Raw genomic sequence first — 72089 nt, forward strand, 5'->3', positions numbered from 1 at the left:
GCGATCTGGCTACCCGATTATCAGCGAATTTAACAATATTACTCCATTAGTTATTTCATTAAAATGTCTCATTGATATATTTGACACATTCATAATCATTACTTTTGCTGGTTCTTTGTGACAGCTGTTATGTGCGTTATTGGCAGCGTCTCTGGTTACATGAACGCGTCACCGCATTAGCACCAGAATATGGAGATTTTATTTTAGACAGAGAATAATCGCACAACCTATTCGACATTCTATAATTAAATAAACTAATCGAATATCCAAAAATCGTGACTCATCCATGGAATCTATTGTTTCTTTTCCCAAATCTTCACTCACGTCTCACCCATTTTCTAAAGGGATTATAAACGTTTCTTAATTGGTTCGCTTTTGGCCTATTATATTCGTATTCGTTACTGTGGTAAAGTAGAAAAACGCTGTAGGACAGATAGTCTATATTTGTACTTGCATGTCAAATTCTTTTTAACACAGTTTGTGCTTGTTATATTAGACATAGCGCGTCAAGTTTAGTTGTAAAGCGCGTTTCACACGCGCGGGTGATTTTTAGTTTCACTTTCTCTGGCAGCGCAATCTCAAACATAGCCTAAATATTTCGCCCTTGTGGAGGATAAAATTCGCTCATCAGACCAATTTACATCAAGTAGAAAACACGAAGATGATATAGAGATCGATGATCTCTTTCCTGCTCGTGTCCCACATCCCTCTCAGAGCGCAGAGTGGTATGGCTATATCACGCGTCTTTGTGTGGAAATATAAAACGAGTTTTTATTTTTTTTAAATAACCCCTCAACCACCGCCGGTAGTTGGTCCATTACTGCGGTGGTAAAAAAAAAAACCTGCCACCATCACAGCCCTAAATACTAAATATAATAAGATAATTGTTTGAAATTCTATATTGACTGGGTTAAATAGAATTGCATTACTAAAAAGAGACTAAAATACAATTTTCATTGACTAAAACTAGACTAAAATGTCATCAGTTTTCGTCGACTAAAACTAGACTAAAATGTCATCAGTTTTCATTGACTAAAACTAGACTAAAATGTCATCAGTTTTCGTCGACTAAAACTTGACTAGACTAAAAAGAGTATGAACGTGACTAAAACTAATAAAAACTAAAACGACAGCTTGACACAAAGACTAGACTAAAACTAAAATTAAAACAGGCTGCCAAAAACAACACTAGTAAGGGAACAAAAGTTTGAACATTGACAGAGAATATAAAACAAAATTATAGAAGACATGTAATCAGTTACAATAACTATCTGTATAAAACAAAAATATTTATCAATTTCAGTAAATTCTTAGTTAAATTATATGGTATAAATTAAACAAAAACTATAAATATCTAGTTTTCAGAATGTAAAATAATATAAATGAAACTATTACAATTCCATAAAAAAAATAAAAATAAAAAAAAAACACCATGTATCTATGTGTTTGGCACATGTCTATTATGAATTTGTGTTTGGTTGTGTTTGTTTTGGTTCTATCTGTTTTTGTGCAGGTGAAGCGGGTCTCTTTTCACCAGGGATCTGTTTTTCGGTGGTTTGTGATGACACTGCTTCTGCGATTCTGCAAAGTTCTGTGTCAGATTGTGTGTCAATTGGTGTTAACTTTCTTATTTTTGTGACATGGTTGTCATCTGTAAAAGACACAGTGACAGGCCCACAGGTGAGTATAAACTCTTCGATGTCTTGGGCATCTAGGAAGTTTGAATCACTCTCATTTTTCAAAAAATTTGTCAAAACTGAGTTTGTGATGGTCAGTGAGATTTCATCCATGTCTACTTTGATAATGAGATCCATTATACTTGGTAATATAACTCTCCTGCTTTTGCAAAATTTTACATGTAGTGCATCTGTGCAATTTTTCTCTTGGATTGAAGTCTGTCTGTGTGCAGTGGCATTTGGGGCACAATTTCTTAATAGAAATTGTGCTGCCTTCGATTTCTTGTGTGACAGTGTTAATGTGTGTTGGTAAATCATTTGTATTTGATGAGGTGGTGGGTAATGTAATAGTTGTGGTTTGTTGCCTGATTTTAGTGTTTCTCGTGGTGGTTAACTGAATTTTAGCATTGAACAATCTCGTTGAGAGATTTGTGAACTCATATGTTTTTCCAATCACAACCTGATCAATTTGATTGTCCCAAAGGGATAGAGTAATGGTCCCAGTCTCGTCTGCAATCTTGCAGGTCTTCACCTCACTGTTGGTGTTATTGGCAGTCACCATGGAGCTTGCCTTGTGCTGCTGATCTCTGTAACTGTTGTGATGAGTTGTGAAATCTGAGTTGTGAAATCTGTAAAGTAGAGTAAATGGTTAATAATGTACTTATTAAAACAAAGGATCTGTAACTAGTGTGTTTGTGTAGTTATGTTTGAATGTTACATTTTTGAAGTATAAGGTGACAGTTATGTTATAGTTCTAAAATTTGGCAATCAAAAACAACTATAAAAACAGATTAGAGGTAAATTTAGAGGTAAATGCCATATATGTCTGTGAAACTGGGTTTTACTTTATGGGTTTTGCTTTTACTTTTTTTACTTTATGAATTATATGTAAAAAAAAAAAAAAAAATCACTCTAATGTATGAAAGAAATGTATGTACAGTTTTAGACTAACTCATTTCTACATTAAACACAACAATACACCATCGCATTCGCGACACTCCTGTGATTAAAGGCGACACTTCCGGTTTGAGCCTCGCTTTCGATTTCAAAGTAACGGCTGCGTGAAATCAGCGTATAGCATAACACGAGGTGATAAAATATTGACACATGATCAATACCATTAGGTTATCTTTTAAAAGACTCTAATGTTACGATAATGGTTTTCTTTTTTCAACAATGTAAATGTTTCCTCAGTGCATTTCTTGTGGATTATTTGGTCAATTTCGGTTTGCAGACCAATTTTTACGATATGGATGTGCCTGCAAACTTGTAAGTAGCCTACTCATGTTTATTCTAATGCTTTATCTGTCATCAATGATTTCTTATGTATAATAATTATTCAAGGTCATGCAGATAATATTTCTCTTAAAATTGTTCAATAGCTACGCTGTTATGTATTAGTAAATAAAGCCAGTGCCTAAAAGATCAACTTTTAAACTGTGATTAAATTATATACAAAATTTGCATCAGAGTGAAACGCTCCCTTTCCAATCGTCCAAGTTGTCAATCACACAGCGTTCGTTAATCTGGACACTTGCTAAAACTCGAAATTAAGCAAATGATGCGGTTACACTTAACTGTATTTACAACGTGTTTGCATTGTTATTTTTGTGAAAGGATTCGTAATAGTGCATAAATTGCGTTGTAATGATTAGATCACCGCATTCACACGATAGACTGTCATCTGCTCAATGCTCATAACTGCTATATTTCATCTGGTCGAATAGATCTAAATGATCAATCCTTTTGATGATTTGTTAATCTCGATAGTAAAAAAAAAATTAGTAAAAGTTTTCGAGAGAGTTGCACATGTTACACTAGTTATTTCGTATGCAAACATGTCTGTCAATAACATATTTATATACTTACTAATTTGTGAGTCGGCATGTTGCTGATTTCAGCTACATTAGGCTTAGTCTGTTGAGGTGGTCTGTAGATGAATTCCAGTTCAGTTATTACGTCCACAGTGGTGTCTGTATGGCCTGAAAAGTAGAGTATGTAGATGTATTGTGTGAGTAAATTGAAATGGGAACAATAAGAAAACGGGTAGTCAATTCTATATTTATTCATGATAAAATGGCATTGTGAAGTGTTTAGTAAAGTGTTTGCTAAACTATAGTCATACTCATAAAATCCAGTAGTTCAACAGTCATTTTCCAGTCGTTATAAAAGCTCATTTAAAGTAGTCTGATACCACAGCAAAAATGTGACTGTTATGGATACGGGAAAGACAAATTATTTCTGAGTTCGTGCTGTATCTGATCCACTCTGTGCGTGACACACACTGTCTGTTCCAGTGCTAAAATAATAGCTAGCATTTCTGGAAACGCATGAGTGCTGAACCGCGATTGGTCCACTGATCAACTACGATCCGTTTAACCCCTTATTGAAAATTTACAGTTTGCAGAAACTATTATAAAAACCTATAATGATGAACAGAAAATGTCAATTATTAAATCAAAACGTCGGTTTCTTGGTAAAGGGGAAAAAAAATCGTATGACCTTCAAAGCCAAAACATATAGCCTAGTGCTTTTAAGGGGGTAATTATAACGTAACTTTTTAATAGGTTTATAAAATATGAATTTATTCTAACCTATAGCCTATGTATCTTCGGTTAACAAAGAATTAAATAATACTAATAGTTTGCATAGAATAAATTATTATATAATGTTTATAAATATATAAAAAATATTTTTCTATTGTAAAATAGAAAAGTTAGCCTACTTACCAATTGTTTTTCTGGCGTTATTTAACTTGACCGGAGTCTTGTTTTTCTCAGCCATCATTATGCTGCTGTGTTTTTCGGGAGTAAAAAATACAGCCTGGTGGTACTCTTCCCTTGATGTCTGGACAGTTGCATTAAAATATCTGTTTTTTTTTATTTTTATGTCTTTATCGGAGAAACCGAATGCATGTAGCCAGTTATTGGGGCGTCATTTGATTTATCCATTCTTGAGCGGTAATGCTTTAGCCTATTTGAAAAGAGCGAGTTTTATATTCTTTTTTTTTTTTCAAATTAAGGATGGGCGTATTCAACTGGTGGTTTCTGATTCGCTTAAATGAAATGCAGTTTTTGTAAAGAAAAGGTAGCCTATCCCATTAACTGTGTTGGTTTGATGAGATTAACGATCAAAATTAAAAGGTAGCCTATCACATTAACTGTGTTGGTTTGAATGTAGCATGACATCAGCGATAAAAAATTAAAAGTACATACAATTTTCACAGAATATATTACTTCAAGAATTTGAATTTGTTCAAAATTTATTTGAACAAAATTTATTTTATTTATTTGAATACAATTTTATATATCAATTTGATTAGCCATTAGATAAACTGATGTAGACGTATTTTTTAAATAAAAAAAGGTTTAGAGTTATTGGTGATGGCTGTAGGATAGACATATAGGATAGGACACATATTTGTATTATAAAAAAAGACTCCCTATTGTGTGAATATAAATCGATAAAAGTGTATCTTTTTTTTATTTTTTATCTGAAATATTTGACTGAGGTATTGTCTTGGAGGACCACTCATTGTGTCATTAGCCGCGTTTCCACTGTCGGGCCAGGGCCGGGCCATGCTAGTGCGTGCCAGGGCCAGTCGCGTTTCCACTGTCACTTCCCGGGGCTTGATCGGGGCTTACTCGGGGCCTACGGCCAGGATTTCTGGCCCGTCGAATACCTTGGGCCAAAGCGGGTCAGCTCGGGCTAGAGGAGTGGTTACCAACAGAGGCGGAGTTCACCTGAGTCGGGAGACGGCAGTGCCGGATGATTCTGTCAGCTTTAAAGACTTTTAAAATAATTTAACTCGTGTTCATGTTTGAATGCCTTCTGTTTGTGATGCAAAAGACTATGCGCGCTAACTGCGCTACCATAGTAAACATATAAACGCTTGAAGATACGCATAGTAAAAAAAAACAGTGAACGCTTGAAGAAATCAGACCAATCATAAAGGCTATCACAGTCATGTTTTTATTTTATCTGTCAGCTAAGTTACGTCTCGTCTCTTTATACCGGACTATCATAAAATAAAGCAACTTTTTTTCGGGAGCTTCCTCTGTTTCTCTGACTGAAAATATCTCTATGCGAGTCGAGAGAGTGATAAAGCTCCTCAGGTCGTATTTTTGGTGGCATATATTTGAAGAAATTATCATTCTTTCTAATAAGATGTAAATATGTCCTAATAACGTTACCAGATAAACAGAAACAGACGCGACTGAAGAAGTAAGTGTGTCCTCTTTCTTTTGTGAAATAAGTTAGACCTAACAGTAATTTATTTCTGAGTGACTAATGTGCAATTTTGACATAAATTAATTCATTATGATCAATGTATCACTTTTTATTGTAAACCTGTAGTATCGATGCTTGGGTTTTAAATAACGTTATTCAAGTAAACAAAAAAAAGCAAACGGCCGCTTTTATCATGTTTGTTTTCAACGCTGTTTCCAGTGATTTCTGATTAGTTTTTTCTGATAAAACTTCCATTTGTTGGTGAAATGATGGGTTAGTGTGACGTTGTTCCAGAGAGGCGTGTTTTAGTGAAGCGCTGTGGAGCTTCTGGCCCGACAGTGGAAACGCAGGCCCGGTGCTATTAGCCCGAGGCTATTAGCTCGGCACGGCCCATTTAAAGCCCTGGCTCGCACTGGCCCGACAGTGGAAACGCGGCTATTGTAATTTTAATATTTTGGGGTTTTCCACTAGTAGTCTATAATTTCCACAAATGAATGCACATTTCCATGTTAACTCAATAATGTGACATGCACAAAAACGCATATAGTCTACAGCAAACTGTGGTAAGTCATATAGCTCAAAATACACAGAACGTTTTTTAGGGGTTCAAGCACGAAGTGCTGAACACCTATTGTAATTGTACTGATTTTTATTATTATTAGGGGTTCAAGCATGAAATGCTGAAACCCTATTGTAATTGTAAGGATTCGTAAAACGCATCGTGCAGGACAAACCGTAAGGCCTAGAGACTTGAAACCTGGCCAGATGGTAGGCCTCAATGTGGGGACAACCTATCAGAGTATGACCCCGATTGGCCCATAGGTGGCGCTACAGCAACCAAAAGTTCAAAATCGCTCATAACTCTTAGACCGTTTGTCCCAGGATCAAGTGTCTTATATCGTTGGAATCCTTGGCTCGAGGCGGACAAAATGGCTATCTCCGATTTGGATGTAGGCAGGGAAACATTTCTGCTATGTCGAATTTTGTCCAAAACATACTTTTGCGAACTAGTCCCTGGTTTTTCGCCCGATCGGAACCAAACCAGTCTAGGACAATTCTCTGGACTCTCTAGATCAATAATTATCAAAAAAAAGTTGAACTTTGGCATTTGGGTGGCTGTAACAGGGTCATTTAGAAAAGGGGCGTGGCAAAATACACTCAAAAGCCTATAAATCCCAAAGGAAAACTCAGAACTTCACCAAAATTGATGAGCATATGTGTCAGAACACGGTGAGGAAGCATGCAGAGTTTCATGGAGATCGGACCATAGGTGGCGCTATAACTGGCAAAAAGCCTTCATTCTTATTAGGGGTTCAAGCATGAAATGCTGAAACCCTATTGTAATTGTAAGGATTCGTAAAACGCATCGTGCAGGACAAACCGTAAGGCCTAGAGACTTGAAACCTGGCCAGATGGTAGGCCTCAATGTGGGGACAACCTATCAGAGTATGACCCCGATTGGCCCATAGGTGGCGCTACAGCAACCAAAAGTTCAAAATCGCTCATAACTCTTAGACCGTTTGTCCCAGGATCAAGTGTCTTATATCGTTGGAATCCTTGGCTCGAGGCGGACAAAATGGCTATCTCCGATTTGCTCGTCCTTCTGGCGCCAATTTCGAGTAAATTGCATTTTTTTGAAAAACCTATTTTTGCAAACTTCTCCTAGGTTTTTCGCCCGATCGGAACCAAACCACTGCCTGAGTATTCTCTGGAGTCTGTCAATCAATAATCATCCAAAAAATTCAAAATTTCAATTAACGGTCGATAAGGGGAACCAAAATATTTGATGGCACCATGGCCACTTTTACTAAAACGGTTATAAATTGTGAACAGAAAGAGATTTTTTTGCTAAACTTGGGATACATCTTCCAGAGCTTAACCTGAGATCACTTGAGAGAAATCGCAACAATTGGCCACTTGGTGGCACTATAAAATGGTTATAACTTGTGAACGGAATGAGATATTTTCGCAAAACTTGGGACACATGTTCATGAGCTCATTCTGAGGTCACGTGAAAAAAAGACATGACAATTGGCCACTTGGTGGCACTATAAAATGGTTATAACTTGTGAGCGGAAAGAGATATTTTCGCTAAACTTGGCACACATGTTCATAAGCTCAATCTGAGTTGACATGAAAAAAATCGTGACAATTGGCCACTTGGTGGCGCTATAACAGTGAAAAAAATCATGAAAATAGCTATAAGCGCACCCAACTGTTAGTCTACTGAAAATTGGCACGCATTGTCTTTGTCCAGGGTGCCATGATAGTCTATGAGAACATTGGTGTATCTCAAAAAACTCAGTATACGTCATTGGCACAATGCCTTGAAGGAGCCTTAGAAGTTTCAAGCCAGTGTTTTTTCACAGGAGTGACCTCCTAAGACTCCTGAATCCTTGCAGAGTCCAACAATACCAAACATGCCAGGTTTCGCCTTATGGTTTTTGCAAGTGTCATTTAGAGCTTTACAAAATTGTGTTTATCTTCAAAGCCGTTAGTCCGATCGAGACAACAACAAAAAAACACAGGAAATTTGAAAACATAGGTAAATAGCTAAACAATAACGCCAAAATGTTAAAATTATGATAGGAACTGACAAAAAAATGAATTAAATCCAATCAATTTCACCCATGGATCATTTTGATGCTCTCACATGTTTGAAACAAACAATGATGGATTGTCATGAAATTTGTTTTGAATTGGGACTGGCGAATCCCCGTCCATACTGTCAATGACCATTCGCAAAGACCCGCCCACTTTAGTTACTGTTGCTATGTCTGTCAAGCGACGCCACTCTCACACCACACCAAGTTCTCACGCAGTGAAAAATACATTGCGGATCAGAGAGGAGACTGCGCGCTGACAGACAAGTACTTTTGATATGAAACAAATGGCGCTTTTCCACTACAGCCAGCTCGGCTCGGCTCGGCTCGGCTCGACTTGACTCGGCTTTGTTTGGTTTTCCACTGTGTAAAAGTTGTACCTGTACCTGCTTCCAGGTACTTTTTTTCGTACCACCTCCGGCGAGGTTCTAAGTGAGCTGGGGCAAGCTGAGGCGATACTAAAATGTGACGTGAAAACACGGCAGACTGCTGATTGGTCAGAGAGAATTGTCACTATTCACTGCGTCATCATTGCACGCGCCAGACGGAGTATCCTGAATAAAAAACAGCAAAAACAAAAACATCCAAAAACAGCATACACTCGATTTCCTCCATTGTCCATTGTGTGTGGCAGCGGATGTATCTCGCGTAGAAGATTAAGTCACGGCAGTTTCCTGCGGCGTCGCTATGACGACCAGGTACTATTGTGGAGGTACTATCTGCAATGGAAAACGGAGCGAAAAGCGAGCCGAGTCGAGTCGAGTCGAGTTGAGTTGAGCTGGTACTGGTAATGGAAAAGCGGCAAAAGTCTCACCTTTCAAATGTAGTCATTTTTAGAGACATTTAAACAATAAATACCGTTTTGTGACTCTTTAATGTGTCTGACAGATCGCTGTAGACTCAAGGCTCAGTTAAAGCTGCTCGTGAACCGATCATCTCTTCCTTCTAGTTCATTTATAGCATTAAAATAAACATGAATGAACATAAAAGGAATGTTGTTTTAAAGTGCTAAGACGTCAGTACACTTTGTTTTTCAAATTTAAATCCTCCAAAGTTAATCTACTAACTCTCCTGACTGCTTTGTGGGACAAAATGGCGGATTATGATTAGTCAGATCACCTGTAAATCAAACTCCCTGCGAAGGGTCAATTGAGAATGCTCGTGCGCACAATCCTGATCTAATCGACAACTTTGCAGTTGCACATAGGAAAGCCCGGAAAATCCCGCTATAATGTAAGAGAGCATCTTTTTTATGTATTTGGACCTAGGCCTAACAATGTGTTATGGTGCGCTGTCACCAGTGTTTTTTTTTTGTGTTTTTTTTTGGTGAGCGTAGGCTCCTCCTGATTTTGTTAGTCATCTCATCTCTTATATGCTGTGTATGATCATATCCTGCCCTATTCATGGTAGCCTACTCGCGGACATTGCGTCATCAATGTCATCAATTGCGTCATCAAGGGGCCCGCCTTGATAATCCTACTTAAGGGCCCGGTGTTGGCTCGTTACACCACTGAATATAATTGTCTAAACTCCTTATCAAAATTACATATTTACAACAAATTTGACACATATATATGGGCACACTTTGAGTACTACTAATAAAAGTGGTGGAGATCAGGCAAGACTGTAAGAAGACTCAGGCAAGAAGGTGCTATAACTGTAAAAACGCTTTAAAACCATATATTTCCTATGGTAAACTGCCTGTATTGGCTGTAAATTGACTTTTTCATCTATGATGGCAGTTGTTAAATGCTTGCTAAATAAAACGTAATGTCTTTTGATGCTTGTGTGCTTAAAGGCCTTAACTGCTTGAACCCCGATAAATGCTGCTTGCAGCTTTAATTAGGGGTTCAAGCACGAAGTGCTGAAACCCTATTGTAATTGCTCTGATTTTTATTATTATTATTTTCCCCTAAAACGCATCGTGCAGCCCAAACCGTAAATGCTGGAGACTTGAAACTCAGCCAAATGGTAGTCCTCAATTTGGGGAGAACCTATCAAAGTATGACCCCGATTGGTCAATAGGTGGCGCTATAGCAAGCAAAAGTATGAAATCAGCCATAACTCCTAGACGGTTTGTCATAGAATCAAGTGTCTTATATCACTGTAATCCTTGGCTTAAGACGGTCAAAACGTATATCTCCGATTTCATTTCCGCCTGGGAAAATTTTCCGCCATTTTGAATTTTCTCAAAAACCTACTTTTGCGAACTAGTCCTAGGTTTTTCGTCCGATTGGAACCAAACCAGTGCAGAAATGTTCTCTGGAGTCTGACTATCAATAATTATCGAAAAAAAGTTGAAATTTCGATTCACGGTCGCTAGGGGGCGCCAAAACGTACGTTGTGGGAGGAGCCTATTTTACTAAAACGGCTATAACTCGAGAAATAAATGAGGTATCTTCACCAAACTCGGTACACATGTGTAATAGTTCAATTTGAGGTCACAGTAAAAAAATCGCGACGATTGAACACTAGGTGGCGCTATAACTTGAAAAAAACATGAAAAGGGCTATAACCACCTGACCGTTTGTCCGATTGACTTGAAAATTGGTATGCAGTGTCTTGGTCCAAGGTGCCATGTATGTGTATGAGGACATTGGCGTATCTCAAAAAACATGGCCGCCATCGGCCAACGAAGTTTGAGCACCTATTAGACAAGGTTAACGGAGGCCGATCGGAACGAAACTCAATGCGCATGTTCGGCTCATGGCCCTAAAGGTCTGTAAGAATTTTGAAAGAAATCGGCCACTAGTTGGCGCTAACGAGTTTTACGGCTCTGTAATCACGTGGTGTTACAAATATCCACACAATATGCATATCATTTGATAGATCTCCTCATCCTGAACAACTTTGCCTCAAGAACCATTGCTGTCAATCAAACTGTTCATTAATTATTCATTAATATGTTAAAAACCTACTTTTGCGAACTAGTCCTAGGTTTTTTGCCCGATCGGAACCAGACCAGTCTAGGACAATTCTCTGGACTCTCTAGATCAATAATTATCAAAAAAAAGTTGAACTTTTGCATTTGGATGGCTGTAATAGGGTAATTTATAAAATGGGCGTGTCAAAATACATTAAAAAGCCTATAAATCCTAAATAAAAACTCAGAACTTCACAAAAATTGGTCAGCATATGTGACATAACATCATTAACAAGCATGAAAAATTCTATGGAGATCGGACGATAGGTGGCGCTATAACTGTTAAAAAGCTTTAAAATCATATATTTCCTATGGTAAACTGCCTGTATTGGCTGTAAATGGTCTTTTCCATCTCTGATCATATAATTTTCATATCATAATGTTCAAAACTAGTGCAATACAATTCTCTGGACTCACTAGATCAATAATTGTCAGAAAAAGTTGAACTACTTCATTTGGATAGCTATAATAGGTTCACTTCAAAATCTGGCCTTTACCAAGTGTCCCCGAAAGCCTATATCTCTTTAATCAATGCTCAGACCTTCTTAAAAACAAGTCAGAACGTGTGAAATATCACCCTGAACAAGCATGAAAATTTTCAGACAGATCGGACAAAATTTGCCTCTATAACAGTTAAAAAGGTGAAAATGATATGAATTAATGGCATGTTAAGCCAATAAGTGGTATTTTACTGCCCCCTGCTGTTTAAAATAGTCATTTTCTCATATTGGTATTGGTATCAGCCATGGTAAATCATGATAAATGATGGTGTGTGTGTGTGTGTGTGTGTGTGTGTGTGTGTGTGTGTGTGTGTGTGTGGTACAAATATAACAAAGGTTTTATTTTCCAACATGAAAACAAACATAACAGAGTGCTAGTGCACAAACAATAACCGACAATGATAATGGATGAGAGGGGAACTTAAATACACAGATCAAGACAAGGACAACAGGTGACGGTTATGATGATGAGGAGCAGGTGATGATGAGGAGGGTGATGAGGAGCAGGTGCAGGTGATGACGACAGATGGTGAATGTGATGAAGACAGAAGGTGAATGTGATGAAGGTGAATGTGACACCAATATCACTGAAACATTTGTGTGTGTGTGTGTGTGTGTGTGTGTGTGGCATTATTGTGTGTAGCATATGTAGCAAGTATGCATTATTGAGTTAATATGGAAACACTGGTTTGCTTTAGTGCAGAAAACTGGTCAAAATCATGAGGTTTAAAGTGAAAGTGAGCCAATAAGTGGTCTTCTAGTGCCCTCTGCTGGCCATTCTACTTATTAATTAAATATTTCCACATGTGCTTGCATTTATACTTGAATACACACTAAAAATATATAGCAATAACTATTATAACACAATCATATTTTGTCAGTGTTAATCACTTTATTTGCACTGACACTTCAAATAATTGCTAGTAATGTGATAAATCAGGCTAGAAACATGGTAAATCAAAGTAAATAATACTAGATTGTCGTTTATCTCCTGGTAAATAATACTAGAACGTGGTATATCATGGTAAATCATGGTTAACTATGCTGTGTGTGTGTGTGTGTGTGTGTGTGTGTGTGTGTGTGTGTGTGTGTGTGTGTGTGTGTAAGCATGCATTGAGTTAACATGGAAAAACTGGTTTGCTTTAGTGCAGAAAACTGGTTTAAAGTGAAAGTGAGCCAATAAGTGGTCTTCTAGTGCCCTCTGCTGGCCATTCTACTTAATAATGAAATATTTTACATGTGCTTTTGCATTCATACTTGGACACACACTAAAAATCACGTATATAACTAACTATTATAACACAATAATATTTTGTCAGTGTTCATCACCTCATTTGCACTGACACTTCACATAATTGCTAGTAATGTGGTTAATCATGCTAGAAACATTGTAAATCATAGTAAATAATACTGAAATGAGGTGTATCAAGGTAAATCATGCTAGAATCCTAATAAATCATTCTGGAACATGGTATATGATAGTAAATCATGCTAGAATCATATTAAATAATTCTTGAATGTGGCAAATCGTTGTGGGAGGAGCCTATTTTACTCAAATGGCTATAACTCAAGAAGTAAATGAGATATCTTCACCAAAATCAGTACACATGTGTATGGGTTCAATTTGAGGTCACAATAAACAATTTTATGGAGATCGGACCATAGGTGGCGCTATAACTGTTAAAAAGCTTTAAAACCATATATATCCCATGGCAATTTGCCTGTATTGGCTGTAAATGGTCTTTTCCATCTATTATGTCAGTGGTTACATGCTTGCTAAATAAATCTTAATGACTTTTGATGCTTTTGTGCTTAAATGCCTTAAAGGCCTTAACTGCTTGAACCCCGATAAATGCTGCTTGCAGCTTTAATTATTATTATTATTCTTCTCCGCTAAAACGCATCGTGCAGCCCAAACCGTAAGTGCTGGAGACTTGAAACTTTGTCAGATGGTAGTACAAAAATCGAGGAAAGGTTCAGAGAGTATGACCCCGATTGGCCCATAGGTGGCGCTATAGCGACCAAACGCGCGAAACTGGTCATAACTCCTAGACCGTATGTCCTAGACTCAAGTGTCTTATATCAATGGAATCCAGACCTCATGGCGAACAAAACGTATATCTCCGATTTCATTTCCGGTATGCAAATTTTTCCGCCATTTTGAATTTTGTCAAAAACCTACTTTTGCAAACTAGTCCTAGGTTTTTCGCCCGATCGGAACCAAACCAGTGCAGAAATGTTCTCTGGAGTCTGAAGATCAATAATTATCGAAAAAACGTCGATATTTCGATTCAAAGTCGCTAGGGGGCTCAAAATGAACGTTGTGGGAGGAGCCTATTTTACTAAAATGGCTATAACTCAAAAAGTAAATGAGATAGCTTTACCAAACTTGGTACACATATGTAGGAGTTCAATCTGGGGTCACAGTAAAAAAATCACAACGATTAAACACTAGGTGGCGCTATAACATGAAAGAAACATGAAAAGGGCTATAACCACCTGACTGTTAGTCTGATTGACTTGAAAATTGGTATGCAGTGTCTTGGTCCAAGGTGCCATGTATGTCTATGAGGACATTGACGTATCTCAAAAAACATGGCCGCCATTGGCCAATGAAGTCGAGCACCTATTAGACAAGGTTAACGGAGGCCGATTGGAACGAAACTCGGTGGGCATGTTCGACTCATGGCCCTAGAGGTCTGTAAAATTTTTGAAAGAAATCGGCCACTAGTTGGCGCTAACGAGTTTTATGGCTCTGTAATCACGTGGTGTTACACTTATAGTCACATTATGCATATCATTTGATAGATCTACTCATGCTGAACAACTTTGCCTCAAGAACCATTGCTGTCAATCAAACCGTTCATTAAATATTCGTGAACATGTTAAAAACCTACTTTTGCGAACTAGTCCTAGGTTTTTCGCCCGATCGGAACCAGACCAGTCTAGGGCAATTCTCTGGACTCTCTAGATCAATAATTATCGAAAAAAAGAAGAAAATTTTGCTTTTGTTTGGCTATAACATGATCATTTAGAAAATGGGCGTGTCAAAATACACTCAAACGTTTATAAATCATAAATAAAAACTCAGAACTTTACAAAAATTGATGAGCACATGTGACATAACATGCTAAAGAAGCATGGGAATTTTTATGGAGACTGGACCATAGGTGGCGCTATAACTGTTAAAAAGCTTTAAAACAATATATATTCTATGGTAAATTGCCTGTATTGGCTGTAAATGGTGTTTTCCATTTATGATCTTATAATTTTCAAATCATAATATTCAAATCTAGTGCAGTACAATTCTCTGGACTCTCTAGATCAATAATTATCAGAAAAAGTATAACTTCTTCATTTGGATGGCTATAATAGGGTCACTTTAATATGTAGCCTTGACCAAGTGTCCCCAAAAGCCTATATCTTTTAAATATCTTTCAGATCTAGTCAGAACATGTTACTCTTAACAAGCACGAAAAATTTCAGACAGATCGGACAAAATTTGCCTCTATAACAGTTAAAAAGGTAAAAATGATATAACATGGCATATTAAGCCAATAAGTGGTATTGTACTGCCCCCTGCTGTCATTTCATCATACTACTCCCTAATATTGTTATATAATTCATATTTATACTTTATAAAATCATTATTTTAACATTTACAATCACATTTTGTCAAAATGCATCTATTGGAGTGTTACTATTGACAATTGTTTTACATTTAGAAAACGAAAGTAAAACCTTGTCCGCCATTTAGGCCACGCCCCCCCAGTACAAATTCACTCATAACTCGAAAACGGAAAGTCGCCGCGCGCTCAAATTTTGATGGTAAGGACCTCTCCGGGCTCTTGATCGAAACGTAGCGTCGCGGGCCTCGGGAGCGCGCCCCCCCCACGGAACGCTAGTCCGCGGGACCCCCGACTTTGAACGGCCGTAACTCCCGAACCAGATCACCCCGAACCTTGTGTGAGGGCTCATTGGAAAGGGCCCATCCTTGGCTAGCTTCGATTCAAATGTGGTGTAATTTGCCCTCGGCATTCCAGAGAAAACTGCTCCAAAAGACATGCCTTTGAATGGTCATAGCTCCAGGCCCCAATCGCCCAAAAACACTGTGATGGTCTCATTCAACAGGGCTCCTCAAGCACTATCTATGCTCTGAGGTTTAGAATTTTTCGCCATCTGGTTCCCGAGATATAAGTGAAAAAACTAATTCCCATTCATTCACTTAAATTGTAAGATGGAGGCTGTAATTCCACTGTTGTCAACTAGAGGGAGCAGCAGTATTAGACATAGTATTAATCTTTTTATCAGCTTTCAGCTTTGGCCAACAAGCAAATGCTTAAAGCTATTTATTATTATTATTACTGATAATACAGATCACAAAGAAATATGTGAAAATGGTTAGACCATTAAAAGATATTTTCACAATAACATCCCAAAAACATTGAAAACATATTTGTCTTTGTGTGTGTGTGTCTGTGTGTGTCTGTGTGTGTAAGCATGCTTAATGGAAAGAACATGGAGAAACTGCTTTGTTTTACTGGTGGATAAAAAAGTCTTTCAAATGAAAGTGAGTCAATTAGTGGTCTTCTACTGCCCTCTGCAGGACATTCTACTTATAAAAATATTTTTACCTGTGCTTTTGCATACATTTTTATTAGACTATATAAAATTGCTTGCATGAAAATCACCTATTATAACACAATCATGTTTTGTCAGTTTATCACTTCATTTGTACTGAGCTCTCAGTTTGAACAATTCTGCCTCTCAGTGATTAATTTGAAATCTGAAAATGGTGTTATACGGAGGAGATTTGCAATTATCATTTTGTTACCTATCTTTAATTTAAAATATCTACATCTACAACCAAATGTGTTTGCATGTGTGTGTTGAAGCATGGTTACTGTATTAAGTATTATTGTTTAAGTATTATTGTTTTCATTTACATTTTAACCACCAGAAGACCACTCATTGCTTCATTCTGCTTACTAAAATATTATTTTCCAGTTAGTTTCCATTTGAAATATTGTTTAAACTTTATAAAATCATTAAAATAACATTTCAAATCATATTTTGTCTGTTTATAAATCCCACAGACTCACATTGGCTGCAATACTAATGTTTTTGAAAGACACAGACCTGAGAGTCTAATCTTTGTGTATTGTGCATATAGTATTGATATTATTACTATTGCAAATCATGTTATTGTAACTCATATCTTAACAGAATATTATTTGTAATTTTAATTCTTTATTTCTTAATTGTTTTTTTCTGATTACTACAGATATTATCAACAAAGATATCAACTACACCTTCACTTTTAATATTGATAAGCTGCACACACAGCGCAATCACACACCCACTAATGCATTCAAATAAATGTAATCTTACTGTGCTACTTTATTTGTACATGATTAGAATGAACAGACATCTAAGAATATTTTTCTTCTTTTGTTAAAGCCATTTCAGACTACAAGTAAGCATTATATTACTAATCAACTATTTTAAAGGTGCCATACAATTGAAAACTGTATTTATCTTGGCATAGTTGAATGGTAAGAGTTCTGGACAAGGAACTGACATACCGTGAGCCTCAAACACCATTGTTTCCTCCTTCATGTGTAAATCTCCTGTTTGCAAAAGACCGCTGAAAAATGAGTGAATTACAGCATAACACCGACTGTGACGTTGGAGTCGGGATCATTCATATTTATACCCCCCCAATTTGCATATACCAGCCCATGTTCTAGGCCAGGCAGTGTTAACGTGGACCTGCACAGCCGAATCATCAGAAGTTCTGCAGGTATTGTGAAGAAGCAAGCAAGGACAATAGTGAAAATGTCAGATCATGGATATAAATGTTATGTTCGAGGCTGTGCTGCGGATTTCAGAACTTTTCATTCCCTTCCCACAAAAGAGAACTGCCAACAGGCATGGTTGATTTTTACAACAGGATACCTTACCATTTTAATTCAAAGCTGTTAGTTTGCTCTGCCCATTTCACCACTGACAGTTTTTCTAACCTGGGACAATATCAAGCAGGTTTCGCTCATCGTTTGATACTGAAGAAGGGGGCAGTTCCAACTAATGTTATATTTCCATTACAACCCCTACCGCAAGCAGAAAGTAACATTAGTGATTTTATCCACTACTTGACTGTTGAAGACATTTCTGTTTCAGAGATATCATAGAACAATTTAAAATATATCAATGCATTCTACGGCACCTTTAAAATAATTATTTAAAATGGAGATCAGGCCAAACATCACTAAAACATGAAAAGGGCTATAACCACCTGACCATTAGTTCGATTGACTTTAAAATTGGCATGCAATGTTTTGGTCCAAGGTGCCATGTATGTCTATGCCGCCATAGGCCAATAAAGTTTGTGCACCTCTTAGACAAGGTTAACGAAGGTCGATCGGAACGAAACTCGGTGGGCATGTTCGACTCGTGGCCCTAGAGGTCTGTAAGAATTTTGAAAGAAATCGGCCACTAGTTGACGCTAACAGGTTTTACGGCTTTGTAATCACGTGATGCATGTCATTTGATAGATCTCCTCATACTGAACAACTTTGCCTCAAAAACTACTGCTGTCAATTAATTTGTTCATTAAATACTTGCGATTATGTTAAAAACCTACTTTTGCGAACTAGTCCTATGTTTTTCACCCGATCGGAAATATATCAGTGCAGTACAATTCTCTGGACTCTCTAGATCAATAATTATATAAAAAACTTAAACTTTACCCATTGGGTAGCCATAATAGGATCATTTAGAAAATGTGTATGGCAAAAAACACTCAAAAGCCTGTAAATCCTAAACGAAAACTCAGACAACTCACTAAACTGCCTTATGTGCTTAAAGACCCTAAATGCTTGAACCCCGCTAAATGCTGCTTGCAGCTTTAATTTCTTCGTGTTTTTTCTTCGTTGTCCCTGCATTACGAATGGTATAAAGTTTAATTTGTTTTTATTATTATTGTGAATCATTTAATTAATAAGCAAGTTATACTTTGTGTTATATTAAACATATTTTCTGTATAATCATAATCTAATTTAGCAGTTTTGCTGATTTAATGCAGTTTTTTGTGAAACAAACAGGAAATTACATTTAATGAAGTTGAGTAATGCAGAAAACAAAAAAACAATGTAGAGTGAATTAAATGAGACATTTCAACCTAGTCTCACGGCAGTTCGTGAAATGGTCACGTAATTTAATCTATTGATTCGTGCACGGGCACGTTTATTTCGTTATTTTCGTAATACCAGCACTTTTTTAAACTAATGTATTTCAATGGGAAATATATTTCGTGATCAAAGCACGATCATTTCTGCCTGTCGGGCTGCAGCATAGAAGCTGTTTAATCAACATTTTTTCACGAGATCTTATCATGGTTTATGTATTTTTTTTAATGTTATTATTTCGATCTAATTGCCAGGGAAGCTGGATTGCTTTGCTGTTTATTGATATTTTTAAAATTTGTATTTGGCATCAGTTCACGTGTGTCAGATGTTGGTAAGTAGCCTAGTAAATACCCAAATACCCTGTCCTAATAATGTGTGATATAATGTCTTTTCTGTTTGTCGATATTAATCAGATTAGCTCACGTTCAGTCACTGCATTATATCTGTCATCTCCACGGAGGCTTTGCGTTTCATTGCTTTCTACTTAACCCTCATATGACCTTAGTTTCCTGTTTACACTCAGTGCATTTGGGGTCTATATGACCCCAAAGATGCACAGAGCTTTTGTACAAGAAATATACATTTTAATAATACAAATTATATATAATTTTTTTCGTTTACTTCTCATCTATATTTCTATGCTGTGTTTTGGGGGATATGAAGTACTTTTTTTACCTATTTACTGCAAAATTCCTCAACTACACCATTAGCATACGTATGAAATATAACATTTTTATGAAAAAAACACATTTATGATGATCAAATTTAAATATGAGTTGTTTCAGGATATTGATCTAGGTGTTAGATGCAGAATTCTGCCATCTGGTGGTTAGATGTTTTTTTGTAGATAATATAGTTTTAGCCACAAAGTGTAATTACCATATACTTCCAGCAGAGGCCCCATAGAGATCCATTCATTTTTCTGGATGTGACTTATTGCTCTTATAACAGCTTTTTTTATGAATTATATATTTAAACATTTTAAAATACATTAAATCAGTATTTTGTCAAAGTTTAGACATTTTTTGTTGTTGTTTGAGGTCTTTTGAAGTGTCTTGTTATTGCAATAATGCTATATAAATTTGCAATAATGTCACATAAGTTGCCACTAAAAGAAACAACTTGATTGCAATTGTATATTATTTCAATAATCGAAATGTATAAAATGATTAACTTTAGAATGAGAAATTAATTTTTAAAAAGTAAAAAAAAAAAAAGTAAAAAACAAACAAACAGCTATAGGCGGATATAGGAATAGGAGTGAAGAGTAAACACACTGGCCCTCATTTATCAATCTTGCGTAGAAACGGGCGTATATATTGGCGTAAGATTATGCTTACACTCCTCTCATCGCCTGATTTATGAAGCTGTGCGTACCTTTGAAATTCTGGTGTACGCAATACCTGCCCTTGATAAATGCCGCGGCTGAAAACGATCGTCATTAGAATAACACGCCCCTATATATTCAAGTCTCCGCTCCCCCCACGCCCTCATTTTACGCCATGGACACACGGAAGACGGCAAATTAAAGAGAAACTTCTTTGAGAAAGAGAAAGCGAAACCAGGGAAGTGGAAACAAAATTGATTTCTAGATTTTTATTATTAATGACGCTTATTGTTATTTAGAAGAAGAATGTCGTTATTATTATTTGTATTATTATTATTATTATTATTATTATTTAAAAGAAGAAGAATGGCATTTTTATTATTTTGTCAGTCTGAATTATTTTTTTGGTCATTGAAAGCCTTTCATTACTAAACCCAGTCCGTGCATACCTGCCGGGCCTAACCCTGGCCTAACCATCGTTTCAAAGAATAGTACAACGGCGAGCGCGTCGAGTATAAACGCCTCGTCCGTTTGGGGAGGTGCGCGCGCAGTCTGCGGAGACTCGCGCTGCGGAGCCAGGCGAAAGTATAAACAAGGCTTGAAACGTCAGGTAAAGCGCACAGGCACGCAACTTAAGGAATACATATGCCTACAATTCAAATGCTTTGGTAAAGTCACACAAATTAAACATTGAAGTCCATGTTGCACAAAAATAAACACTGAAGTTTATAATTACTATGCTGTTGTTTTTTTACAGTGGGTCATATTATATTATATCTTTTAGTTTGTCAGTGCGTTTTGTGGTGTTAGGAATTGTTTTTTTGCGCATTCCCGCACTCAAAACGTGCGTACACCACCTCCCGAGCTGGCGTAGGATTTGAGCGTGCCGTACGCCAACGTCCATATTGATAAATCTCAAAGTCAACGTGGTTTTGGGTGTACGCCAGGTGTACGCTGGAAATTTGGTGTACGCACTTTTGATAAATGAGGGCCACTGTGTGTGTTTGTGTGCATGCGTGCATGTGTGTGTGTGTGTGTAATCATGCTCATTCCACATTGTTTTTTTCTCTAGTACCAGGCCATTTATGTGTGCACATTTTTAGATTCATGCTGGAATTATTGATTTTATTTACCAATTTCAATAAAAATGCTCTCTTTTGCAGTCACACCTGTTTGTTTGTGTTTGTCTCTCTGTGTATGTGATCTGTGTGTAGTCATGTTCTTTCCACGCTGCATTTGTCGTCTCATACCATACCTTCATTAATGTGTGAATTTTTTTAGATTTAGGCAGAAATTATTGATTTTATTTCCCAATTTCTATAAAAATGCTCTCTATTGCAGTCACACCTCTCTCTGTCTGTCTGTGTATTTGTGTCTGTGTGTGGGCGCATATGTGTGTGTGATAATGTTCATTCCACATTGCATTAGTGCTCTAGTACCAGGCCTTCATTTATGTGTGAGAATTTTCAGATTTATGCTGGAATTATTGATTTTATTTGTCAATTTCTATAAAAATGCTTTCTATTGGAGACACACCTGTGTGTGTGTTTGTGTGCGCGAGCATGTGTGTGTGCAAGTGATCATGTTCGTTCCACATTGTATTTGTGCTCGAGTACCAGGACTTCATTGTGGTATTGAAATTTTCAGATTTATTCTGGATTTATAGATTTTTTTTGACAAATGAAAAAAATAAAATATTTTTTTTTTCGATTTTCCCATTCATTTCAATTTCAATTCAAAGGTCATGAGTGTGACTTTTTTTTTTTACATGCCTTTAGAACATCCGAATCAATCATCCGTTTTTTTGTGTGTGTATAGATAGATAATGTAGGAAAAGTCACCAAATTTTATTCCACTGAGATGAAGGGAACCATTTTTTTTAATGAAGGAAAAGTCGCTTGGGGTCATATAGACCCCAAAGCACAAATGAGGGTTAAACACTGCCTGTCACATGACGTGCTATAGATTAGGCCTATAGACCTTTAATCAGTTAATCATATTCATATCAGATTAATTAGTTCTAAAGTTGTATTTGTAGTAGAAGCACAGTAAAAACAACACTTACCATGCTTTTACCACATTAACATTAGTTTTACTGTGATAAGTGTAGTAAAAAGACAGTAATCACAAAACTTACCATGCTTTTACCACACTATTGGTAGTTTTAATGTGATACTTATTGTAAAAGGACAGTAACCACAAAACTTACCATGCTTTTACCACACTATTGGTAGTTTTAATGTGATACTTATTGTAAAAGGACAGTAACCACAAAACTTATCATGCTTTAAACCTCAGTAACCTTAGTTTTACTGTGATTGGTGTAGTAACGGATAGTAATCACAAAACTTACCATGCTTTTACCCCAGTATTGTTAAAAGTTTTAAAGTGATATTTGTTGTAAATGCATATTAACCATAACACTTGCCATGCTTTTAATGCTTTATAATGTAACATCCAATATTTGTAAGGTAAATCAGTACTTTTTCCTTTAAATAATCCTATATATTATACATAATGATATTTTCTTTTCTCTTTTTTCAGCTGAAAAGACCAAAAGGACCTTTCGGACTCAGTCAGCCCATTATTGTTTGAGGAGAAGTAAATGGAGGAGACGGACAACTGCAAAGGCAAATATTCGCAATGGTATGTATGTGTTGGTTTTAACCCTAAATCAAACATTTTATCAAGCATTTGTTGTTTCTTAAACATTTTCTCACAAAACCCATAGCCCAATCAGTATGAACATAGTTTGAAAGTTTTAATAGTTCACAAGATTTAACAGGTTGTCAAATTCATACGATACTCGTACATATTTGTATCCTCGTACACAATCTTGCAGCTTTTACTCCTAGTGCTGTCATTGGCTACTGCCTCAATTCCTGTACATATGTATTGTGATATTTGTAAATCAGTTGCACCTCTTCTTGGAAAGTAGTCAGATGTCCCACACACTGTCAGAAAGTTGATATTAATTGCATTGTATTTATTACAATTATTACAAATTGGTCCCCGTCTGTTTATGTTCCAGTGATACATGATGTCTCTTTACACCTCATAACCTTCCTCTGTTTGCAAGAGTCTAAAGCTTATCTGACTTGTCACATGACATCAGATACTCGATTATTTTGTCATAATAGGATCAGTTACACTGCTGATAACTGTCCCTTTTGCATGTAAATCATTTTCAAACGATTATTGCTTGCTTTTTTAAATGCCTGCATATCAGTGAACTTATAACATAAAAATGCTTTTAACATTTAATTGTGCAACACTCTTTACAGAAAAACAGCTTCTATGCTGCAGCCCGACAGGCAGAAATGATCGTGCTGTGATAATGAAAGATGTTTCCCATTGAAATACATTAGTTTAAAAAACGTGCTGGTATTACGAAAATAATGAAATAAACGTGCCCGTGCATGAATCAATAGATTAAATTATGTGACCATTTCACGAACTGCCGTGAGACTGGGTTGGACATTTACTTATGTCTTGACAGATTTATTGACCATCTACAATGTCTTCAGCCACTATTTGAGGAGAAGAGAGAGAGGGATGGCTTGCACTTATTGTAAAGGATGAGGTTGATGATGTTTCATGGCCAAATGAAATAACCAGAGGAGAGCCCTTCTAGCCAATCAGAGGTGAAAAAGGCAGTATCTTCCCCTACCATCCTGGGGAAAAAAATATCACACTTTTATAAAAAACAATTCCCCAATCTTTACTGTGGTTGAAGATTGTTGCCACTGTTACACTAATTGTGACAGACTTATCCGTAATCCTGGAAGATGCCATTGTTCTTGAAGGCATTACACATCATCCAGCAGCATTTGCTTAATTTTTAGACTTATGCAATAAATATGGAGTATCCAAAATTACTGAAGTAATAAAGTAGATTTTTATGGATGTAGATGGTAAGAGTGCAGTTACTGAAGTCTTAATTGTTAAATGGTTAAAGCCATTTTGTAAATGTTGCACTGGACACTTTGTTTTATACTATTATAGTTCATGATTTAAAAAAATATTGCTTTGTCAATGTATTGATATCATTTTAAGTATTAATTTGTCTCAACCTTTTGATTTAAAGTGATAGTTAACCCAAAAATCTAAATTTTGTTATTTACTTATCTTCTCATCTTCTTCTGATGAACAAGATATTTTGAAGAAAGTTACTAATAAAATGTTTGACAGTAGCCATTGACTGCCATATAGTTTATGGCTACCATCTGCTCTTTGGTTACTATAATACTTCAAAAGATATTATTTTGTGTTCAATGTAAAAGTTAAATAAATTATAAATGACTGTTCATTTTTCGTTTAATTAAGCCTTCAGACTTGTTCTGTAACATGCATTGGTATGTACCGTGGATTGAGTAAAGAAATTAAAATGCAAGACTTGGTACTGTGTTATTGCTGTGTTGACTCAAAGTGTTTAAATAAAGTTATTTGACTTTGTTATGGGTGCTGTTTTATTTAATTTTATTAATTTTATTTAAATAATATATAATTAATCAATTTGTCCTATAAATATTAAGTGTATTTGTGTTACATAAAATGTAATTCATAAGGTAAACTTAACTGTCAGAACTTATGGTTTTTAACATAAACTTTCAAGTTTGGTAAAGTTCAGTCTATGTTTGTGGAGTTAACTTAAAGAGTTTGTGATGTTGCGTTATTATTTTAAGCTGAAAAATTTGTTACTGGTCAAAAATGAAAGAAAAATATGAATAAACTTTTATGTGTGCACACATTTTTTGTTCAACATTTATATATATATATATATATATACATTTATATGCTGTACACTCATGAGAACATTTCATAATTGTATTTTTTTGTGTTTTTAATCTAAGCTTTTGAGCCTCTTAAAAGTGTACATCCCAGAATCTTTTTTATTTTTAGTTTTTAAATAATAAATAAGGTTTAATATATATTTATATACAGTTCTGGTTTATAGAATGATGTATAAATGTATATTAAACAATGTATATTGTTAAAATGAAAATGTTCAGTTTTCTGGGATGTGTAGTTTCAAGGGGCTAGAAAATATAATTAATTTCATCCAGTAGAGGGTGCGTGAGAACACGCAGCGCCGGATGAAACTCTATGAAGCCTCTGTGCGGGTAAATAAGGCCAATAGCATCCCGCAGACTCACCTCCGGCTAGACACCACTGGCTGGACACCAGTGGATAGACAGCCTACGTCATTTCCATTTTCTCCATCATTTCCGTTTCGCCGCTAATTTCCGTTTTCACCGCTGGATGGACAGCAATTTTATTTCCTATTTTCACCTCTGGATTGACATATGATATATTTATTTTATATTTTCACCTCTGGATAGACAGCATATTTAGTTCTCACCTCTGGATGGACAGAATATTTATTTTATATTTTCACCTCTGGATAGACAGCATATTTAGTTCTCACCTCTGGATGGACAGTATATTTATTTTACATTTTCACCTCTGGATAGACATATTTATTTTATATTTTCACCTCTGGATTGACATATATTTATTTTATATTTTCACCTCTGGATTGACATATATTTATTTTATATTTTCACCTCTGGATAGACATATATTTATTTTATATTTTCACCTCTGGATTGACATATATTTATTTTATATTTTCACCTCTGGATAGACAGCATATTTAGTTCTCACCTCTGGATGGACAGTATATTTATTTTACATTTTCACCTCTGGATAGACATATTTATTTTATATTTTCACCTCTGGATTGACATATATTTATTTTATATTTTCACCTCTGGATTGACATATATTTATTTTATATTTTCACCTCTGGATTGACATATATTTATTTTATATTTTCACCTCTGGATAGACATATATTTATTTTATATTTTCACCTCTGGATTGACATATATTTATTTTATATTTTCACCTCTGGATAGACAGCATATTTAGTTCTCACCTCTGGATGGACAGTATATTTATTTTACATTTTCACCTCTGGATTGACATATATTTATTTTACATTTTTACCTCTGGATTGACATATATTTATTTTACATTTTCACCTCTGGATTGACATATATTTATTTTACATTTTCACCTCTGGATTGACATATATTTATTTTACATTTTCACCTCTGGATTGACATATATTTATTTTACATTTTCACCTCTGGATTGACATATATTTATTTTACATTTTCACCTCTGGATTGACATATATTTATTTTACATTTTCACCTCTGGATTGACATATATTTATTTTACATTTTCACCTCTGGATTGACATATATTTATTTTACATTTTCACCTCTGGATTGACATATATTTATTTTACATTTTCACCTCTGGATTGACATATATTTATTTTACATTTTCACCTCTGGATTGACATATATTTATTTTACATTTTCACCTCTGGATTGACATATATTTATTTTACATTTTCACCTCTGGATTGACATATATTTATTTTATATTTTCACCTCTGGATTGACATATATTTATTTTATATTTTCACCTCTGGATTGACATATATTTATTTTATATTTTCACCTCTGGATTGACATATATTTATTTTATATTTTCACCTATGGATAGACAGCATATTTATTTTCTGTTTTCACCAGTGGATAGACAGCATTCTTTGCAGGCTTAATTGCACACGTCTTTTCCGTATTGTCATTTTACTTTTATGACTTAAAATATATAATATAAAAGCTGTGTGCAAATTGAAATATGATCTTTATCATATCTCTTTACATAAAACAATTCTCAATAATATACTTAATATTATAACATCAATAATTCATGCAAACTGCATTCACAAGAACCACCTTGAAAATATATATTGTTCAGATCATATCACTATTTTTTGTGACTCAAATTCAGCCTAGATCAATGGACTATAACGTTTTGTTAATGTTAATTGACCACAGTTTTTTGCCTTGCCCATTTGGATATTCAATTCTTATTTTTTTGTTGTAAATGTAACCACTTCTGTTTTTAAAATATATGTAGATTCACATGATCAGACAATTTACCAAACAATCCAGATCAAATTAACACTCCAAGGTTTTGCAATATTTATTGGAAATTACACAATCTAATTAGTAAAATTAGTCAAATCTGACCATCAGAATGAAGATGCCACAGTCAGGCCTGTAAGGTTGTGGGGGAAGTCCCTATTTCAAGAGAAAATAAAACATGAACAGTTCTAAATAAACTTTTGCACACTGTGCACACCACACCTCATTCCTGCCCCCTAAAACTGGCAGTCTGGGCAATGCTCAGGAAATTCAGGGTCTGTATAAAACCCTCGCAGGTCTCCACGTCTTCCGTTTCCACAGTACCCCACCCAATCTTTGAAAAAACATCTGCAATTTCTGCATTCTACAATTTTAAAAGGGACACACATGTCTCTTACAGCCTGGGGCAGTTTTTTGACATTCACCACACCTAAAGCAAGAACAGATGTACAATATGATTAGAATGAGCATGTTTATATTTAACTATATTATTTAGAGTACAAGTGTTTAAACTTTAAACATCATCATAAACATATTAAACATCAGGCATTTACACGTGCATAGGGAAAAGTACTACTTCAACAAAAAACAAAAAAACATAGCTAGCTAGCAAACTCTCGTGTGCATAGACAACCTAGCATTTTAGACTATTCTCTGCCAAGACTGTTCTATAAGATCTCGTTAACTGGGTCTTGTTACAATCTTCACACATCCAAGTGAAAAAAAAAAACGTATTTACAATATTAAATCATACCACTCAAAGAACGATTTAATTGGAAAATCTATTGTAGCAACCTAGCTCTAGAATTGAGGCACACCAGAGTTCACTAATACCTTTAAAAAACACGACACAGTACCTTGAAAACAAGACGATTTTTTTTAACTAGCTAGTTTGTGCATTTGAATTCTGACATGACCTATAAATCATCGACAGTTTATTATTTTTTCTTACCGCTGACATCTGTATGGCGCGTCAAAATTGAAAAGTGAATGATGATACGGAAATGACGTCAATTTGAAAAGTGAATGACGATACGGAAATGACGTCTGCTGTCCATCCACTGGTGTCCAGCCACTGGTGTCTAGCAAGAAGTGAGTCTGCGGGGCTGCAGCTGGATGCCTCTCAAATAAGGGGAATTTATGTTGGTTGAGAGGTTATAGTTTAGGAAGTGTCAATGGTCCATTTCTAAGATAGGTGGCGGTAATGCACATATTTGTCTGTGATCCGCCGTAAAAAAGCAAGAAGAAGAAGAAGAAGAGGCTAACAATTGGCTAACAAGCCTTCACCTGCTGTTAGCATCCCATTGACTCCCATTCATTTTGGCGTCACTTTGACGGCGAATAACTTTACATCTGAGGCGTTTAAAGACTCCATTTGTCCATGGTTTATTTCTAAAGAAACACGACAATGTATAAAAGGCTCCATTACCTTGTATCTTACGTTATGGCCCCGTAGAAGCAGTTTTTGTAAAAGTAGGCTAACGATTGCGTCATAACCACGCGACTCTCTGGAAATTACCGTAGAGACAGGAAGAGAAGCTCATAGTCAATCGGGGGGACGTGGAGGCATAAAGTCCGATAAAGTCAAGGGAGAAGCCCATAGAGAGTCATGACGTTGCTCCTGCTCCTAGCTCATGGACAGCTCCTACTCAAGCTTTCCGTCTCTGCAAGATTCGGAAGGGAATGGTTCAGATTTCGTTTGGCACAGCTACTAGAAAACTTACAACTGTCAGGCAGGCTGCTCACGTCACATCCACGTCGTCAAGCTCAGTTTGAGTCTGCGCAGTACGCTCGGCAATCAGGAAATGAGGGCTTCTAATTTGCTTCACTTCTCTCCGTTGAAACCTATGGGGTCGCTGTGTCCAGTTTATATACTGTCTATGGTATTATCCTCCCGTTTTGACCGGAAAGGAAGCCATTTTGTCTACTTTTTGGAAAGGTAAGTCACGCGTTGTTGTTTCTCTGTATGTAATCGTAAATCAATTTGTTTTTTGTTTGTTTATATGTTTTGTGGTTGTATTTTGTGATTAATTGTAGCATAAAGGCATCATTTTGTTACAGTAGCGTACTAAATTTATTTGGCAAGCGTTTGAGAAAAATAAGTTGTTATTTGCTGTTTGAATCATTTTGGTGTTATGATCGTTTTTATTAGTTTAATAGTTCATGCATATAATTCTTATTATTGAATGTTTAATTGCTTCATGTATTTTTTCCTTTAATTGTTAATGTTCTAACCTTAATGTTTTATATAGTTCACAAAATATGTTGAATAACATTTTTGCCAAATAGTTACCCTATTTTATATTATAATGATAATTCAAATTCTATAGATTTACAGGTTAATGTGTTTGTACAGAGTATGGCTTCTAAAGCTTTGTGTGATGAAGTGAAGAAAATTGCATTACTGATGCGGGACGTGCTTGGTGTTAAAGTGAGTTTTAAGCTGGGAAACAGAAGTCGATATGCTCATAATAATTATAATCATCGCGGGATTCTGAATTAATTTTCATTTGGCAATCTATCGAAGTTCAGTGGTGTAATGCTGAAACATTACTGGTGAAATAAAAGTGTTGACTACTATTCTTGTTGTATGCTCAAGTTTTAAGTGAACACGCGTGCATCAATATTAAATCTGTGAGTGAGGTCTTAAAGTGATACTGTAATTAAAAAAGAAACAAGTTTAAATAAATATATATATATATTATTTGCTTTGTTAAATGAACTTAAACTGAAAGCAGTTGTTAAACTGAAAGCAGTTTGTTGATTGTATACAATTGATTTTAGTGTGTGTATAATATATGTGTGTCTATATATACATGCATACATACAGACACAGAAATTAATAAAATATATATTTAAATATTATTACTGTGAAATAAAATCCCTTATATTGTGAAAATATAACTTTGGTCATTTTGAACATGATACAAATAAAGATAATATATATATATATGTAAGAAATAATAACTGTATAATAGTACACAGTGTGTGTGTTTTGTTTGAGCAAGTACAGACTGAAGATGCATGTACATTTAGTTTAAAATCGTTAGAATTTATTAATTGTTGATATAAAACAATGTGCAGAAATCTTTTTTACACTGTGCAGCCTGCATGAGTCTGAAGTATACATATATTTCTCTTAAATGTAATTGCATTTGTTTTATAAACACTTTTTTTTTACTCTTATGTTGCAGAAGACAGTGTAACCTGAATTGAGGTAAGATGTTAGTTGTTTTCATAATATATAGTGATAATATATAGGCAAAAGTGTATAGTATAAGAAAACATTTGGAAATTTGGTGTAAATGTGAGAGGTGGTATTAATATTAATTGACATGGTATCTGACATACAGAAGCCAATGGTGTGTCTGTGTAAGTATTGTTATTGGCTCATTCAGTCTTCATTGGCATGTGCTATTGACATGTCAGTGACATTATTGCGTAACATGTCACAGGGGCAGAACGGTACATGTATTCATATTGAATCGAATCGGTATGGGCGTCACGGTTTGGTGCATGAATTTAAACGGAGAACACACGGTATAAAAATAAATAAAACTCGTGTGCAAATTAATTAATGTAATGCGGAACTACTGTTAGATACGCGGGTTCTTTAGGGACACCTAATCTGTAACCCTGCCTTAGCTCTGAACCAAGCGGCAACCTTCCCGTCTCTCTCTTGAAACCAACACGGAAGTGAGTTAAACTGCAATTCATTGACTGGCCGCTTGACGGCTGGCTGCAGAAGTGAGTCAAATCTGTATCTCCCCCATGTTAAAATTACGAACTTTACAGCAGAAAAAAAAAACATGTTTACAGCCTGGTTCTCTCTGTGGCTTTGGTCTATACAGCTAATTTTGCCCTTCAAAACAACTGTGAGGGGGGTGAATTTTTTTATAACTCATCCGTTTAGTTGATTAATATGTAAAGTTCTGCATAATTAAGGGTGTGTCCACTTTTGAGTGACAGGTGGATTGCCACTGATGTCAATGCTAGCCGTTTGTCTGCTGTTAGCCGCGTCACTTCACCTCAGCTAATTTTAGCTGCTGAACTTGCCATCTCTGCAGTGTTTGTGCTTTTTTCGGGATTATTTCATACAATTTAATACACCCATTACTTCGCCCACGGTTTAGGATTCCGTCGTTGTCGTCGAGTAAGTTATCGTTCGAGAGAACAACCAGCGCTGTATTTCAGTTGTTTTCCTCTGTGAACATGCACTAATGGATGTCTGACAATTTATTTGGTTTTTGGAGTTTTCAGATTTAAAAACGTCTAACGTTATAGATATAAAGGCTCATTCGTTCTGCTCTCACGGAACAGATTATAATATTCTTATGTACCGTCAGATAAAATCCTGCAGCTGTCGGTGCTTTCTCCATCCATGCAATAAATGCACATCCTTGAATGAGTGCGGATTTCTAGAGCATTTACTTGAACTTCATAGGTAATATATCTATGGTTTAACCCACTTGAGAGGCGGCCAAAATCAGAATTTAAAATGGACTGAATAAGCTCTATACGAACTTGACGAGCGATGCCGCGCTAACGGACCATAGACTATAAAAAAAGAGTGACTGACATGTAACTGTTATGCACATAAATCACTGTCTCACACACTCAGAGTAATAGTTACTGCATAATACATTTTTCAACTAGCAGAATAGTACAGAATCACGATACACAGTCTCACTTGTAGCCATGTCTTTTAATAATATTTCAAAGGGCAAAAACAGGAACTTTTAATTGGCTTTACATCATCAACTGTCACTTTAGCGTGAGGCCCAGTGCAGTCGCAGACTTGGTAGTTTCAGTAGCATATAGCATTACCTCCCTAGCCTGAGCTAACTGGATCACGTCGAGCGGTGAGTGTGGTTTCAGATAGCCAGGCTTCTCCAGCCACCCACGCCCCGCCTCTTTGCCCATTTTCTGTTATCCGAGAGTGACGCAAGATGACGCGAGGCCAAGATGGCGACGACCGACTCCGCCCACTTTAGGCTTCAAAAATGCTCTTCAGAAACCTACGGGTGACGTCACGGACACTACGTCCATATTTTTTTACAGTCTATGCTCTGAACCCATAGATATGTTTGAACCGCTCTGAACCCTATGCTCTGAACCTGCGTTCGCTTAACGTTGGCTTCGTGCCTCCTATTCGCTTTGGACTAGTGTCGAATTTGACCCTCTATTTTCAGCTGGAGTGTGTGTGTGTGTGTGTGCGTGCGTGTGGGTGGGTGTGAGTAGTAGTAGTAGTAGTAGTTTATTTCTTCGGTCATTATGAACATTTAAATCTTAGGTCACATGTAATTCAAAGATCCTGTACATAATACAATATTAAAAAAAAACAAAGAAAGAAAAAAACAAAATGTGTACATTAGAAAGATAAATACAAAATGTGTACATTAGGAATTTAAATGCTAAGTAATGCCTGACCGAAGGGGTTTAGGCTGAAGTCAAGACTTATTTTGCCTAACCCTTTTTACAACTGAGACACTATATCCAAAGAGTGAGTGAGTGAGTGAGAGAGCGAGAGAGAGAGAGATGTGTGACCGCGATCGAACAGTGGAAACATTGTCATTTTCCATCATTTTGTTTACGGGACATAATTAAAACGGCAAACTACAACTGTCACCCAACCAAAATCTCACACACACACACACACACACACACACACACACACACACACACACACGCACACACACTGTTTTAAAAGTAAAACCTATATCTAACCCCATTTCAAAATAGTCTGTGGGTTTTAAATGCATTGATTTTAATTTCTTGTCCTCTGAGCATTAATCTGTTTATTTTTAAGTTACACATACACTGATTAAAAAAGAAAATCAAATGTGTTTTTAATGTTAGTATTATTTTATACAGAAATCAATTAGCCTATTTATAATTCAGATAAGAATAAAGTTAGAGTTAATTGAAATTAAGGAATACAAATATATTGATCTGAAATATGGCAAATTCATTTTAAATTCATTCAGGTACAATTACCAAACATATCGCAAGGTCTTTTTGTCTTTTTATTATTTTAATTAATAAACTAATTATATAAAACTATTGTCAGTGCACTAAAAATAAACTGGTTCTATGCCCTTATTAATAAAACTTTTTTTTTTTAAATACAAGGTTTAAGAAATTTATAAAAAATACCTTCTGCATTTTTGTTTTGCTTTTCTCTCATTTGTACTGAAATTGTACCGATCTGTGATGTCTGAACCGAGGTATGAACCGAACCGTGACTTCTGTGTACCACCCCTATGTTGTGATACCTCCAGTAGTTACTGACAGATGAACTGAACAGCTATACTGATAAAATTGTGACAAAAAATCATAAATACATTTTGTGATATTTCAGTAACAATTAAACACATTAAAGTCAGTAATATTTTTTTCCAAATGTGTTAATTGTGTCATGTCTGTATTTGATTGCCATGCCACTGAATGTTTTGTATAATACCAGTGCTACTTTATATTGTTTATCTCAAGTGAGAAACTATCCATTCTAGGAAAGATATGAAATATATCATGGGTCACTATGAATAATGGATTAAAAGTTGCATCCGTTACTGTAAACCTTTAGCCTATTTCTGCATGATGCTGCATGGACACATGCCAATAGGTGTCAGTATAAGTGTAACACTGGCCAGCACAAGATTCTCGTTTGTGGCTTTAATATATCAACATGTGATGTTCCAATGGATTGTGGCATCGCTGAGTTAATGTGTACAACATTATTATACATAATTTTATTAAATTATTTTCGAAATATTTAAGGTGGGGTATGTGATTTGCAAAATGGCCGGCAGATTTTGAAAATACACAACTCAAATGGTCGTACCTTCTTTCCTTTGACTCCACCCATTCAAAGAACATGGACATGGATGGGATGGGGGGGGGGGGATGGTACGACCGTTTGATTGATGCACTTACTGTCCAATGATTCTAGGTGGTCTTGGAAATGATTGGCTGGAGTTTTTCGAGTCCTGCCCGTTCCACAGATGATTAAATTGCTTAATTTTTATTTCAGTGCTTCTAACTCAGTGGCTGTAAGTGGGTTAGGAATAGGATTTTAAGTGTTTTTGAAAAAAATGGCCAAAAAAGAGAATTACATACCCCACCTTTAAAGCCAGAGATTAAAGCCCTGTGCTGGACAGTGTTGCACTAAAGGCTACTTATACTGACACCTACTGGCGTGTGCAGCATCATGCAAAAATTAAGGTTTACAGTTATGGATGTGACTGTTAATGCATTACTCGTAGTAACCCATGATAGATTTTTTTTTTTGTCTTTCCTAGAGAATAGGCAGTTTATAAATTATAAATAAATGCGAGATAAACAACATAGAGTAGCACTGGTATTACAAAACATTCAGTGACAATCAAATAGATGTGACAAGTAATATGTTTTGGAAAAAAATATTACTGACTTTAATGTGTTTTATTGATACTTAAAATATCACAAAATTAGGCTATTTGTTTAGGATTTTGTGTCACAATTGATAAGCAGTATAGCTGCTCGATTCATCTTTCAATCACTACTGGAGGTTTCACAACATACAGTGACATGTTCTGCGATAATGTCAGTGATAGTATTCACATGGCACAACCTATTGTTTTACATGGCTTGCCCTGTCAGACATTTTGCATGTGGTGTTTAAAGTGTGATATGGATTTCCTCAGCGCAAAATATTCGTTTTACAGTTAGATTCTTGATGTAAATGTTACAAATTCTCGCAAGTTTTTTCATTTTGCATTAATGTGTCTGTATTAAACTTAAAATATCACTGATCCGGCACCAGTTAAACCAGTTACATTTATGTTTAACAGTCAACATGTAATTCAACTATTTTATGAGAATAGTAACTGTAAAGGTATAATAGTATATAATTGAATATAAATGTAAAACATTTTTTACAGGATAAAACAATGAGAGAAAACTGAATGTATGTTCCTGTAGAACATTTCTCTTATCAACACTGAGGGTTTTTTTCTTTCATCTTAATTTTTAAAGGGATAGTTCACTTTAAAATGAAAATTGTGTCATCATATACTCACCCTCATGTTGTTTCAAAACTGTATGAATTTCTTTCTTCTGTTGAACAGAAAGAAAGATATTTAGAATGTTCCTTTTTAGAATGTCCGGCAGAAGAAAGAAATTCATACAGGTTTGAAACAACATGAGGGTGAGTATATGATGACACAATTTTTATTTTAAAGTGAATTATCCCTTTAATTTGGAGATTTAAACTAATATAATGTATAACATGTATATAATCAATCGTTATTTTTTTCTTAGCATTCAATTGGTATGTTTGTTTGAAAGGCTATATTGGGCAGTATGTGGCATACTGTATTTTGTCAAGAAATAAACATTTGGAAAATTCTTTGGAAAAAGTCTTTATTGTTATAAATATAAAATAAAACACATTTTTTCTACCACTAGATGTCAGTATGACCAAGTAAAACAGGGTTGTGCCATCTGCAGTTGGTTTGAGAAGTGTTTTCAGTTGTATTGTTTTTTGGGGATATTTAAAGCATGATGCATTGCTGACTATCTTTGGTATTTAGTGCATTTTCATAATACAGTGTTTATTTTAAAGCATATATACCACGTAGGTTAATGTTATTGTCTTTGTGTGTAGAATTAATTTTGTTCTTTTTGGGTATTATAATCAGCTGGAGTGTCCAGCCTAAATAGTTAAAAATTTAGTAAAAAAAAAAAAAAAAAAAAATACAGAAGTTTTTTGTTTTATAATCAAATTATCTTGTATATTTATTTTATCTATGCATATAATCATTGTATCTTCAAAAAATTATTATTATTATTTTTTCCTTAACATGTTGTTTATTTACTAGAAAGCAGTAATGTGTAAGTTAATTTATGTGTTTTTGTGTGTACAGATGCCACGCACAAAGAAAGCCCGGCGCTCTGAGGCAGCTAAAAAGAGGATGGCGGACCGAATGGCTGCTGATCCCGAAGAGGCTCTGCCACCTCTTAAAAAATTGGCAGAAATAACTGAACGTTGTGTACATCACAACGGGGATAAAAACTTTGGTCTAACAAGAGGTCTTAATACATTTGGTCTAGCAAGAGGTTTTAATACATCTGGTCTAACTACTGGTCTAACTACTGGACTAAACAATGATGCTAAAAACATGGATCATAATAGTACTGTTAACATGACTATGAAAGCTGTTTCTGATTTGTGTCCACAGAAATCTTACATCAGAGGCTCTTTCCATCAGGGGGCTAACTGTTTTGGCGGTAATAGTGGCAGGCAATGTGCAGCAAACAGTTTAACTGCAATTTTAATGTGTAAGGTGAAAAATGTGTTGCGATGGACCCAGAGTGACCTGAATCGTGTTCTGATGCTTGGAGATGACCTGTACAGTGCCATGAGAGATGCAGGCAAAATCAACGATCCTGTGAATGGCTACATAGAAGTTGCTGAGCTGCCTGACACACACACACTGAATAATTGTTGTTTTTCAATAAACTATTCTTCTGTGTCATATACTGGGTTGTTTGGAATTAATCGATATGATGAAGGTCTGCAAGGTGTTGCCATGTCATTTGATGATGCATTACATGAAGCATTCCAGAGGTTTGATGCGTGTTTGGTAAACATAAGGCAAACCATATGTGCAGCTGTCAGACAAGGTTCGTGGTATGCAGTGATTGATCAACATGCACGACTCAGTGATGGAACAGTTTCAGCTCGTGGTAAGAGTGTAGTGGTTTTCCATCCTAGCATAGACTCTTTGGTCATTCATTTCAGGAGACTGGGTGCATCCTTGAAAGCATATAGTTGTTCATTTGAGGTAACTGGGGTGCAGGCAAATGTGATTGACAACCACAGTCAGCATGATCGATTGGTGTGCCATCCAGTGGTGGAGGAAAATACTGAAGCAGAAAGAGTGAGTAAGGCCTTGTTCACACTTAGCGTCTTTTTTGACAAGAAAAAGTTGACAACGGCGTTTTTTTAGCAAAAAAAAACGCTGGCAGCGTTCGGTTACAAATAGCAGCCGAGCGCGTCTTTTGTTGCTATAACAACAGCTGCAACAGTAGCCTAGTGCTGTGTGATGCAAAAAATGTCGAGAAAGAGAAAGTTGGCTCTTGCGTTGGCTTTTGAAGTTACCGGGGAGGAGAATGTCGGTTCACAAAGACGTTTGTGGGTGCACGACATTATACGGGGAAGGAAACTGTATGGTGCTTACAACAATTTAGTCCAGGAGCTCCGGTTGGATGATGCACGGTTTGTGGCATATTTTAGACTACACAAAAGTCAGTTTGAAGACCTGCTACAAATCATTGCACCATCGATTGCAAAAACGCAGACAAAATTCAGGGAGACCATCAGCGCGGAGGAACGTCTCTGCATTTGTTTAAGGTGAGTCGCCTGACTTTTTTTTTTTTTTTTAATCCCTCTTTTAACAGGTGGTACTAGCTACATAACGTTCGTTACTTAGTAAAATTTTAAATGCTAGGTTTACATGAAAGGACATTAAATATATACTTATGTATACTTGTATAAGGATGTGTGTGTGTGTGTGTATATATATATATATATATATATATATATATATATGTATATGTATGTGAGTATATGTATGTATGTATGTATGCTGTGCATCTTGTAGTCTCTGTAAATGATAGAATGTTCTAGTTGTTGACAAATAAGATGGATAAATATTAACATAAGACCATGTTTATAATAGTTTTAAATAAAATCTCTCATCTGTTTTAAAGGTATTTGGCAACAGGCGATTCTTTCCGGTCTATTGCCTTTGGCTTCAGGGTAGGTGCCATTAGAGTGGAGTGGAGAGGGATAGCTGCTGAGTTCCAACATCTTTCGGCTTTCCCCAACTGCCTTGGAGCAATGGATGGGAAGCATGTAGTCATCGAAGCCCCTCCATCCAGCGGGTCCCTATACTACAACTACAAAGGGACATTTTCAATAGTTCTCCTTGCAGTTGTTGATGCCAGGTATCGCTTCAGGCTTGTAGACATCGGCGCTTATGGTAGAAACAGTGATGGAGGAACACTGGCTGCCTCTGCCTTTGGATCTGCCCTACGCCAGAGCAGCCTGAGGATACCTGAAGACTCTCCCCTCCCTGGAGCAGAGCATCTTGGAGCCATGCCATATGTATTCCTCGCAGATGAAGCATTCCCGCTGTGCCGTAACATCCTCCGCCCTTACCCTGGACACAACACTGGAGAAAGGAAAGTTTTTAATTTTCGTCTTTCCCATGCTCGAAGAATGGTGGAGTGTACATTTGGCATACTTGCAGCACAATGGAGAGTATATCGCAGGGTACTGGGAGTGTCTCCGGAGGTGGCTGAGAATATTGTGAAGGCCACCTGTATGCTTCACAATTTCTTGAGGAGAGATGTGCTCACAGCTCCTGCTCTAACTTTGACCACAGAGCCATCTTTAGGAATGCAGGATGCACCCTGGCTTGGCACCAATAATGCCAGCAGAGATGCTGTAGCTGTGAGGGATAGGTTTGCGGAGTACTTCATGTCTCCAGTTGGTCGAGTTCCCTGGCAAGACCGCTACTGATGGAGCATACAGCTCTTTTAAGAGCTACCCAAAATATCTACTTTTAACATACTCAGTTCTATCGCTATTAAAAACAAAACACACTTTACACAATGTATTGTTGTTGTATTGCAGACTGTTTCAAGTATCAGTTTTTCAGTATTTGTATGTTTGTTTATGTATTTATGTTTATGTATGTTACTTACAAAATACTCCCTCCCCATGTTGCTAATTTGTGCATACATGGAGTCTACCTTTGCATTCTTTGCCACCATCCCATTCTACAATTGTTGTCATTGCAATAAATCAGTATTTACCTCAAAATGGTTCATGTAATTATTACAACAAATTAAGCAGCAGTATCTGTGGCATGGGCAATGCTTTTAGATGTTTACAAAACCTCTTCCATATCTTAAAGAACAAAATGAAACGCATAACAGATTTTTAGTAAAAGTTTATTACCATTGTGCTTTTACTGAAAACAAAAATTTAATATTTGTAAATTATTATTACAGTTAATAGTAATGCTATAGCCATAACACTATGGACAACTGATAATCTAAGACGTTTCACCAAATTCCAAGTCAAAGAACAGTGTTTGCATTCTCAGCCTCGCCATAGCCTGCTTGCGAGGCTCAAGCCTTCTTAATGCTGGTGCAAAACTAAGCAGAAAGTGCTCATGCTCATCTACATCTTGCTGTATAGACTGCAGCACTTGTTGTTGGTACGGGGTGAGACCTGGGGCTACCTCCCTCCTTTTTCCCCTTGATGCTGGAGAAGGATTTGGCTGAGGTCGAACTGGAGTAGATTCCTGTGTTGGTGCTGGTGGTGGTGGTGGTGGTGGTGGTGCTGGCTGGTGTCCACCAGGGCTTGGTGGATCGCTGACCACTGAGTCACCCATTGCACCCTGGGGGAAAAAAAAGAGAAGACAACACACCAATAAATACACTACCAGTCAAACGATTATGGACAGTAATGTTTTTTAACGAAGTCTGTTCTGCTCACTATTTATTTGATCCAAATTACAGCAAAAACAGTAAATTTTTTATATTTAAAATAAATGTTTTCTTACTTGAATATATTTTAAAATGTAATTTATCCCTGTAATCAAAGCTAAATTTTCAGCACCATTTACTCCAGTCTTCACTGTCACATGATCCTTCAGAAATTATCCTAATATTCTGATTTGCTCTTCAAGAAACATTTTATTATAATTATTATTATTATTGTCATCAACATTTAAAACAGTACATTTTTTTTATTATTCTTTGAATAGAAAGATCCAAAGATCAGCATTTATCTGAAATAAAAATCTTTTGTAACATCATAAACTATACCATGCAAAAGCTTGGAGTCTATATACACATATAGGTATATATATTATTAATTATATTATATTATTTTGGGGGGAATTATATTTGGGGGATTATAGAAATTGTATTTAGCAAGGAAGCTTTAAATTGATCGAAAGTGATGATAAAGACAGTTATAATGTTACAAAAGATTTCTATTTCAGATAAATGCTGATAAAGACTACATAGCTTGTTACCTCACTCTCTTCTCCTGCACTTTCACACATTGCATTTAAAATGCTTTCTGGTGTTTCAAAATTTGTAGATTTCGGCCTATCCTGGACATGGGGATCCAGGAACGACATGACCCCCATGAACTTCCATTGCCGTTTAAAGCCTCCCTCAGAACCACTTCTCCTGTCTTTCTCATTTCTCCTTTCGCGCTTGTACTTATCTCTCAAGTACTTCCATTTCCGACGCAAGCATCGCCTAAAAGGTTACAGTTGTTGACAGCTGCTGTTACCAGCTGGTTACGGTATTGATAACTATTGCTGAGCGAACCTTAATGCTAGCTAATAGCTAGGTGATAATTTTAACGACAAGTAGTAGATGATAACCTTACCTGAATAACCAAGGATCCGTCCAATCTGTGCCCACACAGCCTCTTTGTGATGTATGTTATGATAGAGTTTTGTACTCATATCAAACAGCTCCTTGTGCTCCGAAACAAGGACGATTAGTTTATCTACCGGCACCGTCTCCATTTTTTCTTGTTGTTCTGGAAACGACAGGTCTCGCTACTCGCTTGTCATTGGTCAGCTGTCAAAAAGGCGCTTGACGTAGGGCGTTCTTTTCAGAAAAGTTGAACTTTTTTTAACTTAAAAAGACGCTCTGAGCTGCAGAAAAAGACGCCGGCGGTGGCGTCTAAAAAAGCGCTCAGGACTTTTTTGAAAAAACGGTTTACTCCATAGGGTTATAATGTAGAACAGACGCTGACAGTTTGAAAAAAGACGCTAAGTGTGAACATAGCCTAAAGGTGTAAACTCAGAAATGGCAAGTTGCAGTCATTTTATGACGGATTTCATAAGCACAGATCAAATACTTGTGAATGAAACATGTAAACTAGAGAACAGAGGAATGTTGTCTGAATGCCCAAGAAATGAAAATGCAGCTGATGTTGAATTTATTTCACAAACTGGCAGTGTTTCTTTGACCAATTTGACAAGCACTGATCAAATAAAGAAAACAGGACTGTTTTCTACCTGCCCTAATGAAGATGCAGCTGATGTTGAATTTATTTCACAAACTGACAGTGTTTCTTTTCAGTTTAACCCATTAACAGTACAGCAACAAAAAAGTGTTTGCTTAAAGCTGAACATAGTACACGTTGTGAAAGAACAGAATAACCCAGACGAGATCGTTGAAATGGCTGAGCCTTGTAAGACCAAAGATATTGTCGCTGATGGAAATTGCTTCTTCAGATCTATGGCTTTTGCTGTAAGTGGAAGTGAACGAGAACACAGAAAACTGAGACGTGCTGTTGTATCACACATACTGCAGAATGAAGGAAGGTATAGTCAGTATCTCAGACAAGGACACACTTCTGTTGCAAACTACATTGACAGTTCAAGAATGAAATATGTCAGAACTTGGGCAACAGAGCTGGAAATACAAGCAGCCAGTGATTTAATTGGTGTGGACATATTTACATACAGTCAAGACAAGTGGCTTAAATATTCAGCCTTAACTGTCACATCAAATAGGCATTGCTGTCAATTCAATGGGATTTACTTGAAACATGTAAATAGCTGTCACTATGAAGTTGTTGTATGTGTGAAAACAAAGGATAATAGTTGTGCTTCCATTTGCAAATCACCATTTGAAGCTTCAGTGTTTAATGCATCGTTAAAAGGTAACTCAGACTCACGTAAGCTTTATAGACAGAAAGTCCAATACAACAATGATCAGGACTTAAAACAGAGAATAAAAAATGAGGCAAAGAAAAGATATCATGACGATGAAATGTTTAAAGAGAAAAAAATTAAATCCGGCATTGAAATGTACAATATAAATGATCAGTATCAAGAAAAAGTAAGAAAATATAGCACAGATAAATACAGAGATAATACATCACACAGGGAGGAAATCAAAAAGTATAGTGTTGAGAAATACCGTGACAATACCGAACACAAGGAGGCAGTCAAAAAGTACAGTGTTGACAAATACTGTGACAATACCGAACACAAGGTGGCAGTCAAAAAGTACAGTGTTGATAAATACAGTGGCAATATCGAACACAAGGAGGCAGTCAAAAAAATACAGTGTTGACAAATACAGTGACAATATCGAACACAAGGAGGCAGTCAAAAAGTATAGTATTGACAAATATAAGGAAAATGAGATACACAAATCTAAGGTGATTGATTACAACAAAGAAAAATATAAAAATGATATTAGTTTTGCCAAAACTATTAAAATGAGAAATGCTTTAACTCGGTCTGAGGCAGAAATTAAAAGGAAAGAGATTGATTGTGTGATTGAACAATTTAAAGAAAAAATATCAACAGGTCCTGATTATGTATGTTCAGTTTGTCATCGCTGCTGCTTCAAAATGCAAGTGAAAAATTGCAATAAAAATAAATATTTTCACAAATCTATCCATGCTGGCTATGTGGCAGAAAAATGTATAACATTGAATTATCTCCATACATGTAATAAAGTCTGCAATGAAAACTGTGTCTATAAAAATACTCCAGATAAATCTCTGTGGATTTGTCACACATGTGATAGAAAGATTAGTGAAGGTAAAATGCCTGCTGAAAGTGTAGCAAATAATCTTGCTCTGGATCCAATTCTGGATCCAATTCCTGTAGAATTGAGTTGTTTAAACTCACTTGAAGCACATCTAATAGCAATGCATATTCCATTCATGAAGATGCTGGCTTTACCACGAGGAGGACAGAATGGGGTTCATGGACCAGTGACTTGTGTTCCGTCTAATGTTACAGATGTGGTGAATGTTTTACCAAGATCAGAAAATGATGATTTAATGATACGAGTAAAACTTAAGAGGAAATTGACGTACAAAGGACATTATGAATATAAATTTGTGCACACTGATCATGTCAAAACTGCTTTGGCATACTTAAAAGAAAATAACAAATGCTATACAGATGTAGAGTTTAATGAAACTTGGATTAATCCTCTAAGTCAAACAGAAGAACAGATCACTGATCAAAGTGATAACAATGAACAAGATTTGGATGCATGTCAGGACATGTGTGTTGATAAAGAGCACAATATTGAGAATGAGGATGAAGAGATCACTGATGAAACACTTCATGATCGACAGCAACATGGTTTGTTTATGGATTCATGTTTACAGCCAGTAGACATTGCACAAGAGGTTGTGGAATTATGTCACTTGCACCAGCAGAGGGCAATAATCCAGTGAGAATGTTAATGGATGAAACTAATGAAGCCAAATGTTTTCCAGTTCTCTTCCCAAAAGGAACAGGTACATTTCAAGATCAACGACCTGAAAAATTAACGCTGTCTAGATACTTAAATAATAGAATCTTAAATGCAGATGGACGTTTTGCTCAAAATCTAGACTATATCTTTTATGGACAATATTTGTCTGAGCTTAATCAAGTTATCTCAAATGTATCTATTGCTTTGCGGAAAGGCCATGACACAAGCAACAAAATAAAAATTACTGCAGAAATGCTGACAAACAAAGAGTCATTGCAAAAGATTTTAAATTTTGATCAGGGTTATAAATTCTTGAAGCCAGTGAGAGGGAGTCCTGTTTTTTGGCAAATTGTTCAAAAAGATTTGTTTGCAATGGTGAGACAGTTAGGTATCCCAACATGGTTTTGCTCATTTTCATCAGCAGACTTGCGATGGCCAGAGCTAATGCAATCTATTGTGAAACAAGAGGGCTGTGAAACTCCTATTGATGAACTGGACTGGTCTGATAGATGTGGAATGCTTAAACGCAATCCTGTAACTGCTGCCAGAATGTTTAACCATCTGGTTCATTGCTTTCTAAGAGATGTGATCATGTCGCCAGCCCAGCCAATCGGAAAAATAATAGATTATTTCTATCGAATAGAATTTCAACAGCGTGGATCCCCTCATACACATTGTCTCTTTTGGGATGAAAATGCACCTCAAGTGGACAGAGATGACAATGATGAAGTTGTAGCATTTGTTGATCAATATGTCACTTGTGAAATGCCGCCTGAACAGGAGGAAGAAATGCATGAAATTGTGAGCACTGTCCAACAACACAGCAAAAGACATTCAAAAACATGTAAAAAGAAAGGAACTGTGTGTAGATTTAACTTTCCACGTCCACCAAGCAACAATACTTTCATTACAAGAAGCAGCAAGAGTGATAAAGATGAAAAAGAAACAGATGATGAAAAAAATGAAAGTAAATGCAAAAAGTCAAACAATTGTCAAGAAATATCAAAAGAGCTAGCTGAAGCTATAATGAAAAGAGTGAGAGAATGTTTGTTGAATAGTGATGCTGTCTTTGACTCAGTTGACTCTATGTTTGCATCTATTGGTATAAATCAGGAGACATTTGAAATGGCTTACAATAAAATGATGAAAAAAACAAGTGTTGTGTTGAAAAGAAAGCCAAATGATGTATGGGTGAATCAATATAACCCAGATCTTTTACGATGCTGGAATGCAAACATGGACATACAGTTTGTTGTTGATGCTTATTCTTGTATAGTATACATAATTTCGTATATTTCCAAAGCTGAGAGAGAAATGGGATTGCTGTTGGCTAACGCTCAAAAAGAAGCACACAATCAAGGTAATATGGATGCTAAGCAGGCTTTAAGAAAACTAGGAAGTGTGTTTTTACATAATCGAGAGGTCTCAGCTCAAGAGAGTGTGTATCGACTGACTAACATGAAACTAAAAGAAGGATCAAGGAAAGTGGTGTTTATTCCAACTGGTACTAATCAAATAAGAATGAGTTTACCCTTAAACACCATACATAAAAAAGCTGAATGTGGAGAAGATGATGGCCATGGCATTTGGATGAAAAGCATCTCAGACAGATACAGAGCCCGTCCACACACAGATTAATTCAGTGGAATGTGTTTAGCAACCTTTGCATCAGAATACAGAGTTTTGACTGCATCTGAAAAATGTCCAGACAGAGTAAGACTGGAAAATGACATGGGGTTTGTTAGAAAAAGAACTCGTACAGACTCTGCCATTGTGCGATATGCTCGTTTTTCACCCACTAAAAATTCTGAAAATTATCATCAAAGTATTTTAGAATTGTTTTTGCCTCATTTTGTGCGAGATCAATTGAAACCAACAAATTTCACTACATATAAGGATTTTTATGAGACTGGATTTGTAACAATTTCAGATGATCAGCTTGAATCAGTCAAAATGATAGTGGACAGTAACATGGGAAAGTTTGAGAAAGAAGCAGACACAATAAAAAGAGCTCAAGATGATCTAGAACAACATGGACTAATGGAAGATGCTTGGGCCCAAATCTGTCCAGAAGCAGAACTTGAACGTCTCGAATGTCTGGAGAGTAAGAAAGACCAAATAGAAACAGAAGAAGGTGATGATATCATTCCTGATCTATTACCAAATGTGGGTACTTCCAAGATAGAAAACAATCCATCAGCGATGACAAAGAAAGATGCCATGGATTTACTGCGTTCTTTGAATGAAAAGCAGTCACAAATCTTTTACAAAGTGCGGCAATGGTGTTCAGCAAAAGTGCAAGGTGAAAACCCAGAACCATTTCATGTGTTCATATCTGGTCCAGGAGGTGTTGGAAAGTCAGTACTGATTAAAGCCATCTATTATGAAGCCTCTCGCATACTTTCAAAGTTAACAGACAACCCAGATGAGACACATGTGCTATTAAGTGCTCCGACAGGTGTAAGTGCCTACCAGATAAATGGGTCTACAGTACATTCGAGTCTCTGTATTGGAATAAATGCTTCACTGCCATATCAGCCACTTGGAGATGAAAAAATTAATTCCTTGAGAGCCAAACTTGGAAAACTGCAGATATTAATTATTGATGAAATTTCAATGGTTGATCATAAACTTCTAGCATACATTCATGGAAGATTGAGACAGATCAATCAAACAGGTGATTACTCTGCATTTGGAAAAGTCTCTGTCATAGCAGTTGGAGATTTTTATCAGCTGTCTCCTGTCAAAGGAAAATCACTTTACACCGAACCAGTGAACAGTGTGAATCTTTGGGAAACTAACTTCAGCTTTGTTGAACTTACAGAGATTATGCGCCAGAAGGACAAACAGTTTGCAGAATTATTAAATCGTTTAAGGCAACGTAAAAAAAATGAAGTAATTCTTGAAGAAGATATTGCTATGCTTAAAACATGTGAAACAGGTGATGGTGATGAGAGTACAGATATCCATATTTATGCAACTAATAGTGAGGTTGATGAACATAACCTAAAAATGGTGCACAAAATATGCTCTGACACAGTTACTGTGAACGCCCAAGATTTTGAGAGAAATGTTAAAACTGGCCGAATGGAAAAAAAGGATGGGTTTCATCTTTCAAGGATGGGAGTTCACAACAGTTCTTTGGAAAAATCCCTTGAATTAGCGATCGATGCTCGAGTAATGCTACTGAAAAATATCAATGTATCAGATGGTCTTGTGAATGGAATTTTTGGGACAATTAAATTATTCTCATATGAAAATTATGAAATATTTCCATCCAAAATATACATTGAATTTGATGATGAACGAGCTGGTAAAGAAGCTAGAGGTAAAAATCCATGTTTAAAACCTGGACTGGAGAAAAGCACACCAATCGAGCCTGAAGAAGAGAAAGTGACAAGCAGTGGTGGTGTCAGGAGACAGTTTCCTTTGAAATTAGTATGGGCTTCTACAGTTCACAAAGTGCAAGGTCTGACAGTGAACAAAGCTGTTGTTTCATTGAAAAAGATATTTGCTCCAGGACAAGCATATGTAGCATTAAGTCGAGTGACGTCTCTTGATGGACTGATAATAGAAGATTTCAAAGAAAAAGCTATTTTTGCAAAAGACAACATTGAGGAAGCTCTACAGAGAATGCCCCCATTCATTGATCCATGTGAAACCACAGAAAATGTAACATTTCAAATGATGCTACACAATGTCCAAGGGCTCATTCCACATATTTTAGATATTCAGAAAGATAACAGATATTGTCAAGCAGATATGATTTGTGTAACAGAGACGTGGCTAAAACCAAACTTTTTGGAGAACGATATCAGTCTTTCTGGATACCACTTTCATGACAAATCACAAAGTTTTGCATATGACACAAGTGAAGATATTTTTGCTACACTTAAAAAAGAAAATCATGGTGGTGTTGGCATATATCACAGAGAGAATGTAAAAGCTGCTTTGATTGATTTACCATGCATTAACATTGAATGTCTAATGTGCAATATACAAGACTTAAACACAACTGTGGCAGTCATGTACAGACCATCATCATATAACATGACGTTATTTAGAAAGAACTTGATTACCTTAATTCATGAAATAAACTGCTTATCAAGTGGCAAAATAATTCTAGGAGATTTCAATGAAAACATTTTCAATAAATCAACTATTCATGATGTCATGCAGCATTTTGGCTTCACACAAATAGTTGAAAATGCAACAACTGAAAATGGCACATTAATTGACCATGTATATATTAAAGATATTGACTTGGATAAAATAAAGATTGACATAATGCCCACGTACTTCAGCTATCATGACTGTGTTGTGCTGAAGTGGCTGTTATAATGCAAACGTCCATCCAGAAGGGGGGGGGGGGGGGGGGGGGTACAGAGGTGGAGGCTTAACACTGGACGGCCTCTGTGGGAATTTATGCTGCCTTCATGTGCTATCGGAATTAGTGTAAATAATTTTCTTTAGGGGTGTCCCCGACTATGGATTTTCATAGTCGAATCAGAATAGTCATGTCTTGCTTATAGTCGACTAATAGTCGAATCATGTGTATGGGGGTGGGGCTTTAACATTTCAAAGCCGCAATGTACAGAAAACCACACAAAGATATAGAAGAAAATGTATTAAAACATTTTGGATCAATACAACTAAGAAATAACATAAATAACTCCAGAAAGGCCACAGACAGGATTTGCATTTCACATACAAATCAAATTAAATCGGCTAAATTACCTGTGCGAGCAGGATCTATACACCACAACATCGATAAACCGAAAAAATAAACAATTAATTTACTAAATTAAATGAAATAAATCAGAATCAAGTCGCAAGATGAGCAAATGTGTGCAAAATGCCTAAAGTGCAGGGGAACATATATTCAAAACACAAGCCACAAATAGTTAGATTAGATAACCCTGACAGATCAATAAATAAAATAAAAATAAAGAAACTATTAAAATAACGATAGTAGCCAGAATTTTCAACTTTGTCTTTTTAACTGCAGAAACAAAATGCTAAACTGGAGTGGCAGTCTTTTTAGCTAAAAATGTTCACACTCACAGCATCCAAAAATCAAATTAGAACCGGCTAAAAAGTTTTGAAATCACTTGTACCCTACCTGATCGAGAGAACAAATCCAATCTTTCACTCTGTCTGTGTCCGTTGGAGTCTTTTCAAATTGTGCGCGCGGATAAAATACATTCTAACGTGAAACTTGTTAACGTTGGCCGGCAGAAGTGCGATCATGGTTTTCCTGATGCTAAATCCAGCCTTGGAGAATATCCTTTCTGACGGTGTACATCCACACTTTATATTTTCTTATCCCAGACATTGTTATTTTAAAGATGTAAATCCTTGCCGCCAAGACGCTCCTCTGTCGGTTACGGATTGAAAGTGAAACTTAAATCTGTCACGCGGACGCGGGTGTTTGGATTTATTCACGCACGTTAAAAAATATTTATTAAAAGCTTATTTCTTTGCACATTTTTATATACAGCATTATCATAATAGGCTGAATATTAACGTATTGACAGAAAACCGGTAGTTCTATGTGAAATCAGACATTGAGCGCCCTCATATAGCCAAAGTGGCATGATCCTCATTTCATAACACCTCTGCGAAGATTCGACCGTGAGATCGGTAGTCGAATCAGGCTCCTCCAATCGAAGCATCGAATCTTCGACTATTTGGGGTCACCCCTAATTTTTTTAGTTGGAAATTTAACATAATATTTACTAAAAATTTTCAACAACAGAATGTTGATCAAAAAGAATTATGCAAGAATAACTATGGATGCTATCAAAATATTTTTTTTTCTTGACAACAAAACACATGAACATGTCAAACTCATAATCATGGCATAAGAAGTCAGAAAAAGGACACTTCCGATAGCACATGAAGGCAGTCATTGGGATTGTTAGTGGGTGTTAAGGCCACCTACAAATACATTTCCCAAATTCCTGTTGAATATTAATAATGAACTGGTAATATTTTATTATTTAATTATAATGTCAAAATATATATCTTTTTTTAAATTCAATGGCCTTAACACCTACACAATTTTTTTATTATTATTTATTTATTCATTCATTCATTCATTTTATTTATTTATTTCATGTATTTTATTGATCAAAATGTCTGTGTAATGTAATTTTAGAAAGAATTTGTATGGAGACCTGCATCATACAGTTGGCTAATTTATAGTAAACTAATTCAAAAGGTGGTGTAAAAAAAGTTTATTTACAGCAAAACAATAATTGGGAAGATATATAAAAAGAAAGGAAAAACAAAGATGGACTTTAAGAAATATTACACTATCTTCATCATCTTCATTATTAGGACAATATTCAACTCCAGAACCAGCTGAACATTACATTTTGCAAATCAAGGAAACAGTTTGACTGCAGACAACAATGTCCAGATCATCACATCACCATCACCCTTGTGGACTGTTGACATTGTGAACTACATCTGTGTGGCTCAGTTCAACTTTCAGATTCATCACATCACCATCACCATTGTGGACTGTAGACTCAAAGCAAGTCATGGATTCCCTCTTGCTCTCAGTATCAAATACATCTGTGTGGCTCAGTTCATCATTAATTCAGATTCATCACAGTACAAAGTACAATTTTGTATTGTTGTCTGTTTATTTTTGTGACTTTGAGCTCATTGCAGTCATTTTACATTGCCATGTGTTGAACTTCCTGAAATGCTTATCTCTAGGTTTTGTGTTTAACAGAAGCCAATCTTGTCTGTGATTGAGTGAATTGTAGTGGTATGGTCCTGCATAGACTGAAACCCCTTGTTGACTCAAGGCAATTCATGGATTCCCTCCTGCTCCCAGTAACAGACCCTACATCTGTGTGGCTCAGTTCAGCAGTTATTCAGATTCATCACAGTAGTGTACTGGTAATCACAGTACTGGTAATATTTTTATATTTTTAAAAATATAATACAGCGAGCTGTCATTTCTCCCTAACGTTAAACCCAAACAGCTCTGAGCACAATCAGTGATTGTTGTAAAATGCAGTGTCTGCTGATTCTAAATTGCGGGAGGTGTTTGATTGTAAAAAGAGCTATTATAAGCACAATTATCCGCGCAAGAGATGTACGTTGAGGGCGGTGGCGCGTTCGGAAACGGACTGCAACTAGACAAGCAAACTATACTTTGGGTTTCATGTGCACGTCTAAACGATCAAATACAGACAAAAATATGGCTAAATGACAGGTTTGGAGATTCACTTTAACACAGTGTATGTCTTAAATGGGAGTTAGTTGTGGAATAGTTGGGAGAAAATGTGTATTATTAGATCTGCATTCGGTCTTAAAGTGGCAGCGTCTAATAAACCTGCTAATGATTACACCTTTAATGTGAATAAAACAACTAAAGGCAAAGAGAAAATTACTCCCAGCTCTTGAATGAATAACTTTAGCTTTAATAAGCATTAATCTATCTATAATAAACTATGCTGTGTTATTTTACATTTGCTTACTTTATTAGATTTCTAGCATATTTTTATGGATACTTATATCCTGATCATAACTGGGATAGTTATGTGCATGTATTCACACTCATCAGATTGTATTGACCAAAAATCTGTTTAGTTCTCTCCTGTTAACTTGCAATTTACTTAGCGGCAACTGGTCTCTTATTTCAGGGACTGTCGAGCAGACCTTTGGCCTCATCAGGTTCTGGACTGAGAATGAGGAGAAGTTTACCAAAAAAAAATTTGCCTCCAAACTGTTATGGGAGTGAGTGACCAGATTGTACAATTCAATAACTGATAACAATATCAATGTCTGATAATGTTCTAGCCCCCAGGCAGCTACAATGCATTTTGACAGCTATTCTCATATTTGTATGTTTTTTAGGAAAGCAGTGAAAGACCTGGGCCTGGAAGGAAGGATTACAGGAGAGAAGGCAGGCAAGAAGTGGGAGAATCTAAAGAAGCGTTACAAGGTAATTATTTGGATCGAGATCTGTTGCATGTCTTCATCACCTACATCTTACATCCTTTACACTAGGGCTGAACGATTTTGGAAAATAATCTAATTTCAATTATTTTTACCAATATTGCGATTGCGATTTAATATGCGGTTATTTTTTAAGCTCTTTATCTTTTCTATTATTCAACAAAGACAAGCAATAAATCTTGTAAAATATGGATGAGAATCTTTAGGCACCTCATGAGCCGATCAATTTTTTTCTTATTAATTAATCTTATTAATAAAACTTAAAATATTTATTTAATTACATATGTAGTTATAAGTAGGCTACTTTTGAAAATAATTACACATTAAAAAAATAAATTAATACAATAACATGTTAAGAATTTTAAATAGGCTATATAAACGAATAGCTTCAAAACATAAAAGCTATCAATAACAAAGAGGGGAAAAAAACATTACAAGTGTCACGATGTGACAAAAAGCATATGGAACTTATTCCCGCTGAAGCAGTGTTTCCGGTGGGACACTTGTGAGTGAAACTCCGTCCCCAGGCCTGTGTGTGCGTCTGTTGCCATGACAACCCCAACAGATTGGCAACAGGTGTGGGGAATTTACTCGGAGAGTTTGGAAGAAGCCTCGTCAGCATTTGAGAGGATAAAAAGCAGGAGAGAGAGGCGGTTGTTGTTGGTCTTTCTCCCCCGTGAGAAGTCGTTTTATTGGGCGGTTGCAGTTATTGGAGTACTGGTGAATGAAGAGGAGAGTGTTGGCTTGATGAGAGACTTGAGGACAACAGAGGGAGAGTGAAATACCCCGTTTGCATTGGAGAAGAGCTAAGTAACTGAGAACTGAGTCTCGTAATTGCATGCATTTGACACTGAATTGGATGTGGCTTGGAGTGTTTGGATCACGATCATAAATATCACTGAGTGGATTGTATTGATTCATTACCGATCTCTTATCTCTCCCTCCATTAAAAATGGTGATGTGAACTCTGCCTGTGTATGTGAAGAAAAACATCCCAAAACATCCTCAGCAGTATTGATGATCACGGCCCCCTCGCACAGAGACCCAAGGGTGAGTGCTGGCTTTAAATTGCACTTTGTGAAGTGAGTTTGCAGTGCCTAGGATTGACGTTTCCCCCACATTATATGCTTGAAGTGGAATTGCCGTGTGTGTGGAAGATGCATTCCCTTTTGCTGTGCACTCTCCCTGTGCTATGCTGGTCTACTGTCAATAGTGAGTTCTGTGACATTGATCTGTTCTAACTGTTTGGATGTTGAAGAATTATCCTCTGGGATTTGAATTAACCCCTCTGTTTGCGCTAATAGGAGAGGAGATGCCCTGTTGCAATGTTCACTGTCTGTGTCAGAAGAAGCCCTGTTCGGCCTGTCGACTTCGAGTCTGCTGTATTCCTGCAACTCATCTGTATTGTGAGAAGTGTTCGCTCCTTTCAACGCATGTGAACTGTATACTTTGTCTGAAGCATCCATTCTGTCTGTCTCAGTAGAAGCCCTGTGCAGCCTGTCGACTTCGAGTCTGCTGTATCCTTGTAGCCCACCTGTGCTGGGAGAAGTGACTGTCCCTCTGTCACGAACGTAAGGCTGGCACGCTCTGTCTGAAATATCCACTCTGTCTATGTCAGAAGAAGCCCTGTTCGGCCCGTCGACTTTGAGTCTGCTGTATCCCTGCAATTCATCTGTATTGTGAGAAGTGTTCGCTCCTTTCAACGCATGTGAACTGTATACTTTGTCTGAAGCATCCATTTTGTCTGTCTCAGTAGAAGCCCTGTGCAGCTTGTCGACTTCGAGTCTGCTGTATCCTTGTGGCCCACCTGTGCTGGGGGAAGTGACTGTCCCTCTGTCACGAACGTAAGGCTGGCACTCTCTGTCTGAAATCTCCACTCTGTCTGTGTCAGAAGAAGCCCCGTTCAGCCCGTCGACCTCGAGTCTGTTGTATTCCTGCAACTCATCTGTATTGTGAGAAGTGTTCGTTCCTTTCAACGCATGTGAACTGTATACTCGTCTGAAGCATCCATTCTGTCTGTCTCAGTAGGAGCCCCGTGCAGCCTATCGACTTCGAGTCTGCTGCATCCTTATAGTCACCTGTGCTGGGAGAAGTGGCTGTCCCTCTGTCACGAATGTGAGGCTGGCACGCTCTGTCTGAAATATCCACTCTGTCTGTGTCAGGAGAAGCCCCGTTCAGCCTGTCGACTTCGAGTCTGCTGTATCCCTGCAACTCACCTGCATTGAGAAGTGTTCGTTCCTTTCAGCGCATGTGAACTGTATACTTGTCTGCAGCATCCATTCTGTCTGTCTCAGTAGGAGCCCCGTGCAGCCTATCGACTTCGAGTCTGCTGCATCCTTATAGTCACCTGTGCTGGGAGAAGTGGCTGTCCCTCTATTACGAACGTAAGGCTGGCACACTCTGTCTGGAACATCCACTCTGTCGGTGTCAGAAGAAGCCCCGTTCAGCAGTCGACGTGGAGTCCGTTACCACTTTGTAACCCCCTTGCACTGGAGAAGTGCCCGCCCCCGCTGCGAGCAAGCGTGGGAACAGTGTGCCGTGTTGGAGCCGCCATTCAGTGTGCCCTCTACCTAGTTACTCACCGGCTTGCCGTGTACCTGCTGAAGGCCCTGCTCTGGTGCTGCAAAGAAAGTAGAAGAGCCTGATCACACCTTACCCAAGGAAGACTCCCCTAGCCACCCCACCATAAGACCGTGTACCTGCCGTATACATATTTGACTGATATCCATCTGCCCCAAATTCCGCACCTGTGAAAGGAAGGAAGGTTGGAATTATCTACTTACCCAAGGAAGACTCCCCTAGCCACCCCACCATAAGACCGTGTACCTGCCGTATACGTACCTGATTGATATCCATCTGCCCCAAATTCCGCACCTGTGAAGGAAGGAAGGTTGGAATTACCCACTTACCCAAGGGAGACTCCCCTAGCCACCCCACCATAAGACCGTGTACCTGCCGTATACGTACCTGACTGATATCCATCTGCCCCAAATTCCGCACCTGTGAAAGAAGGAAGGAAGGTTGGAATTGCCTACTTACCAGAGGAGACTTATCGGACCGCTCACTTGCCAATCGCATCCCCACCTGTGAAAGACCTACTTGACCATCCACTTGTTCGCCGGCCATCTGCTGCAGGGTCTGCACTGAGGAAGAGGGCGGGAGAGTCCCCAGTCGCTGCACCGTTCACCCTCGATCTCTGAGGGCAACAAGGAAGAAGATTTTAGATTAGGATTTCCAATTTGCTTTTACTTCGAAATAAAACTTGTTAAATTTATTCTCTGTCTCTGACTCTTCCCTCTGACACGCTCCTCGAGGTGGTCCTGGTTCAGGGGTGGGTGCAGTCTAGCTTGGCCCACCCGACCTGTGACACAAGCAATAAACAAAGACTGCTTTCAGTATTTAAGAGTAGGCTGTCTAAACGTTTTTGCATTCAAGAACTGTAAGTGATTATTCTTTCTCAGTTTAGACACGAAAAGCTGCATTCACACTAATGCACAGATCTCTTTTGAAATATAAAATGTGGTTTGTCCTGTCTGTTTAATAACTTAAGATATAACTGACTGTTTACATTTTCGTGCCATAAAAGCATTTTGAGATTCAAGTACATTTAACCGCGTAGACGGAGTTGCTCACAGCCGCATGTGAGAGCGCTCTGCACAAAGTGCGTGTGAGTATTTGAAATTGAAAGCCTTTTGTTGATGGTTTTCATATTTTTATTTTTAATATACAGGCCAACTGCATTCCAAAAGACATATGATGCCTTTATAGAGCATTTGTAAGGAAAATACCGGCTTGGCCACCCTTTTGGCCACCCCTCTCACAACTGCTGTTTCTGTTTCTCTTTTTCTTTTCTTTTTTATTGTAGGACCTGAAACCACCAAAGACAGGCTCAGGAACAGAAAGTGGAGAAAAAACTGTATCCAACTGGCGATACTTCGAGGCGATGCATGCCGTTTTGGGGGGAAGGCCAGCTATAGATCCTCCTGTGATTGTGGCCTCTTTCAAGCCGGCAGAGGACCCCACATTATTGCTAATGGTAAGTTGATACTAGTAGGAACTAGGGCTGGGTATTGACACAAATTTCACATTTCGATTCACAAGCTTGCAATTCGATTTGATTTTGTTTACGATTCGATTCAATATTGATTATTTTGTATATCAGGTACAATACATTGCAAATTTTCTCAAGGAAAACAAATCTCTTTCTATTATTGTAAACTATGGGAGTCAGTTGTAGCCTATAGGCTTCATTAGCCTACTATAATATTGAAGGTAAAAATTAACTGATTTGTATACAAACACTTAAAATACACTTATTTATTATTCACGCCACAGCGCCAAAATGGTAATTATGTTTTTGAATTTCATAAGAAACTAGACGTAATTTGAAATCTGAAACTTTGTTTCATATCAATAATAACAATCACATCATATGCACTAAAAGCCTGTCTACCAGCGCCTGGATACTGGACTAAGTTATCTTTCGAGTCTTATTGTGCTAATACTGTCAAATACACACAAGGTTTACATAAACAAAGTCGGTGATGTCTAAAGTGAAAGCAAACTTGAGAAAATTGAGAGAAAATCTGCTTGTCAAATGCGTGTATATTAGACACGTTGCGCGCAGCTCTTAAAGAGACAGTAGTAATAGTAAACACGTTGCAGACTGTCGTTCAGCCGCAGCATTAACGAGTCACATAATGGATTTAGATCGCTAAATAGTAGGTTTTAGAAGGCAGGCAGCAACTGATAATTGAAAATGGTTTGATGTAGCTTGATGGAAAGAATTTAAAAAGTGCAGGTAAAGGGATAAGCAAGCTGACATTGCAATTATAAGGTAGTTTACAAGGCAATGTAGGGACTAATTATATTTTGATGTTCCTCTGTTCTGTTGTGACAATAAAAGAAACAAGTTTCTTTTTAAAATGCAATATCATATTATTTTAGTTAAAACTCATAAATAACTACAAATAACTAATGTTAGGGAAATCTGTTAATGTTTTGTTGTGCGTTTCTGAAATTAAAAAAAAAATATATATATATATATCAGCCGATATATCGGAATATCGGATTTTAAAACCAACAAATATTTGTATCGGTATCGGCCTTCAAAATCCTTTATCGGTCGGGCTCTACTTGGGATTTAAGAATCGATATCGTTTCGTAAAAATGAGAATCGATTAAAATCGAGAAATCTATATTTTTTACCCAGCCCTAGTAGGAACTATCACATTTTCAAAAATAGCCTATGGTGCAATACTTGCAATACTTGTACCCCCCATCCCCCCCCCCCCCAGGCCATTGTCGCACCTGAACACGAACCCCTTGAGGAAGACATCTCTGAGCCTGTATCTACTCTTCATCCCACCACCCCAGTTCGTCCCACTACACCAACCACCACTTGTCCCACAACTCCAGCTACTACTCGTCCACCCACCACTCCAGCTACTCCGAGCTCCTCTAAGAGGAAGAGAGGAAATAATCTCATTCTGGATTTTCTTCAAGCAGAATCTGTTAAGGAGCAGGAAAGGCACAAAGAAACGGAGGCCCAAACTGAGAGGTTTTTAACCCTCTTCGAAAAACTTGTGGACAAAATGCCCCAACAATAGTTATGTTGTGTTTGTGGACAAAATGCCCCAACAATAGTTATTATGTTGTGTTTGTGGACAAAATGCCCCAACAATAGTTATTTTATGTTGTGTTTGTGGACAAAATGCCCCAACAATAGTTATGCTGTGTTAAGATGTCATTAAAATGTTCAATATTTTTTTGCATGTCTAGATCATTATAAAAGAAACCATCACCAACATGTTTTCAAAATATAATTAAGTTTAATAGAACTAAAGTTAAAATGAACCATATGTACACACTAGAACAACCCAAAAGAACATGGGCATGTAAAAAAAAACACACTCAGAGAGTTGAACTATTTACAATTTTCATCAGAATTGTCTGAGGGGCTTGTGCGCTGATCAAGGCAGCAAGTCTGTCCCTTGTGGCATTCCCTGGTGTCTCATGTGCCTCAGGAGCTTCTTGTAGGGGAGGTTCTGGGTCCAGGATGTCCACTGCCACATCATTGTCAGGTTCCAGGACATCTCCATTGTCAATACAAACATTGTGCAGGACAGCACAGGATGCTATGACCTGGGGTGCAAACGTAGGACTGACCTCCAGGGCCCTGAAAAGTGTGGACCTCCAACGAGTCTTCATGATTCCAAAGGCCCTCTCTACAATTGAACGTGCCCTTGATTGGTGGTAATTGAATTTCCTTTGTACTGGGCCATTCACAGGTTCCCTGTATGGAGTGATGAGGCAGATTGGTGTCTCCAAACAAGGATATCCGCCATCTCCCAGGATAAAGTATCCATTGGGTAGATAATTTCTGGCCAGATAAAAAGAACTGTTTTTCAAAATGCGTGTGTCGTGTACGGAACCAGGATAGCCTACAAAAATATCCAGGAACTTTCCAGCAGAGTCACAGATGGCTTGCATGTTTATGGAGTAAAACCCTTTGTAAATAGTCCAGGCGATGAACTGATGGGGGCTTAATTCTTATGTGACAGCCATCAATAGCACCTACAGCTTTGTTGAGGACGGGCGTTCCAGAACACTGGGCAAATCCATCAGCCACAGTGTCCAGGTCTGCAGGCTTCGGAAAGACGATGGCTCTATGTAGATTGTCCCAAATGAACTGTGCCACCTTGTGAATAATTCTGTGAACAGTGGATTTGGGCACACTGAAAACTCGCGACACCACACGATAGGAAAGTCCATGGGCAAGGCAATAGACATATATCAGGACTTCCAATTCATTGCCCCATCCATGGTCCTGCTCTCTCTGCATCAGGCGCTGCAGGGCATGCATGGCCTGCCTATTTAACCTGAAGTCATGTTTTATCTCTAACTCCACATCAAACCACAGGCGTAGGATGGGCACAAGGGTATTCAAACTGCAGTATGTCACTGGACGGTCACTCTGGAAAACAATGAACAACAAGTAGCCTAATAAAAACATGTTTTGCATTACACATTCCACAGTCAGTGTAGATTGGTGACATTTACAACACTAAAATTTTTAGCATTTAGTCTTTTATTTGTAATAAACACTTAAGTGGGCTATTTAAAAAGTGTTATTTATGTTAAATTACGTTTTTTTTTAAACATATGCGCAGAGTGTTAACTTATGTAATATTGTGTTCATAGAAAAAAATCGTCGGCAGCCACTCAAAAGTGTATGAATAAGATACATTTTTATTGTATCAGCACCCCCAACCTAAAACCACCTCCCGCACCCCTGGATTTAACTAACGTTATACGACCTGAATGTGTAGGTCGTGTTATTTTATCGACACAAACAACAGGTAAGTTAATTCTATTTGGGCTAGCGTTAAATCATCAACAGCTGAGGTAAACATTTTTTTTTTTTTTTTTCTGAGGTAAACATATAACGTCAAAATATTTAAACAAATCGGACATACCTGAAATAAATCCTCAAGGCAAAGAAGACGGCGAATGCGTCTTCTATATTCCACATGTCTTCTCTGTTGATTCATCAGACGTAGATAAACGAACACAGCCCACACAACAGGCAACACAACAGCTGGAACCGGCATTTTTCTGAATGAAAATAGTAGTAGTAGACGACGCTGCGCGTGACGTAGTGAGGTTTCCTGCGCGTGACGTAGTGAGGTTTCCCTCGTTTGCCGCGCTAATTTGCATATAGTGGTGTCCCATTTCATAGGGAAAGATCTTTAACTCCACTTCCCCTCGTTGAGGTGACTTACTTTCGAGGGCACTCAAAACCAAGTGGAAGTTTTAAGGGGGGAGAAATGGGACAGGGCCTAAGTCATCCTTTGCCTCCTCCCTCCATCATCTCCACTGTCATGTTTCATTTAGCCAGATCCTGGGTCTCATTGGTCTTTGTCTGCTCATTGCCAACCTTTGTTGCATCCGTTGAAAATTTTGCAACACGAGCACAACATTTTTTGTGGTATGTGATTTGGGGGTTATGTCACAATAGTACTCTGTTTACTTTCATTATCATATTCAGTTTCACTTTCCCTGTCACTACTTCATCAAATTCTTGTTTGTTGTTTTTTTTTTTTTAATTGTTATTAATGTAGGCCTACACTACTTAACAACTATACTTTTTTATAGAATGTTATTTTTTCTTTTAAAATTTCGTTTTTCTTCAATGCATTCAAAAGTAATTAATGAATGAATGAATAGTTTATTTTTAATTGTTGAGATTTTGAGTTTTTTAAAATACATTTTTATATTTTGTAATTTCATATTTTATGTGGACTTATTTTTTACTACGTATTGCCTCTTTAATGTACTATTTAACAACTATACTTTTTTATTGAATGTTATTTTTGCTTTCAAAATGTTTTCAATTCATTTAAAAGGAATGAATGAATGAATGAATGAATGCTTTATTTTTATTGTTGATATGTTTAGATTAATTCTTATATTATGTAATTTCACATATTATTTCATATTTCAAAATTATTCTTATTTAATATGCAATTTTTTACTTTCATGTGCAAACAATTGAAATGAATGAATTAATTAATTAATTAATTTTTATTTACAACTATTGCATATTTTTAAAATATTTTCTTATGGTTTGTTTAAAAAAAATGTATGCTTTTATCGGTTACTATTTAACTTTTTCTTTATTTTGATATGTAGTATTTTAAATTTTATTTCTAGATTCTGTCATTCAAATCTTAATATTTCACAATTATGTATTTTCATTTAATGTGATTATTCAAAAAAAAAAAAAAAAAAAAATACCACAGAGACATTCTTCAATATGCAAAAATTTAAATTGAATAAATTAATTATTTTTATCTTACTATTTCATGTTATTTATTTTCATATGCATTGTTTTTTTTTTAAACATTGTATTATTCTGTCAATAAAATACAGGTTTGTTTTCTATGACTTGGATTGATTCCTTGTATTTTTTAATGGCACATTTTCCATATTAACTCTAAAAAAATACTTAAGCACATTTTGTTATAAATATTTAAAATAAATGATAGGCAAAAAAAAAATGCTTATCACAGGTTTCCCGTTTAAAACACAATTTTCAGTTTTCATTGGAATCATATGATTTTTTTAATTGCACATTTTCCATATTAACTCTAAAAAAAATACTTCAACACATTTTGTTATAAATATTTGAAATAAATGATAGGTAAAAAAAATGCTTATCACAGGTTTCCTGTTTAAAACACAATTTTCAGTGGAATCATATGATTTTTTTTTTTAATGGCACATTTTCCATATTAACTCTAAAAAAATACTTGAACACATTTTGTTATAAATATTTGAAATAAATGATAGGTAAAAGAAATGCTTATTACAGGTTTCCAAATATGCCTCAAGTTAACAATAAACTTGAAAAAATGTGATTTGTAATGTTATTATAATGATTTTATAAAGATTAAATATGATTTCAAATTAATTTCGTTACAATATCAGTGAGCAGAATATACTACAAGTGATCCTCTACTGCCATCTAGTGGGAATTTCAGAGAATTTGCCATAAAAAATATGAAAATTATCATTCTTGACCTTTTCAACTATTATAGAGGCACATATTGCCCAATCTCAATGAAATTTTGCATGCTTGTTAAGAGTCATATGTCTATTTTACTATTGTAATTCCTAGAGTTACAAACATTTGCCATTTATGATTCTTGTAATGTATGGCTGTCAAAAATGTGCATAAAAAGGATACGCTAAAACACAGAGAAAAGAGAAGCTTAAACAATAATACTTCATACATACAACACAGCACCCTACTTAAAGGAACTACTCAAAAAACAAAATTCTTGAGGCAACTTCCGCTCTGCCCTTTGTGAGCTTTTTAACAGTTATAGTGCCACCTATGGTCCGATCTACATGAAATTTGGCATGCTTGTTTAGAATCTTATGGCACATATGCTTACCAATTTTCGTGAAGTTCAGAGTTTTTGTTTAGGATTTATAGGCTTTTGAGTGCATTTTGCCAAGCCCATTTTCTTTATGACCCAATATACCCATGCGAAAAATGCAAAAGTTCAACTTTTTTTTGATAATTATTGATCTAGAGAGTCCATAGAATTGTCCTAGACTGGTCTGGTTCCAATCGGGCGAAAAACCTAGGACTAGTGCGCAAAAGTAGGTTTTTAACATATTCATGAATATTTAATGAACTGTTTGATTGACAGCAATAGTTCTTGAGGCAAAGTTGTTCAGCATGAGCAGATCTATCAAGTGATATGCATTTTGTGACAATAAGTGTAACACCACGTGATTACAGAGCCATAAAACTCGTTAGCGCCAACTAGTGGCCGATTTCTTTCAAAATTCTTACAGACCTCTAGGGCCATGAGTCGAACATGCCTACCGAGTTTCGTTCCAATCGGCTTCCGTTAACCTTGTCTAATTGGTGCTCAAATTTCATTGGCCGATGGCGGCCATGTTTTTTGAGATACGCCAATGTCCTCATAGACATACATGGCAACTTGGACCAAGACACTGCATACCAATTTTCAAGTCAATCAGACTAACTGTCAGGTGGTTATAGCCTTTTTCATGTTTAATTCATGTTATAGCGCCACCTAGTGTTCAATCGTCGCGACTTTGTTACCGTGACCCCAAATTGAACTCATACACATATGTACCAAGTTTGGTGAAGATATCTAATTTACTTCTCGAGTTATAGCCGTTTTAGTAAAACTGGCTCGGCCTCCTTCGAACGTTTTGGCGCCCCTTAGCGACCGTGAATCGAAATTTCAACTTTTTTTCGATAATTATTGATATTCAGACTCCTCTGAACATTTCTGCACTGGTTTGGTTCCGATCGGTCAAAAAACCAGGGACTAGTTTGCAAAAGTAGGTTTTGGACAAAATCCAAAATGGCGGAAAAATTTGCATACCGGAAATGAAATCCTTGAGGCCAGTTTTGTTCGGCTTGAGCCAAGGATTCCAATGATATAAGACACTTGAGTCTGAGACAAAGGGTTGATGAGATTTAAGCAAAAATGTGCAATTTTTTTGTTTTTTGCGCTGTAGCGCCACCTATGGGCCAATCTGGCTCATATTCTCTGAACCTCTCCTCGATTTTTGTACTACCTTCTGGCCAAGTTTCAAGTCTCTAGCACTTACAGTTTGGGCTGCACGATGCGTTTTAGCGGAGAAGAATAATAATAATTAAAGCTGCAAGCAGCATTTAGCGGGGTTCAAGCATTTAGGGTCTTTAAGCACATAAGGCAGTTTAGTGAGTTGTCTGAGTTTTTGTTTAGGATTTACAGGCTTTTGAGTGTTTTTTGCCATAACCATTTTCTAAATGATCCTGTTATGGCTACCCAATGGGTAAAGTTTAAGTTTTTTATATAATTATTGATCTAGAGCTTCCAGAAAATTGTACTGCACTGGTATATTTCCGATCGGGCTAAAAACCGATGGCGGCATAGACATACATGGCACCTTGGACCAAGACACTGCATGCCAATTTTAAAGTCAATCGAACTAATGGTCAGGTGGTTATAGCCCTTTTCCTGTTTTTGTGATTATATGGCCTGATCTCCATTTTAAATAATTATTTTAAAGGTGCTGTAGAATGCATTGATATATTTTAAATTGTTCTCTGATATCTCTGAAACAGAAATGTCTTCAACAGTCAAGTAGTGGATAAAATCACTAATGTTACTTTCTGCTTGCGGTAGGGGTTGTAATGGAAATATAACATTAGTTGGAACTGCCCCCTTCTTCAGTATCAAACAATGAGCGAAACCTGCTTGATATTGTCCCACTCCCAGGTTAGAAAAACTGTCTGTGGTAAAATGGGCAGAGCAAACTAACAGCTTTGAATTAAAATGGTGAGGTATCCTGTTGTAAACATCAACCATGCCTGTTGACAGTTTTGTGGGAAGGGAATGAAAAGTTCTCAAATCTGCAGCACAGCCTCGAACATAACATTTATATCCATGATCTGCCATTTTCACTATTGTCCTTGCTTGCTTCTTCACAATACCTGCAGATCTTCTGATGATTCAGCTGTGCAGGTCCACGTTAACACTGCCTGGCCTAGAACATGGGCTGGTATATGCAAATTTGGGGGGTATAAATATTAATGATCCTGACTCCAACGTCACAGTCAGTGTTATGCTGGGATTCACTCATTTTTCAGCGGTCTTTTGCAAACAGGAGATTTACACATGAAGGAGGAAACAATGGTGTTTGAGGCTCACGGTATGTCAGTTCCATGTCCAGAACTCTTATCATTCAACTATGCCAAGATAAATACAGTTTTCAATTGTATGGCACCTTTAAAATAGATGATTAGTAATATAATGCTTACTTGTAGTCTGAAATGGCTTTAACAAAAGAAGAAAAATAGTCTTAGATTTCTGTTCACTCTAATCATGTACAAATAAAGTAGCACATTAAGATTACATTTATTTGAATGCATTAGTGAGTGTGTGATTGTGCTGTGTGTGCAGCGTATCAATACTAAAAGTGAAGGTGTAGTTGATATCTTTGGTGATAATATCTGTAGTAATCATAAAAAAATCAATTAAGAAATAAAGAATTAAAATTACAAATAATATTCTATTAAGATATGAGTTACAATAACATGATTTGCAATAGTAATAATATCAATAATATATGCACAATACACACAGATTAGACTATCAGGTCTGTGTCTTACAAAAACATTAGTATTGCAGCCAATGTGAGTCTGTGGGATTTATAAACAGACAAAATATGATTTGAAATGTTATTTTTATGATTTTATTAAGTTTAAACAATATTTCAAATGGAAAAAAAATGAAAAATAATATTTTAGTGAGCAGAATGAACCAATGAGTGGTCTTCATCTGGTGGTTAAAATGTAAATGAAAACAATAATACTTAAACAATAATACTTAATAAACTAACCATGCTTGAACACACACATGCACACACATTTTGTTGTAGATGTAGATATTTAAAATAAAAGATAGGTAACAAAATGATAATTGCAAATCTCCTCTGTATAACACCATTTTCAGATTGAGGGGCAGAATTGTTCAAACTGAGAGCTCAGTACAAATGAAGTGATAAACTTTGACAAAACATGATTGTGTTATAATAGGTGATTTTCATGCAAGTAATTATATACTTTATACAAAAATTAATGCAAAAGCACAGGTGAAAATATTTTATTAAGTAGAATGTCCTGCAGAGGGCAGTAGAAGACCACTAATTGACTCACTTTCATTTGAAAGACTTTTTTATCCACCAGTAAAACAAAGCAGTTTCTCCATGTTCTTTCCATTAAGCATGCTTACACACACAGACACACACAAACACAAACACATCCACACACACACACACACACACACACACACACACACACACACACACACACACAAAGATAAATATGTTTTCCATGTTTTTAGGATGTGATATTGTGAAAATATCTTTTAATGGTCTAACCATTTCACATATTTCTTTGTGATCTGTATTACCAGTCCGTAATAATAATAATAATAATAATATTTAATTGTCTATAGGCATTTCTTTATCTAATAATATAAAACTTCATAATAATCATAATAAAAAATTTAAAAATAAAATATATACAAATATCATAATAAAATAAAAAACATCATAATAAAAAAGATTGCTTTTTAAAGCATTTGTTTGTTTCCCAATACTGAAAGCGAATAAAAAGATCATGTGTAATCCTGCTGCTCCCTCCAGTGGACAACAGTGGTGTGTTTCTAGTGGTGCAACAGTTGAAGTGATTGATTGAATTAATGAATGAATGAATGGGAATTTGGTTTATCACTTATATCTCCGGAACCAAAAGGCGAAAAATTCTGAAACTCAGAGCATAGATAGTGCTTGAGGAGTCTTGTTGAATGAGACCATCGCGGTGTTTTTGGGCGATTGGGACCGGGAGTTCTGATCGTTCAAAGGCATATATTTCAGGGCTTTTATCTCTGGAAGGCCCGAGGCCCGCGACGATACGTTTCGATCAAGAGAGGTCCTTACCATCAAAATTTGAGCGTGCAGCGTCTTTCCGTTTTCGAGTTATGAGTGAATTTGTACTGGGGGGGCGTGGCCTAAATGGCGGCCTCCGTTTTTACTTTCGTTTCAGGATTCCATTCCTTAATTTGACAGAATTGTCAATAGTAATACTTCAATAGATGAGTTTTGACAAAATGTGATTGTAAATGTTAAAATAATGATTTTATAAAGTCTAAATATGAATTATATAACAATATTAGGGAGTAGTATGATGAAATGACAGCAGGGGGCAGTACAATACCACTTATTGACTTAATATGCCATGTTATATCATTTTTACCTTTTTAACTGTTATAGAGGCAAATTTTGTCCGATCTGTCTGAAATTTTTCATGCTTCTTAAGAGCAGAACTTCTTAAGTTCTGACTTGTTTTTATTAAAGAGATATAGGCTTTCGGGGACACTTGGTAAAGGCCACATTTTGAAGTGAACCTATTATAGCTAACCAAATGAAGTAGTTCAACTTTTTCTGACAATTATTGATCTAGTGAGTACAGAGAATTGTATTGCACTAGTTTTGAACATTATGATATGAAAATTATATGATCAGAGATTTACAGACCATTTTACAGATCAGACCATTTACAGCCAATACAGGCAGTTTACCATAGGAAACATATGGTTTTAAAGCCTTTTAACTGTTATAGCGCCACATTTGGTCCGATCTCCAAAAAATTTTGCATGCTTGTTAATGATGATATGTCACATATGCTCACCAATTTTTGTGAAGTTCTGAGTTTTCATTTAGGATTTATAGGCTTTTGAGTGTATTTTGCAACGCCCATTTTATAAATGACCCTATTACAGCCACTCAAATGCAAAAGTTCAACTTTTTTTTGATAATTATTGATCTAGAGAGTCCAGAGAATTGTCCTAGACTGGTCTGGTTCAGATCGGACGAAAAACCTAGGACTAGTTCGCAAAAGTAGGTTTTTAACATGTTTGCGAATATTTAATGAACGGTTTGATTGACAGCAATGGTTATAGAGGCAAAGTTGTTCAGCATGAGCAGATCTATCAAATGATATGCATTTTGTGACAATAAGTGTAACACCATGTGATTACAGAGCCATAAAACTCGTTAGCGCCAACTAGTGGCCGATTTCTTTCAAAATTTTTACAGACCTCTAGGGCCATGAGTCGAACATGCCCATCGAGTTTCGTTCCGATCGGCCTCCGTTAACCTTGTCTAATAGGTGCTCGACTTCATTGGCCAATGGCGGCCATGTTTTTTGAGATACGTCAATGTCCTCATAGACATACATGGCACCTTGGACCAAGACACTGCATACCAATTTTCAAGTCAATCAGACTAACGGTCAGGTGGTTATAGCCCTTTTCATGTTTTTTTCATGTTATAGCGCCACCTAGTGTTCAATCGTCGCTATTTTGTTACTGTGACCCCAGATTGAAATCCTACATATGTGTACCCAGTTTGGTGAAGATATCTCATTTACTTTTTGAGTTATAGCCATTTTAGTAAAATAGGCTCCTCCCACAACGTTCATTTTGAGCCCCCTAGCGAATTTGAATCGAAATATCGACGTTATTTCGATAATTATTGATCTTCAGACTCCAGAGAACATTTCTGCACTGGTTTGGTTCCGATCGGACGAAAAACCACGGACTAGTTTGCAAAAGTAGATTTTTGACAAAATTCAAAATGGCGGAAAATCTATCATGACGGAAATGAAATCGGAGATATACGTTTTGTTCGTCAGGCGTCCAGCTTTCCAATGATATAAGACACTTGAGTCTACGACATACGGTCTAGGAGTTATGAGCAGTTTCGCGCTTTTGGTTGCTATAGCGCCACCTATAGGCCAATCGGGGTCATACTCTCTGAACCTTTCCTCGATTTTTGTACTACCATCTGACAAAGTTTCAAGTCTCCAGCACTTACGGTTTGGGCTGCAAGATGCGTTTTAGCGGAGAAGAATAATAATAATAATTAAAGCTGCAAGCAGCATTTATCGGGGTTCAAGCTATTAAGGCCTTTAAGGGGTTTTAAGCACAAAAGCATCAAAAGTTATCAGGTTTTATTTAGCATGTAACCACTGACATAATAGATGGAAAAGACCATTTACAGCCAATACAGGCAATGTACCATAGGAAATATATGGTTTTAAAGCTTTTTAACAGTTATAGCGCCACCTATGGTCCGATCTCCATAAAATTTGGCAGGCTTGTTAATGATGTTATGTCACATATGCTCACCGATTTTTGTGAAGTTCTGAGTTTTCATTTAGGATTTATAGGATTTTTAATGTATTTTGCCACGCCCATTTTATAAATTACCCTATTACAGCCATCCAAATGCAAAAGTTCAACTTTTTTTTGATAGTTTTTCATCTAGAGAGTCCAGAGAATTGTCCTAGACTGGTCTGGTTCCGATCGGGCGAAAAACCTAGGACTAGTTCGCAAAAGTAGGTTTTTAACATGTTTGCGAATATTTAATGAACGGTTTGATTGACAGCAATGGTTCTTGAGGCAAAGTTGTTCAGGATGAGGAGATCTATCAAATGATATGCATATTGTGTGGATATTTGTAACACCACGTGATTACAGAGCCGTAAAACTCGTTAGCGCCAACTAGTGGCCGATTTCTTTCAAAATTCTTACAGACCTCTAGGGCCTTGAGTCGAACATGCCCATCGAGTTTCGTTCCGATCGGCCTCCGTTAACCTTGTCTAATAGGTGCTCAAATTTCATTGGCCGATGGCGGCCATGTTTTTTGAGATACGCCAATGTCCTCATACACATACATGGCACCTTGGACCAAGACACTGCATACCAATTTTCAAGTCAATCGGACTAACGGTCAGGTGGTTATAGCCTGTTTTATGTTTTTTTCATGTTATAGCGCCACCATGTGGCCAATCGCCGCGGTTTTTTTACTGTGACCTCAGATTGACCTCTTACACACGTGTACCAAGTTTGGTGAAGATACCTCATTTACTTCTGGAGTTATAGCCATTTTAGTAAAATAGGCCCCGCCCACAACGTATGTTTTGGCGGCCCTTAGCGTCCGTGAATCGAAATTTCAACTTTTTTTCGATAGTTTTTGATAGTCAGACTCTAGAGAACATTTCTGCACTGGTTTGGTTCCGATCGGGTGAAAAACCTAGGACTAGTTCGCAAAAGTATGTTTTTGACAAAATTCAAAATGGCGGAAAATCTATCAAAGCGGAAATGAAATCGGAGATATACGTTTTGTTCGTCAGGCGTCCAGCTTTCCAATGATATAAGACACTTGAGTCTACGTCATACGGTCTAGTAGTTATGAGCAGTTTTGCGCTTTTGGTTGCTATAGCGCCACCTATGGGCCAATCGGGGTCATACTTTTATAGGTTCTCCCCAAATTGAGGACTACCATTTGGCCCAGTTTCAAGGTTCCAGCTCTTACGGTTTGGTCTGCACAATGCGTTTTAGGGGAAAATAATAATAATAATAATAATTAAAGCTGCAAGCAGCATTTATCGGGGTTCAAGCAGTTAAGGCCTTTAAGCACACAAGCATCAAAAGACATTACGTTTTATTTAGCAAGCATTTAACAACTGCCATCATAGATGAAAAAGTCAATTTACAGCCAATACATGCAGTTTGCCATAGGAAATATATGGTTTTAAAGCGTTTTTACAGTTATAGCACCTTTTTGCCTGAGTCTTCTTACAGTCTTGCCTGATCTCCACCACTTTTATTAGTAGTACTCAAAGTGTGCCTATATATATGTGTCAAATTTGTTGTAAATATGTAATTTTGATTAGGAGTTTAGACAATTATATTCAGTGGCGTAACGAGCCAACACCGGGCCCTTAAGTAGGATTATCAAGGCGGGCCCCTTGATGACGCAATTGATGACATTGATGACGCAATGTCCGCGAGTAGGCTACCATGAATAGGGCAGGATATGATCATACACAGCATATAAGAGATGAGATGACTAACAAAATCAGGAGGAGCCTACGCTCACCAAAAAAAAAAACAATAAAAAAACACTGGTGACAGCGCACCATAACACATTGTTAGGCCTAGGTCCAAATACATAAAAAAGATGCTCTCATACATTATAGTGGGATTTTCCGGGCTTTCCTATGTGCAACTGCAAAGTTGTCGATTAGATCAGGATTGTGCGCACGGGCATTCTCAATTGACCCTTCGCAGGGAGTTTGATTGACAGGCGATCTGACTAATCATAATCCGCCATTTTGTCCCACAAAGCAGTCAGGAGAGTTAGTAGATTAACTTTGGAGGATTTAAATTTGAAAAACAAAGTGTACTGACGTCTTAGCACTTTAAAACAACATTCCTTTTATGTTCATTCATGTTTATTTTAATGCTATAAATTAACTAGAAGGAAGAGATGATCGGTTCACGAGCAGCTTTAACTGAGCCTTGAGTCTACAGCGATCTGTCAGACACATTAAACAGTCACAAAACGGTATTTATTGTTTAAATGTCTCTAAAAAATGACTACATTTGAAAGGTGAGACTTTTGGTGCTTTTCCATTACCAGTACCAGCTCAACTCGACTCGACTCAGCCCGGCTCGCTTTTCGCTCCGTTTTCCATTGCAGATAGTACCTCCACAATAGTACCTGGTCGTCATAGCGACGCCGCAGGAAACTGCCGTGACTTAATCTTCTACGCGAGATACATCCGCTGCCACACACAATGGACAATGGAGGAAATCGAGTGTATGCTGTTTTTGGATGTTTTTGTTTTTGCTGTTTTTTATTCAGGATACTCCGTCTGGCGCGTGCAATGATGACGCAGTGAATAGTGACGATTCTCTCTGACCAATCAGCAGTCTGCCGTGTTTTCACGTTACATTTTAGTATCGCCTCAGCTTGCCCCAGCTCGCTTAAAACCTCGCCGGAAGTGGTACGAAAAAAAGTACCTGGAAGCAGGTACAGGTACAACTTTTACACAGTGGAAAACCAAACAAAGCCGAGCCGAGCCGAGCTGGTACTGTGTAGTGGAAAAGTGCCATTTGTTTCATATCAAAAGTACTTGTCTGTCAGCGCGCAGTCTCCTCTCTGATCCGCAATGTATTTTTCACTGCGTGAGAACTTGGTGTGGTGTGAGAGTGGCGTCGCTTGTCAGACATAGCAACAGTAACTAAAGTGGGCGGGTCTTTGCGAATGGTCATTGACAGTATGGACGGGGATTCGCCAGTCCCAATTCAAAACAAATTTCATGACAATCCATCATTGTTTGTTTCAAACATGTGAGAGCATCAAAATGATCCATGGGTGAAATTGATTGGATTTAATTCATTTTTTTGTCAGTTCCTATCATAATTTTAACATTTTGGCGTTATTGTTTAGCTATTTACCTATGTTTTCAAATTTCCTTTGTTTTTTTATTGTTGTCTCGATCGGACTAACGGCTTTGAAGATAAACACAATTTTTTAAAGCTCTAAATGACACTTACAAAAACCATAAGGCAAAACCTGGCATGTTTGGTATTGTTGGACTCGGCAATGATTCAGGAGTCTTAGGAGGTCACTCCTGTGAAAAAACACTGGCTTGAAACTTCTAAGGCTCCTTCAAGGCATTGTGCCAATGACATATACTGAGTTTTTTGAGATACACTAATGTTCTCATAGACTATCATGGCACCCTGGACAAAGACACTGCGTGCCAATTTTCAGTAGACTAACATTTGGGTGCGCTTATAGCTATTTTCATGATTTTTTTCCACTGTTATAGCGCCACCAAGTGGCCAATTGTCACGATTTTTTTCATGTCAACTCAGATTGAGCTTATGAACATGTGTCCCAAGTTTAGCAAAAATATCTCTTTCCGCTCACAAGTTATACCCATTTTATAGTGCCACCAAGTGGCCAATTGTCATGATTTTTTTTTCACATGACCTCAGAATGAGCTCATGAACATGTGTCCCAAGTTTTGCGAAAATCTCTTTCCGTTCACAAGTTATAACTGTTTTGTAGTGCCACCAAGTGGCCAATTGTTGCGATTTTTTTCAAGTGATCTCAGGTTGAGCTCAGGAAGATGTACCCCAAGTTTAGCAAAAAAATTCCTTCCCGTTCACAATTTATAACCGTTTTAGTAAAAGTGGCCCTGGTGCCATCAAATATTTTGGTTCCCCTTATCGACCGTTAATTGAAATTTAGAATTGTTTGGATGATTATTGATTGTCAGACTCCAGAGAATATTCTTGCAGTGGTTTGGTTCCGATCGGGCCAAAAACATAGGAGAAGTTCGCAAAAATAGGTTTTTCCAAAAAATGCAATTTACT

At 36.8% G+C, this 72089-nt stretch overlaps 2 long non-coding RNA genes across 2 annotated transcripts; both read left to right on the top strand.

Moving 5' to 3' along the window:
* The first annotated feature begins 2719 nt into the window (after nucleotides 1-2719).
* Nucleotides 2720-24863, top strand: LOC311089107. The gene is made up of 4 exons (XR_014607636.1): nucleotides 2720-2765; nucleotides 2871-2945; nucleotides 22991-23092; nucleotides 23946-24863. It is a non-coding gene; the product is annotated as an uncharacterized lncRNA (long non-coding RNA).
* Nucleotides 24864-28821: 3958 nt separating this feature from the next.
* On the top strand, nucleotides 28822-37131 carry LOC311089110. The gene is made up of 3 exons (XR_014607639.1): nucleotides 28822-29395; nucleotides 30651-30673; nucleotides 36363-37131. It is a non-coding gene; the product is annotated as an uncharacterized lncRNA (long non-coding RNA).
* Nucleotides 37132-72089: the final 34958 nt, after the last annotated feature.

This window comes from Abramis brama (genome assembly GCF_963993115.1).
Source record: "Abramis brama genome assembly, chromosome: 9".
Lineage (NCBI taxonomy): Eukaryota > Metazoa > Chordata > Actinopteri > Cypriniformes > Leuciscidae > Abramis > Abramis brama.